Here is a 72,089-nt window from a genome sequence, read left to right as displayed (position 1 = left end):
TATTGACACTCTCCCCACCTCCCTTCCCCCTGCATGGTTGCCTGGACTGTAAAACCACCCATTCCTATTTCACAGCCACCCTCTGCTGTGCCATACTATTTCTACTTCACCCAAGCCACAGATCCTAGAGGCATTCTCAGGAGTTTCTCATTCCACTGATCCTCCATTGAACACCTCCACTGAGCATCCCAGAAAGGCCCATTTATTCAGTCTTTGTCCTCCATTGCATTTCTGCTATATTTTTGCTTCAGTTCTTCCCAGCCTAGACTACTTGCCATTAGCACCTACCCTAAGGTGGACCATCGTCCACATTATCCATCAGTTACATTCCTGGCTTTTAAAAATCCCATTCCAAGATTCTCTCTTAACATCTGGGTTCCCCATTCATTAATTCTTCTGCTCATTCATTAAGAAGATATTTATTGAGCACCTACCATGCACCACATATTACATGAGGTTTGATGGTTAAAAGGATACAGATAGGACCTTGACCTCATCTGAGACCTCTTGGAATGTGACCTCTTGGACTCTGCCTTCCTAGTGACATTCCTTAGGATATCCAGGCCACAGCCCAGTGGTCTTTGAGCACATGGTGCTACAGGGACTTTGCACACACTCTCTGATGCCAAAAATTCACTTCCATTCCATTTTCACCTGCTAATTTCCTACTCAGCCTTCAGGGACAGTGTTTCTCAGCTCCTGAAACAGAATTCAGATTCCTTCTTCCGTCGACTCCAGCACCTCTGGTTGCTCTTACTACTGTATTTATTATGATACATTGTAATCATATGTCTGTGAGTTGGAGGAGACTATAGTCCAGACACTCATCTTTTGGTTTGTTCCTGTCATTCTGCGTGGCACTTCCCGACTAAGATATGAAAAGGAAGAGTAATTACCAAGTTTGCATTGTAAGCAGTGGAGTACTATGTTGGAAATTACAGGTACTTATCTCCTAGGGATTGGAACTTCTGAAGCCAAGTATCATTTTTGGGTACAGGAATATGTGGCCCCTAAGTTTTCAGATTCCTGAGGAACACTTAGGCCAGGTACCTGGGGAGTATTCTCAAGTCTTCACTTAGAGCAGCCAGTCGCTAAGGAGAATGAGGCTGGGAGGAAGGATCCCCTAAATTAGGATGAAGCAGCCTCTCCATCTAATGTCCCCTGGTACAAATAGCTCCAGGAAATGGGCAACAAGTTGAGGCCATGTCCATTTTCACCAAGCAGGTGGTCACACGTGATACAAGCCATAGAGGCTCCCACTGGCCAAACTGCATGGCAAATATAGAAGGGTCAGTATATTTAAAGAATATAATTAGGTCCTCTGAGTAATAACCAGGTCTCATTTTTACGTGGGAAAAAATGCCATATTAAAAAAAAGTAAAAAGACAACTAACAGTAGGCTTCTCTGAAACTATAAGTTGTCACTACAAACAGAAATCACATTCACTGTCCTAGTTTGGGGTATTTTCCCAGGTCCAGGTGACTGATACATTTAAAAAGGGAAACTAGTAAACTCTAGGCTAAGGAGAGAGAGACAGAGAGAGAAGGAGGAGGAGAGAGAGGGGGAGGAAGATGCAGGGAGAGGGAGGAAGACTTGGTGAGGGGTGGAAGGACACAGGGAGGGGAAGAGGGAGAAACATTCACAGCTTCAAGGAACAGAGCTTGTGCACCCGCCCCCTGGCCGTCTCCCAGCCATCTCTCTGCAGTCTTGGTTACTCCCATCCAGCCTCCTTTCTCCAAAACAACATAACAAAGGGAAAAAAAAATAATGTCTTAGGTGCTAATACAGGTTTGAGGGTGAGAAAAAGAAAAGATTATCTTCCTCAACACAAGTTTTTAAGTCTGCAAACTCCTGCTAGCAAAAAGCAAAATCCTCCAGGGTCACAGGAACAAAACACAGTGAAGGTACGTCCTTTCAGCCTGTAGAAGGTGGAGACCCACTACCCCAGCTGGCCTGGTTTACCTTGGGGTGTGAAAAAGCAGGCAACTAGAGAAAGTCATTCTTTCAGGGACAGATCCTCTGGGGGGTCTCCGCTCAACCCACACTCCCTTTCCCCCTAATTCCCAGGCGTCCCATCTCTCCCACCTCGCTGGCTCACTCCCCACATGTATGGTCAAATTTCCCTGACTCTGTGTCTTGGCAGAAACTGTCCTAGGAGCACACCTCAGGGTGAGTGGGCCACAGGGAGCCTGGGGGTGTGAAAGGGCAGCAGGGTTCACAAGTCAAGTCATCCCAAATAACCAGGCTGTTCCAACATCCCCTAGCCAGCCAGGGAAGCAGGGTGCCCTTTCAAATCAGGTATCCCAGCTCCAGCAGCTGAAATAACTGGTCACAGAGAGCTGCAAGCAAATTGCTTTGACAAGGCTGTTCCCATCGTAAGGGTTCAAGGGTGCCGGCCACTAGGTCAATGGCTGCCAATCAAGCAGACAGAAAAAGCCGCTCATGGAGCCTGTGATTTCTACCTAGGCCGCAATTATCCCCGACTATTCCTGTACCTCAGCAGCTCCTCTGATTAAACCTGCCTCCCTTTTACATCTCTTTCAGAGTGCGCTTCACACACTAATTAGTTGCCCGCTCTCCACTGAGATGTCAGACTCTCTGTCAATTTATCTCTATTTCAGCCTGCTCAGAGTGACTTCCCCAGTTATCAAAATTTAATCATGCCTTCAAAAATGTTGAAAAGTGGTCATTAGAGGCAAAAGGCCACAGGATACAATATTCATTTTTCTCTATCTTCCAGCCATCCAGCTGGCATCTATAATGGATATCCTGGGGGCTGTGAGAACACGTTGATTTATGCAACCTCGGCCCTGCTCTCACTGTGCTCCACCAGGCTGCTGGAGAGAACAGGTTTTAACAAGGTCTGAGGTGGGAGGACATTAATCACGGAGGCATTGTGTGTGGAAGAGGGTGCCGTGTAGTCAAAGAACCCCCTACAGTAGGGCAGTTAGATTTTTTTTTACCACCTTCTCAGTGATAAAAGAGAGTTTGACAATTGATTAGACCTTTCTGTAACCTTGCAGCCCTGTGAAATGATGAGAGAGAGAGGAGAGGGAGCGAGTGATTCTCATACCGATGGTTTTAAATGTGCAATAACTTTATGATTCTTGACTGAAACTGGCTATCAAAATCAGTCCCAGCTCAATACCGTCAAAAAAGGAAGATCGTTCTTGGAATAAGAGCCCTTTTGGCCGGATGTGTCAGAGCCAATCAGAGGCCCTGGTGTCCCGCAGTGACTGCTGGCCACCTCATGCAGTGGGTTCTGATAAAAATCACCTCTGATATATTCACCTCTGCCTACCTGCTTGGCTGCAAAGGTTTTAGCCCCAAATCAACAATGATGCACTGAAATCTATCGGCAACTGGGAACTGCTTTCTTTCCATCTCCCTCCATTTTGCTTCCATGCTGCCCACTTCACAAACATCCTGCTTCTCCTTTCTCCTTTCCACAGTGTTGCCCAGCCTAAGAAAGTGAAAGGTGGATGCTGGGCCCCTCCTCTAACTGCCTCGCATCCCCTCTCCCCTGACACGTTATGAGCTTGTGATGCCCACAGCCCCTCTCCAGGCTTCTCCCACTTCTGCTGCTGGAAGCCACATCTGCCATCACCATGCAGCATACAAGATAATGTTTCTGCCATTTTTACTTATGGTAGAAACACCTTACATTAACAATGTTTTGATCTTCATTTCTGTCTTTGTGGTAGAGGGAAAACCAATCAAATAAAAAGTCTATAGAGATATCTAAAGAGCACCTGGATAGCATGATAGGGATGGGTCATAAACAAGACCTGCTGGCGAGCCTTTTGCAGCTCTTCTTACATTCTTACCCATGCCCATATGCTCATGCTCCCAAATCTTAATGCCCCCAAAGCCTGACTATTTCTTCTCTGGGAATTCAGTTTAGTTTGGGGACAGATAGAGGACTGCCATATACACGCTACTCAGAGGTGTGTCCTGACCTTGGAGTTAAGCCAAAGAAACAACAGCATTGCTTGGATGTTGGAGTATTAAGGACGGTGGTTCACCTGACATGATACATGATCATAGAACTGATGATGCCTCAACCAGATTTCTCTCCATGCCATTCTTTGTCAACAAGAAGATCAGGCTTGTGATCAAATCAGAAAAAGGCCAGACTGGGAAAGCAGAAGACAAATGGGAAGAAAGCCAGGTGTGATCCCTTGGTCTGATCCCTTGGTCAGCACCCTATTGGGCGCTGATTCTACACCCAACATCAGCTGTCCTTTTATGAAATACATTACGGATACACAGGCAAGAACTCAGGCCTGATCTCAATGACTAGGAACACAGAAAAGTGATAAGAAAAGATTGCACACATCTACCTCAAAATGGGGCTGTTATCCACAATGGATCCTGGCACCATTGTCTTCAGGACCCAATCATGGTGAGCCCTGCTGCTGCTGCTGCTGCTGCTAAGTTGCTTCAGTTGTGTCCGACTCTGTGCGACCCCATAGACGGCAGCCCACCAGGCTCCCCCGTCCCTGGGGTTCTCAAGGCAACAACACTGGAGTGGGTTGCCATTTCCTTCTCCAATGCATGAAAGTGGAAAGTGAAAAGTGAACGTGAAGTCACTCAGTCGTGTCCGACTCCTACACCCCCAGATGCATTTCTTACCCAGCTTGGAGTCTGTCACCAGATTCCTGACATAGAGTTCACTTTTCACCAGACAGCTGCATCCCTCCAGATTCCTTACCAAATCTTTCTTTACAAAATTTTTATTTATTTTGGCTGTACCACGTTGCAGCATGTGAGATCTAGTTCCCTGGCCAGGGATTGAACCCAGACCCCCTGTACTGGGCAAATGGAGTCTTAGCCACTGACCACCAGGGAAATCCCACCATACTTCTTAATCCTTCATTTACCATGCTTTCTTTAGTAACATGGGGTATCTATCCTTGCTACTTCTGGTTCTCCTATATCTTGAAAATATAACTTAGCACTGGACAGTGTGGTGAGTATTTACTCTAGGAGTAATTCTTACCCTGAGAAATGGAAAATACATGTAAGATTACATGTACAAACACCTATGTTTCTCTAATTCAATAAACTAGCAGAATGATTGGCTGCATGCTGTAATCTGTTACTATCTGAATGTAGAGAGATTATCAGGCTTGTGAATCCAGTGATATTTGAATGGAGAGAGCAACATCATGGAATAAAATGGAAAGATGTTACCATCATATCCAGAATGAAAATGGAGAACATCTTACATAATCTGCAGTATATGTAAAGAAAAGCATAAATTTGTAAATGTGAATGCATATAAGTGGGATTTTTTTAGTAACAGTACCTGATTTTATTTACTCTACCAGAAGGAAATGGCAGCCCACTCCAGTATTCTTGGCTGGAAAATCCCATGGACCTGGACCCTGGTAGGCTACCATCCATGGGGTTACAAACAGTTGGACACAACTCAGCAACTTCACTTTACACTTTGTACCAGAAATATATTTCCACTCTAATTGGATGGTTTTACTGGCTCAGCACATAGAGGAATCAAAAATAATCTACCATTCTCCAATTTATGAATATTACTTTAGAACAGGAGTATTTAACAAAGTAAGTACATGAACTGTGAAATTCCAGATGTTTAAGCTGGATTCAGAGAAGGCGGAGAAACCACAGATCAAATTGCCGACATCCACTGGATCATCAAAAAAGCAAGAGAGTTCTAGAAAAACATCTACTCCTGCTTTATTGACTATGTCAAAGCCTTTGACTGTGTGGATCACAAAAAACTATGGAAAATTCTTAAAGAGATGGGAATACCAGAGTACCTTACCTGTCTCTTGAGAAATCTGTATGCAGGTCAAGAAGCAACTGTTAGAATTGGACATGGAACAACACACTGGTTCCAAATAGGGAAAGAAGTATGTCAGGGCTGTATATTATCACCCTGCTTATTTAACTTATATGCAGAGTACATCATGAGAAACACTGGGCTGGATAAATTCCAGCACAAGCAGGAATTAAGATTGCTGGGAGAAATACCAATAACCTCAGATATGCAGATGACACCACCCTTAGGGCAGAAAGTGAAGATAAACTAAAGAGCCTCTTGATGAAAGTGAAAGAGGAAAGTGAAAAAAATGGCTTAAAACTCAACTTTCAGAAAACTAAGATCAAGGCATCCAGTCCCATCACTTCATGGTAAATAGATGGGGAAACAGTGGAAACAGTGTCAGACTTTATATTTTTGGGCTCCAAAATCACTGCAGATGGTGACTGCAGCCATGAAATTAAAAGACCCTTGCTCTTTGGAAGGAAAGCTATGACCAACCTAGATAGTATATTCAAAAGCAGAGACATTACTTTGCCAACAAATGTCCTTGTAGTCAAAGCTATGGTTTTTCCAGTAGTCATGTATGGATGTGAGAGTTGGACTATAAAGGAAGCAGAGCATTGATGAATTGCTACTTTTGAACTGTAGTGTTGGAGAAGACTCGAGATTCCCTTGGACTTCAAGGAGATCCAATCAGTCCATCCTAAAGGAAATCAGTCCTGAATATTCATTGGAAGGACAGATGCTGAAGCTGAAACTCCAATACTTGGGCCATCTGATGTGAAGAACTGCCTCATTGGAAAAGACCCTGATGCTGGGAAAGATTGATGGTAGGAGGAGAAGGGGATGACAGAGGATGAGATGGTTGGATGGCATCACTGACTCAATGGACATGGGTTTGAATAAACTCTGGGAGTTGGTTATGGACAGGGAGGCCTGGTGTGCTGCAGTCCATGGGGTCACAAAGAGTTGGATATGCCTGAGCAACTGAACTGACTGACTGACTTAACCAAGGGTCTATAGACACTCCCTCCACTAGCCAAGAGGTTTTCTGATATGATTCAGGAGGTCTGAGAATTTTGGTAGAAAAGTACTACTTCCTTACTTTCGCTATCCTCCAGCTATAATCTAACGTTTCATTCAACTATGGATGTAGACCACAGAGCATTGACGGAATCTATGATTGTGTCACCAGTAGAAATCTCAGGTATAATCACGTTACAGTTGTCACAGATATCTCAAATCATATATCTGAGATTTTGTTTGTTGCTTTTTTGAAATTATAGCTGTTATTAAACCCACTGCTAGAGCTTATCATTTAATACATTCATAAAGAAGGCATATTCAATATATTACTCTATCACACATTGGTATTTCAATATGGTAATTGATTTCCTTTGAAATTCTCTGCATTCTATTGCTTGTATTCTCAATACTGTTCTGAAAAGGACTCCATTGGTTCCCTAGACTGTAAAAGTGTCCATGACACCAAAAACAAATAAATAAAAGGAAAGTTAAAAATCTCTTTTGTAAATAAGTTCTGATATTTTCCAATCTCCCTTTTCATTATTTTAGGCTGTAAGAGAGATAGATTCTAGATACTTCTCTATATAAATGTGTTTTACAAACTTCTGCTTCCCCATTTCATTTATCAGTCAGGCAAACAAGTGGATTTTTTCTTTTCTTTTTTTTTTTTTTTTTTGCATCTCATGGTATATATCAGTTCTAAAATTATCAGAAACTCTTAAAGTATCATTACCTAAATGTTAAGATTTTTTAATGAAATCTATGGCTGGCAAAAACAAAAACAGAAAACAAACAAAAAGCATAATAACTAGTTGACTACATAATTTATTGTCTAAACCAGGTTACTCTGAGAGTGACAGAGAGGCCATTAATAATTAAGCCAGGACAACAGTTGTAAACTGGAATTGTCCCCCAGTGAACCACGCAGTATAGTCACATTAGCAATAATTTAATTTCAACTAATATTAATAACCCATGTGCCTATTTCCATCTTTGAATCATTTAGGTAAGCTTAGATAGCATATTAAAAAGCAGAGACATTGCTAACAAAGGTCTGTCTAGTCAAGGCTATGGTTTTTCCAGTGGTGTTGTATGAGTGTGAGAGTTGGACTATAAAGAAAGCTGAGTGCTGAAGAATTGATGCTTTTGAACTGTGGTGTTGGAGAAGACTCTTGAGAGTCCCTTGGACTGCAAGGAGATCCAACCAGTCCATCCTAAAGGAGACCAGTCATGGGTGTTCATTGGAAGGACTGATGCTGAGGCTGAAACTCCAATACTTTGGCCACCTCATGTGAAGAGTTGACTTATTGGAAAAGACTCTGATGCTGGGAGGGATTGGGGGCAGGAGGAGAAGGGGAATGACAGAGGATGAGATGGCTGGATGGCATCACTGACTCGATGCACATGAGTTTGAGTAAGTGCAGGGATTTGGTGATGGACAGGGAGGCCTGGCATGCTGCAATTCATGGGGTTGCAAAGAGTCAGACATGACTGAGCAACTGAACTGAACTGAACTGAACTGAACTCATCTTAAAAAATACAATGAGAAGAAGAGAGAAAAGTCCACTGATAAGCCCCATAGAGCTCTCATGTGAGTAAGCTTTAACTGTAGAATTCCACATCTGAGGTATGTGAAGTCAAGAAGACAGAGCAGTATCTATGTCTTAGGATTCAGTGGCTAAATTTTAACTTAGAAAATCCTATGGTGCCCCTCAATTCAGAGGAAGGTACACAGGATATTTTTTTTAGCACTTTCCATCAAGGATTCTTTCATATGACCAAGGGACTTTTGAAAGTTCCTTGGACTACAAGGAAATCAAACCAGTCAATTCAAAAGGAAATCAGTCCTGAATATTCATTGGAAGGACTGATATTCACTGGAAGGACTGAAGCTGAAACTCCAATACTCTGGCCACCTGACGTGAAGAGCCAACTCACTGGAAAAGACAGTGATGCTGGGAAAGGTGGAAGGCAGGAGGAAAAGGGGATGACAGAGGACGATGGAATCAACTGAATGGACATGAGTTTGAGCAAGCTCTGGGAGATGGTGAAGGATAGGGAAGCCTGGCATGCTGCGGCCCATGGGGCTGCAAAGAGTAGGACACCACTGAGTGACTGAACAACAACAACAAATAAAAGAGTCCTTCGCAAGTGGCTTAAATATAATAATTCTAGTATGCCATTTTATCACCATAATGTATGCAAATAAATAAGACTACTGAGTCTTGTGGGACATAGCTAAAACAATGCCGAGTGGAAGATGTATAACAGTAAATGCCTGCGTCAGGAAAGAAGGAAAATTTCAAATCAGTAATCTAGCCTCTCTTCTCAATAATCTAGACAAACAAGAATAAAGTAAACCCAAAGGAACAGGAAAGGAAGTAGTAACTTTAAGAGCAGAAATCAAAACAATTTTAAAATAGAAAAGCAACAAAGAAAATTAATGAAACAAACAGCTGGCTCTTGGAAGAATATCATTAACATCTAGCAAGACTGACAAAGACAAAAAGAGAAGACAAATTAACAGTATCAAAAATGAGATGAGGATATCACTATAGATCTTACACACATCAAAAAGGCAATAAAAGCACGATAAGTAATTCAACATACATTAATTTGATAATTTAGATGAAATGGACTGATCCTTCACAAAATGTAATCTGTTATAACTCACTCAATATGAAATAAATAATGTGAATGGCACTGTAACTATTAAGAACTTAATTTAGAATTGTTAAACTCTCCAAAAAATAAATCTCCAAGTCCAGATGATTTACAAGAGAATCCTATCAAAATATTAGAGGAATTAATACCAATTATTATAAGAAAACACTTCCCAATTCATTTTATGAAGCTAAAAATATCTTGATATCAAGACAGACAAAAAATTACAAAAAAAGAGAAAACTATAGACCAATATCCCTCATTAATACAGATGCAAGAATTCTTAACAAAGCATTAGCAAGTAGAATTTAACAATATATAAAACAAATTATATACCATGACCAAGTGAGATTCATTCCAGGAATGCAAAGTTGGTTCAATATTCAAAAACCAATCAATTTAATACACCACAAAAACAGATTAACCAAAAAAAAATTACAAGATCATAATCATCATTGTAGAGAAAGCACTTGACAAAAATTCAGTAAGGAAAAAACTCTCAGAAAAATAAGAATAGAAGAGAATTTTCTCAATTTAATAAACGACTATTTACAAAAGCCTACAGCTAACATTATGCCTAATGGTGAAGGGGCTGAGTAATACTTCCCTAAAGTGAAGAACAAGGTTTATTTAACATACCCCTGAAAGTTTTAGCCAGTGATATAAGGCAAAAAGGAAAATAAATGACATGAAGATTGTAAAGCAGCAAAACTGTGTTTATTTGTGGATAAAATGATTGTCCAGGTAGAAAATTTCAAGAAATCTCAAAAACAAAGAAATAATGAAACTCCTGTAACTGACAAATGGATTTAGCAAGGTCACAGAATGTAAGCTAAATGTAAATACATCAACAGGTTTATATACACTAAAAATGAAAATGTGACAACAAATTAAAAATGCAGTATCATTTATAATCACTTACAAAAATAAAATGCTTAAATGTAAATCTAACAAAACACAAGTGGAACACATATGCTAAAAACTACAGAATGCAGATGAAATAAATTCAAGATTTAAACAAACAGAGAGACACAGAATGTTCATAAATTGGAGGAATCAACATAGTAAAGATGGCCAACTGCATAGCATTATATTGTAATAGGTATTACAAGCAATCTAGAAATTCAAAGTATACAGGAGGATGTGCATAACATATACAAATAATACATAGTTTTATATAAGGGACTAGAGCATCCTTAGATTTTGGTATTTGTGGGAGTCCTGGAAGCAATCTTCCAGGGACACCAAAGGATGACGTCACTGTTTTAAATGATGCCTAGTAAAACCTCAGCAAGGTTCCCTGTGTGTGTGCCAATTTAGAACAAAATTATTCTAAAATTTATGTACAAAGGCCAAGAAATCGAAATAAAGTGGGAGGAATTAGTCTACCTGATTACAGGAATTATTATATTACCATAATGATCAAGACTGCACAGTACTGGCAGAGATACAGACACACGGATGGATGGAAGAGAACAAAACACCCAGAAAAAGATCCACACAAATATGCTCGACTGATTTTGACAAAGGTGCAGAAACAATGCAATGGAGGAAAGATGACCTTTTCAGCAAATGGTGCTGGAGCAATTAGACAGCATAGGCAAAGAATGAACCTAAACAGAAGTCTTACACCTTATAAAAAATTAACTCAAAATGAATTATAGGCTTAAATGAAAACTGAAAATCTTAAAAAAAAAAATAGGAGAAAATATTCAGGATATAGAGCTAGGCAACGAGTTCTAAGACTTTACACCAAAAACATAAAAAGAAATGTATGTTTATTTAAAGTATGTTTATACTTTATCACAATTAAAATTTTCCACTCTCTGAAAGACCCTGAGAAGAGAGGAAAAAAGGCAAATTACAGAATAATAGAAAGTATCTGGAATAAACACTCTCGAAACTCAGTAGTAAAAAAAAAAAAAAAAATCTAGAAAATGGGCAAAAACATGAACAAAGGCGATGGAAAATAAGCACATGAAAAGATGTTCCTGTGATTACCCGTTGCATGAATGTTCAGTCATGTCCATCTCCTTGCAACCCCATGGATTGTAGCCCATCAGGCTCCTCTGTCCATGGAATTTTCCAGGAAAGAATACTAGAGTGGGTTGCCATTTCCTTCTCCAGGGGATCTTATTCACCCGGGATCAAACACACATCTCTTGTGTCTCTTACAGTGGCAGGCAGATTCTTTACCACTGCACCACCTGGGAAGGCGATTACCCATTAGGAAAGTGCAAATTAAAACTAAAATGAGCTACCACTACAAATCTGTTTGAATGGCTAAACTAAAATATTGTGACAGTACCAAATGCTAACAATAGATGAGGAGAAACTGGATCACACATAAATTGCTAATGGAAATATAAAATTTTAACAGCTACCCTGGAAAACAGTTTACCATTTCTTACAAAACTATGCAGCTACCATACAAACCACCAATTGTACTCGTGGGCATTTATCCCAGAGAAATGAAGAGTAAAACTGACATAACATCATTAAACAAGTACTTAGAGCAGTTTTATTCATAATGCATGTGTGCTGAGTTGCTCAGTTGCTTCTGACTCTTTGCCATCCTGTGGACTGTAGCCTGACAGGCTCCTCTATCCATGGGATTCTCCAGGCAAGAACACTGGAATGGGTATCCCATCCCTTCTCCAGGGAACCTTCCCAACCCAGGAATTGAAGCAGGGTTTCCTGCAGTACAGATGGATTCTTTACCCGCTGATCTACCAGGGAAGCCTTTATTATGCCTTTCTATGGATGAATGGTTAAACAAATGTGGTATATACATACTATGTAATCCCACTCAACAATCTAAAGGAACAGACTATTGATATGAACAATATCCTTCAGGAATCTCCAGAGAATTGTACTATGTGAAAAAAAATACAAATGGGAAAAGATTAGCAGTTGCCAGAATATTAAGGAGGGGGTGAAGGCAGGAGAGAAATGGGTGTGGCTATAAAATGGTAACACAAGGGATTCTTGTTGTGATAGAAATGTTCCTGTCTTAACCCATATTATGTCGATATTTTGACAGTGATATTGTACTATGGTTTTGCAAAATGTTACCATTGGGGATGTTACAATTAAACATCTATCTGAAGGCATCATGGAAGTGCATAGGGTCAGAACTCACAGGATCAGATCCTGTGGAAAGAAGAAATCACTGAGGAAAGTCAAACTTACTGTATGCCGCTTTTCTTTTAGGGAGTTTTCTGTTCATTCTGGAGCAGATTCTGAGAAGCCAGCTTAGCCTTATGCCATCTCACAGAGCAAAGAGACAAAAAGTGGAGTTTAGAATTATGAATGTAGGAAGGACCTGACTCACCAAGATCTTGAAAAGAAGGCAGATGCAGAAATGTGAGCTGGACACTGTTTTCCCCTTGAAAATCTGCCAAAAAGTTGCAGAGAAAAAGACTAAGACCCCGGGCAGAAATCAGCTGAAAAAATGCTGAGTTTGGAACAGCCTTACAGTATTAGTGATACAAAAATGGAAGTCCAAGACCACTAAAGAGACTAGGACACAGCCTCAGTTGGGAGACCTGGAGAACTATACCACAGAGGTGAGGATAAACCAGATACAGACAGAGCCTTACAAAGACTGGAAAATCAGTCTCAAGTCAGCTCAGTCTCTGCCTGGACTGAGACAATTATCCCTTCCACCACTTATAAGAAGAGAGAATAAATTCTTTGGAGGAAGAAACACTATCCAGACCATTCATACTTTTCACAATCAATGACAAGCATTCAATTAAAAATCTTCCTGGCATAAATAGATATGGAATAAGCAAAGAGAAATACAGAAACAGACATACAAGTAACCCAATATATTGGAATTATAGACGTTAAAATAATTGTAATTGTCAACAACAAAAAAAGGAAAAATGGAAAATATCACAAAGAAAGAAATAAATTTAACTCAATAATTTAAAAATAGAGTAACTGAAAATAACACAGAAGATAACTTGAAAAGCAGATTGGACTCAGCATAAGAGAAATAGTTAACTGAAGTAGGAAATATTCAGATTAAAGCATTGAAAGTCAAAAGAATGGAAAGTACATAAAAGAGCATGTGTGTGACACTGTGTTAAGAGTCTAATATGTGTATCATTAGAGTTCCAAGCAAAGAGAGAGAGGGTAGGAGAGAAAATCTGATGAGACAAAAAGTATCTTCTAAAACTGATGAAATATACCAAATTACATGTTTAAGAAATGATAGCTGGATAAATACAAAGAACATCACGTCAGGCTCATCACAAACACCTAGAAATTAAAGACAAAAAAGAAAACCCGCAGAATGAGTACATTATCATTACAAGAATAAGGAACCTAATAGTTGACTTATTTTTTCAGTGAATGCAAAAACAAATCAATAAAATATCTTTACAATGCCAACCTAGAATTCTAAACTCAGTAAAAATATTCTCAAGGATAAAAGAGGAATAAAGTCATTTTCAGGCAAATAGAAACTAGAAGATTCACATAAATGAAATATAGAAGCAGTTGTTCTAGTGCAAGGGAAATTATTTCAGACTGAAATAGAGATGCAGGAAGAAATAAAGTGCAACATGGTATATATAGATAAAATATAGATGAATCTAAATTCCTATTTTTCTAATTAATAATAATCTCTTGCATGGTTAGATAGCATCACTGATTCAATGGACATGAATCTGAGCAAACCCCAGGAGATAGTGAAGGACAGGGAAGCCTGGCATGCTGCAGTCCATGGGGTTGCAAAGAGTTGGACACAACTTTGAGACTGAATAACATTTTAATGTAAAGGTATGACAAATTAAAAAATCAAGTCAGAACAAATTTTAATGTAAAAGTATGACAACAATAAAAAAAAAAAACAAGTTTGAAAACAACACTGGGATGTGTTGTTTTCAAAACATGGTCACAAATACTTTGATGCTCCTCTATCAAGAGCTATGGACTATATTCCATTCCCTTGAGTCTAGGTGGACTTGCTATCATTTAAGTCAATAAAGTGTGGAAGATACAACAGTCTGACTTTCAAGGTTAGATCATAAAAGGCCATGCAACTTCTGCCTTGCTTTCTTGTTCTTTGATCCCTGAGTCACTATATAGAGTCTTGACTACTCTTAAACCACTATGTTGGAAAGTCTGAATTGGGCCTGTAAATAATAATCACATCTGATTTCATCCTTCAGTTATCTCAACCCAGATACCTCACTATTGAGTGAAGAAGCCATCTGTTCAGGTCAACTGGCGATTCAAATCATCAGCTGATCCTCCAGACATCATGGAGTAGAAACAAGCCATCCCTACTGAGTCTTTTCTAAATTCTGACTCAGAGAATCTAAAAGTATAACAAATTGGCTATTGCTTAATGCTACTAAATGTTAGGGTTAATTTTTTTTTTTTACACTGTTAAGGACAATGATACAGAATTCAAGTCATCTAATGTACTAGAACTGCTTGAGAAATAGTAAAAGAACTAATTTATACTGGAATCTGATAGGTAATCTCTAAAAATACAGAGACGTATGTACAATTAAGCTGCATAAACAAATATTTCTCATTAATTCTTCATAAATTGCACTTTCTAAGTTTTTGTTTTGTTTTTGAAGGTACCCTTGAGAATAGTCATGGGATAAATCATCGCAATATTTTAAGGAAACTGTCAGCACAATTACCTGTGCTGCTTACATATCTGTCACCATCAGCCAGTGCACATACTCTCTCACCATGGAAAGCTGTAACAGGCTCGAATGACATTAGCAGAAAGGAATCCGTAATGGCCAGTGCATTTTTTTTTCTTTTAGATCCTATGAAAGAGAAGATCCTGAAACAAATATTGGAAAATCTCTTATCAGTTTTAGCTCCAACAAAGTAGAATGCTCAACATATTACATCTGAGTTCTAGCTCCATCTCTGCCATAACTCAGCTATGTGACCTGGGGCAGGGGGTGGTGGTGGTAATCACTTAAAATGTAAATTTAGCTTTATAGAATTGAGAATTTTACAACCGAAAGAGATGAACTTTTCCAAACCCATTATACAATGTAAACCATAAAATCAAGAGGTTACACAAGACCATCTCTAAACCTCTCCAGATTTTAAAATTCAGTAGGAAAACATTTGCCTTTGCAAATAATATAGGTTCTAGTCCATAGATACAAAGCATTGAGAATTATAGTTTGGTAGTTAAACAAAAAGGACTTTTTCCCCTTTTATCAATGACTCTCTCTCTCTGTTACTCCTCTACATTCTCTCCCCTACCCGACTACTACAAATACATATGAAAGCTATAATTTTCATTAAAAGATTCATGTAGATTCATAGCTGAAGTTATACACATTCCAAAGTGAAAGTGCAAACAGACAATTAACCCACAAAATAGAGCTCATACAATATTTGTTTCTAGTTTCTAGTTGTATGTCAGCACAGTCTCAATGTGGCAATACTGGGTAACATCAGCTTGAAAGAAGATTGGTACAAGCAAGAAAAAGCACACATTACTACCTCTCATTCTCTGCATCCAAAGCATAGCAGATATAGAGATTCAAAATTAACTAGAAAATGTCCAGTGTTGACTAAGCTTAGGTGGAAACTAAGAATACTAAAGCACAACCATTTGAGTAAATTCCATTCTTTGAAAATGTGCAACTCAACAGAATGTTGAAGTGTCTTCCTGATTCATTTTTGTCCAAGGTGTACACATAGCTTGCCAACAGGAGCTGTGAGGCTGGGGTGAGTGGGGGCTTGGACAGAGAACAGGCTGAGAAACTACTGGATGATTCTTTAACCCCTTGCCCATAATGAGGGTATAAAAATTGTCAGGATCATGTCAAGAGCTTCACTAGTGCTGTGAGAGGTGAACTCAGTAAGTGAATATTGAATTAGGGAACAACATGTATTTTAAAGTTTACTGGCAAGGGAGAGGATAAAACCATGGGTCATATGGAGTTGAAGTTGAATGAATGGAATGAAGTCGTGTTAGGCTATTCATGATTCAGTACAGAGAAGACTGCTTAAAAAGAATCTCAGAAGATGGAAGTCAAAGGATTTCTAAAGGTCCCAGGAAGGAACCCAACACAAGAGAGAGAGATCAATAAAACAGTAATAACATACCCCAGCAACTGGAAGCAGCATGTTTTCCAATACACCGATGATAAAAAGTTTTCATAACTGTCTGAGAAGGCACAGTATATACTTGACTGCCTGAGAGTCCTATCAGTCAAGTTATAAACTTTCTGTTGTTCCCTAAGTCTCCTCTTTTTAGCCACTTAAGCACAAAGGGATCAGAACCCACAGGTAACAAGCTGGGGAAAGAAGAGTAGAGAAAAGACAGAGCCCTAGCTAGGACTGGGGCAAAAGTAACTTTAAAGCAAGTTTGGATTTTTTACTATTATATGGGCTAGATTTTTAACAACTTACAAGCAATGAAAAAAGTCATAAGACCACTGGATTTTCACCCATGGCAGGATAGGAACTTTCCACACTGAATACATTTTTAAAGAGCAGTGAAAGTAAAAAATTAAGTTGTCTAATGATTATAACCTAAAATTCAGCTTGTTCAGCCTAATGTCATTAATTATCTGCACATTCTAAGCCTTTCACCAAAATTATCCAAATGATTGTCAATTCTGCCTTACTTTACTTGAGACAACCATGAACTAAAGACTTTATTATTTCATTTTTTTTATTTCTAGAAGATTTTTCATTGTAAGTATTTTAAATAAGTCTTACAAGAATAGTGAATAAAAAGTGGAAGAAATTGAGCATAGAAAGCATGTCTTACCTTTAAGGATTGATGACTTCTTATTTAATACTTTTTATCAATATATGTCATCTACTATTTGCTGAGTATTACTTTAGGCTTTGAAAAGCAGAAAGATTTTTTTGTGCTCAAAAAGCTGCCCATCTATTTCTAAAATCATTGTTTAACAATCTGCTGGTCTTGCCACATGAAAATAAGGCACTGACTACTTGGTGTCATTTCTGCAGTTGCTTCAGTGGCTTTATGCTTAGACATCTTCTGTGGACCATCTAGTCCACCTTAGGAAACAGCAAGATGCACTACACAACGATGAGATGGAATCCCGGCCACCATCCATAGCCAGGGGTTTGAATAGGAAAGGAAATCTTCACCCACACTGGAGCAACACAACATAGAAAAATCAGGATCCATGAAAGTCTGCCTGATTACTACATGGATTTTACTTAAATTCTCCACTGCATTTTTCCTCAAACCACTGTAATTATCTTAAGAGAAAGGATCCTGGGTATTAATGCTTCCTTGTGAGCAAACAGAATGCTTTGACTAAACATATATTGCACTGAAAAACTAAAGCTATTTTGACTACAGAAAAATAAGCCAACCAGAGGGATATCTATCTGTATCTCCTTAATATTTATATGTACAATAGTATTTCCCAGTTTGTGCCTTCTATTTTATTATTTCTAAACAAAAAACTTGTATCAATATACCTTCATTTTCATTAAGTAAGTAGGTGAGAATTCCCTGGAAATCAGTGACAGCTACTTAAGATAACTGCATTTTACATCTATAATGAAAAATGTATTTCATTAATTTGCCAAGAAAATGCTCTGGTCATAGCAAACACCCTCTTCCAACAACACAAGAGAAGACTTTACACATGGACATCACCAGATGGTCAACACCAAAATCAGATTGATTATATTCTATGCAGGCAAAGATAGAGAAGCTCTATACAGTCAACAAAAACAAGACCAGGAGCTGACTGTGGCTCAGATCATGAACTCCTTATTACCAAATTCAGACTTAAATTGAAGAAAGTAGAGAAAACCGCTAGACCATTCAGGTATGACCTAAATCAAATTCCTTATGATTATACAGTGGAAGTGAGAAATAGATTTAAGGGCCTAGATCTGATAGATAGAGTGCCTGATGAACTATGGAATGAGGTTCATGACACTGTACAGGAGACAGAGATCAAGACCATCCCCATGGAAAAGAAATGCAAAAAAGCAAAACGGCTGTCTGGGGAGGCCTTACAAATAGCTGTGAAAAGAAGAGAGGTGAACAGCAAAGGAGAAAAGGAAAGATATAAGCATCTGAATGTAGAGTTCCAAAGAATAGCAAGAAGAGATAAGGAAGCATTCTTCAGCGATCAATGCAAAGAAATAGAGGAAAACAACAGAATGGGAAAGACTAGAGATCTCTTCAAGAAAATTAGAGATACCAAGGGAACATTTCATGCAAAGATGGGCTCAATAAAGGACAGAAATGGTCTGGACCTAACAGAAGCAGAAGATATTAAGAAGAGGTGGCAAGAATACACAGAAGAACTGTAAAAAATAGATCTTCACGACCCAGATAGTCATGATGATGTGATCACTAATCTAGAGCCAGACATCTTGGAAAGTGAAGTCAAGTGGGCCTTAGAAAGCATCACTACAAACAAAGCTAGTGGAGGTGATGGAATTCCAGTTGAGCTGTTTCAAATCCTGAAAGATGATGCTGTGAAAGTGCTGCACTCAATATGCCAGCAAATTTGGAAAAATCAGCAGTGACCACGGGACTGGAAAGGTCAGTTTTCATTCCAATTCCAAAGAAAGGCAATGCCAAAGAATACTCAAACTACCACACAATTGCACTCATCTCACATGCTAGTAAAGTAATGCTCAAAATTCTGCAAGCCAGGCTTCAGCAATACGCGAACTGTGAACTCCTTGATGTTCAAGCTGGATTTAGAAAAGGCAGAGGAACCAGAGATCAAATTGCCAACATCCGCTGGATCATGGAAAAAGCAAGAGCGTTCCAGAAAAACATCTATTTCTGCTTTATTGACTATGCCAAAGGCTTTGACTGTGTGGATCACAATAAACTGTGGAAAATTCTGAAAGAGATGGGAATACCAGACCACCTAACCTGCCTCTTGAGAAATCCGTATGCAGTTCAGGAAGCAACAGTTAGAACTGGACATGGAACAAAATACTGGTGCCAAATAGGAAAAGGAGTACGTCAAGGCTGTGTATTGTCACCCTGCTTATTTAACTTCTATGCAGAGTACATCATGAGAAACACTGGACTGGAAGAAGCACAAGCTGGCATCAAGATTGCCGGGAGAAATATCAATAACCTCAAATGTGCAGATGACAACACCCTTATGGCAGAAAGTGAAGAGGAACTAAAAAGCCTCTTGATGAAAGTGAAAGAGGAGAGTGAAAAAGTTGGCTTAAAGCTCAACATTCAGAAAACGAAGATCATGGCATCCGGTCCCATCACTTCATGGGAAATAGATGGGGAAACAGTGGAAACAGTGTCAGACTTTATTTGGGGGGGGCTCCAAAAACACTGCAGATGGTGATTGCATCCATGAAATTAAAAGACGCTTACTCCTTGGAAGAAAAGTTATGACCAACCTAGATAGTATATTCAAAAGCAGAGACAGTACTTTGCCGACTAAGGTCCATCTAGTCAAGGCTATGGTTTTTCCTGTGGTCATGTATAGATGTGAGAGTTGGACTGTGAAGAAGGCTGAGTGCCAAAGAATTGATGCTTTTGAATTGTGGTGTTGGAGAAGACTCTTGAGAGTCCCTTGGACTGCAAGGAGATCCAACCAGTCTGTTCTGAAGGAGATCAACCCTGGGATTTCTTTGGAAGGACTGATGCTAAAGCTGAAACTCCAGTACTTTGGCCATCTCATGTGAAGAGTTGACTCATTGGAAAAGACTCTGTTGCTGGGAGGGATTGGGGGCAGGAGGAGAAGAGGACGACCGAGGATGAGATGGCTGGATGGCATCACTGACTCGATGGACATGAGTCTGAGTGAACTCTGGGAGATGGTGATGGACAGGGAGGCCTGGCGTGCTGCGATTCATGGGGTCCCAAAGAGTCGGACATGACTGAGTGACTGAACTGAACTGAACTGAGTTCAACTGCTTAAGTTTCTCAATATCTGGTGGCTTGGACTATTTTCCCTCTTGTCTCTGCCAGAAGAAATGCATTTCAAAAAAGCACATCAACATAGAATTCCCTTGGCATGGAGAGCACATAGTGGGTAGTCGTTTATGCTCGCTGATCTATGAAGAGCACTGTGTTAGTCTACAAACACAAACAATACAGTAAAAGTGACTTGCGCACTCCACACAGGAGTGAAAAAAATCATTTTGGATTCTCCATTTGCTTGTGGAATTACATGTATTTTTATTAAGCTGATTGCTTCCTGAGGTATTTTTTCCTGATGGTGGTTATGAAAGAACATCCTGCATGGAGTTAGCCCACGGTCTACTGAGATCATGTTTATGCTGTGGATAAACACACACTTTTCTCTATTTTTAAACACCACCCACGAATGGAGTCAAACCAATTTATATATGTTGAAGGCTCATTTGAAAGTATCTCACAAAACTGCACCATTAGTAACAATGTGAGCCCAATACTTTTCTCCACATATTGATACATGGTGACATTACAATAGAAAATGTGTAACCGGAACTTAGCTGGCATTAAAAAGGTTTTATTTGGGTTTGAACTGTGATTTTGATCTGAGTAACAGTTCAGCAGACTGAAATTGCCAGGTGTACATTTCAGATACACCCTGCCTGCATCCTCCTCCTGCAGCTTGGAAATTCGGTGAGCTCCTTCTGGGTAAACAAAAACAGAAGGATGCAACTTCAGTGCCTACCCCACTCCCAATAGAGATAAAAGGACACTCGAGTCCTGTCAAGAGAGACTGGATTACAACATCACCTGCAACAAAGGCAACCCTCAAGAAAGAAAGATAAAAGAAGCCACATGTTCTGAAGTAACCCACGTACAGCAAAATTATGGCCCTCCTCTATTTATACACATGGGTACAGTTTTCATACACTATTATGGTCTCATATTATATATCTTTAAATCATCCTGCAAAAGTTTCTGCCTCTGCCTAATACAGGCTCTAATTTAGGATGAACAACTACTCTCATAAAGAAAAACTGCTGCTGCTGCTGTTTATTAGGCTGCAGAAAGGTCTCACTGACTAATGTCCCAGGATTAAATGAATGTGGAATAATAAGAGCTGATTTATTTGTGCTCTGCTAGGATAAAGCTGCCACTGATTTTACAAGAAACTATTCATCTGAGGCCCACTATAGCTAGTAAATTGTGGCTGTTGCTGAAATTAGTCTCCAGGCCTTCGTGTAATCTACAGTGTGAAGTAGCAGTGTGGTAATAAAGCCATTGCAGGCACTTGGTTTATTTAAAAGGTCCCTCTTTTATCCCCATCTTCAGGGATTCTAAAAGTCAACCTTCCGAGATCACTTTTAGAAATTCACCTGTCCCTTGTCCACAAACTGCATTTCCAGCCATAGAATTTAAAGCTGGGATTAAAACTATATAGCCCACAATAAATAAATACCAAACCAGCCATTTCTCTCACCTCAGATTTTTCTTTCTGGCCCAGAGGCCAAGGACAGCATTTCTCAGGCTCTGGGCATGTACACGGTGGCAATCAAAATGTTTCAGTCCCCAGACAAAACGAATATCATATGTTTGGATCTTCTGCACTCCAAAACTATTTCCCTGATAATTTCCTGATAGTCATTCTGTGCAGGACCTTGGTCTTGGCATCTCTTTTAAATGAAACATTGAAATAAACCATTGAGAAATTACAGCCAACAGAAATCAGCTAAAAAAAAAAAAGCATGCTAGCTGAAGCCATGTCACGATGAATGCTGCAGAGAACTTTGGGGAAAGTAGTGTGAGCTCACTCTGTCATGTCTGATGCTTTGCGATCCCATGGACTGTCCTGCACCAGGCTCCTCTGTCCATGGAATTTCCCAGATGAGAATGCTGGAGTGGGTTGCCATTTCCTTCTCCATTAACTGCCCTCTCCCTTCTAGGATAACAGCTTTTCAAAAACAAAAATGTTTTAGACATTGCTGTCTAATTAACTCTGGCTCACCATAGTTATTTAATTGTTGAACTAAAACACACACACACACACACACACACACACACACACACAGGAAAACAGTATATTAACCTAAGAGTCAAGCAAAATAAACAACTTCTCCTCTGAAGAACAGTTCCTTCATGTTATAATTAATGTTACTGTCAGAAATCATTGGCAAGTTGCTCTTCATTTTTTCTACCTTTGCTCGTCGGATTGTTTCTGGAAAGATGATGATCTGGAAGCTTTATCATCAAGATGATGAAAATAGTAATAGAAGCAACTATGGTAAGAGCTAAACCAAATTGTACCTACTGAAGGCCTGGCATTGCTTAAAGCATTTTTGTAGTCCTCATTGGCCCTTCATAACTATCTTACTGGGAAAAGGCCATTGCTATTTCCATCTTACAAATAAGGAGACTGGAGTACAAAAAGTCAGGAAATGTGTTCAAGCTTCCTTAGTTTTTAAGTGGAAGAAATAGGATTTGAACCTAGAAGTCCTGGCTCTGTGCTCCTAACCTCTAAGCTACAAAAAAAAAAAAAAAAAAACCTATGGAAAAAATAAGTATGTGTAGCTTTTGCAGGATTTCTGAGGACTTATTTATTCCAGCAGGAGCCAGGACATTTGGTCAACTTTATTCAATGCCACTAAAATACAAAAGTTTAATACTCACTCTACCAAAGCAAGTACCATTGTATCTAAATTCTCCTAATTTCACTTTCTCTGTTTGCAAAATTGTCATCTGAATTTCTCTCTATACTTTCTTTCTCTCAAGTACTATTTAATGAGAAATAGGATTTTTGCCTATCCTGGTTTCCCTGGCATCTTTCCTAACTCACCTTCTTCTCTCCAAATTGCTCATTTGGTACCATGATCCAGGACCTGGTAGTATGAATGATTTTTGTATGATTAAATAGGCACTGGCCCAGTCACATGCTAAATGATTTGGCTGATGAAAAAGAAGTGGATGGAAAAACCCCACATCCCAATCCTATTTTGTGGCTACATCCCCTTAACATACTACACCTTGACTCAAGTCACCACATTTCAGGAAAGACAGGCCACCTGTGCTCACTCCAGCTACAGAGTTTTCCCTTCTTAGCTAAATTAGCAGGGACATAGGGTTCAATGTGATTTTCTCCAAGGCACAGGATAAATTCATCTTTTACCCTTCATGGTTGAGAACATCTATTAATGTTATGTTGGTTCACACTGGTTTGTGTTCAGTGCTATGATTTCATTATCAGCTTTGGAAGGATGGGATCAGGGGAGCAAGTGGAATCCACTTAGCAGTTGCTAAGAAGTTTGGCCTCGAAGTGCAAAGTGTTTGCTGTGCTCTGTGACAGACCCCCTCTAACACCAGCTCAGACTTCTGTAGACAACACTTCTCACCCCGCCGCAGAATTTGTCTCTTGGCTTTGGCGAGTGATACCAGGCTAGAAGTTAATAGTTTTGTGTCTATTCTTGTTTTCCATTTTTTCTCATCAAGTCTGTCTTATTCATAAAAGAGGTTATATTCTGAGACCTAGATTTTCTAAAACTTCTCCATAATTTCAGAATCACAAAATGAGCATTGTATTCTAGATAAGAGCTATTGCCTAGGTCCTTACTACTCCAAATGCCCTTAAAGCAGCAGCATTGACATCAACTGGGAATTTGTTTAGAAATATACAATGTAAAGCTCCATCCTATACATATTAAGTCAGTTCAGTTCACTCATTCAGTTGTGTCCAGCTCTTTGTGATGCTATGGACTGTAGCACGCCAGGCTTCCTTGTCCGTCACCAACTCCCAAAGCTCACTCAAACGCATGTCCATAGAGTCAGTGATGCTATCCAACCATCTCAACTTCTGTCATCCCTTTCTCCTCCTGCCATCAATCTTTCCCAGCATCAGGGTCTTTTCAAAGGAATCAGTTCTTTACATCAGGTGGCCAAAGTATTGAAGTTTCAGCTTCAGTATCAGTCCTTCCAGTGAATATTCAGGACTGATTTCCTTTAGGATGGACTGGTTGGATCTCCATCCAGTCCAAGGGACTCTCAAGAGTCTTCTCCAATGCCACAGTTCAAAAGCAGCAATTCTTTGGCACTCATTTTTCTTTTTAGTCCAACTCTCACATTCCTAGTGGCTCAGACGGTAAAGTGTCTGTCTGCAATGCAGGAGACCTAGGTTCGATCCCTTGGCTGGGAAGATCCCCTGGAGAAGGAAATGGCAGCCCACTCCAGTATTCTTGCCTGGAAAATCCCATGGACCATGGAGCCTGGTAGGCTACTGTCCATGGGGTCGCAAAGAGTCGGACATGACTGAGCGACTTCACTCACTCACATTCATACATGACTACTGGAAAAACCATAGCTTTGACTAGATGGACCTTTGTTGGAAAAGTAATGTCTCCGCTTTTCTTCCAAGCAGCAAGTGTCTTTTAATTTCATGGCTTCAGTAATTTTTGGAGTCCAAAAAAATAAATTCTGTCACTATTTCCCCATCTATTTGCCATGAAGCAATAGGACCGGATGCCTTGATCTTAGTTTTCTGAATGTTGAGTTTTAAGCCAACTTTTTCACTCTCCTCTTTCACTTTCACCAAGAGGCTCTTTAGTTCTTTGCTTTCTGCTCTAAAGGTGGTATCACCTACATATCTGAAGTTATTGGTATTTCTCCCAGCAATTTTGATTCCAGCTTGTGCTTCATCCAGCCTGGCATTTCACATGATGTACTCTGCATAGAAGTTAAATAAGCAGGGTGACAATATACAGCCTTGACATACTCCTTTCCCAATTTGGAACCAGTCTGTTGTTCCATGTCCAGTTCTAACTGTTGCCTCTTGACCTGCATACAGATTTCTCCAGAGGCAAGTCAGGTGGTCTGGTATTGCCATCTCCTTAAGACTTTTCCAGAGTTTGTTGTGATCCACACAGTCAAAGGCTTTAGTGTAGTAAATAAAGCAGAAGTTTTTCTGGAACTCTCTTACTTTTTCAATGATACAACAGATGTTATAAATTTGATCTCTGGTACATATTAAATCAGAAAGTTCACTTTAACAAGATCTCCCAGAGCACATAAAGCTTGAGAAGCTCTGTGGAGGTGATGGGAGGTTTTAAGTCCCTCCTAAGAGACTGAGCATGCCAGTGCTTTAGTCAAGCAACAGCATCAGTCCTTTGGTAAAGCTGCCTGTTGACTTGGAAATGCTCAGATTTCTAAATGATATAGGCAGCACACAAAGAGTTGCCTCTTTCAGAAGTGTTACCACCAAAATTTCAGATGGTCTTCCACAGAAGAAGTAAAAAGAAAGAAAGGAAGCATTATATTCTTTATAATCTATTCTGAGGATACCAACTCATACATCATCAGTTATTTTTAAAAAGCAGCAGCAGAAATAAATTTAATTTTTTTAAAAAGCCAAAGAAAATCAGCAGCAGAACTTCCTCAGACTTTGCCTTCTAATGCAGGGAGAACAGGTTCCATCCCTGATCAGGGAGCTAATATCCCACATCCCTCATGAAAAAAGTACCAAACATAAAACAGAAGCCATATTGTGACAAATCGAATAAAGACTTTTAAAAAATGAATCAGTTCTAATGAGGTGGATGAAACTGGAGCCTATTATACAGAATTAAGTAAGCCAGAAAGAAAAACACCAATACAGTATACTAACACATATATATGGAATTTAGAAAGATGGTAACATAACCCTGTATGCGAGACAGCAAAAGAGACACAGATGTATAGAACAGTCTTTTGGACTCTGTGCGAGAGGGCGAGGGTGGGATGATTTGGGAGAATGGCTTTGAAACATGTATATTATCATATGTGAAACGAATCGCCAGTCCAGGTTGGATGCATGATACACGGTGCTCAGGGCTGGTGCACTGGGATGATCCAGAGGGATGGGATGGGCAGGCAGATGGGAGGGGGGTTCAGGATGGGGAACACATATACACCCATGGCAGGTTCATGTCAATGTATGGCAAAACCAATACAATATTGTAAAGTAATTAGCCTCCAATTAAAATAAATTAAAAAAATTTTAATGGTCTACATCAAAACATTTTTTAAATAAAAATCAATGGTCATAATAACTTAAAGGAGCAAGATAACACCTTCGTTTTTCCCCTTTCATCACAGCAAATGTGTCACAGCCAAGCATCCTTAAAAGCCCCCTACATTCTAGGCAGAAAGACCTTGGACTCCAACCATAGCTGCTTTTGAGGTTAAGGGTTTCCAAGGTATCTGTTACTTCACTGAAACTAAACCTTATGAACATGCTCCTCCCTCTCTCTTTTGAAAGGGTTACATGCACAGCACGTATTTCTCTTGGTGATACTTTATATTTCTGCTGAGTCTTCATTTATTATCCTTTGATCATCTTTCTAAAAGTCATTTTGAGCTAGTACACCTCTCCTAGGTTTCTCATTTAGCTGTGCTAAGCTTAGTTGCTCAGTTGTGTCCAACTCTTTATAACCCCATGGACTGTAGCCTGCCAGGCTCCTCTGTCCATGGTGGTTCTCCAGGCAAGAATACTGGAGTGTGTTGCCATGCCCTCTTCCAGGGAATCTTCCCAACCCAGGGATGGAACCCAGGTCTCCTGCATTGCAGGTAGTTTCTTCACCATCTGTGCCACCAGAAAAGCCCTCTCATTTAGCTATTCCAATCTTTTAAGCAAGCTCTTAAGATATTGCACAGAAAAAGTTCTATCATTAAGGAAAGCCATAAAGCTTTCATAGAGTCAAAACTAAGGAAAAGACAAGTGCCTTCTTTGAGGTTGGTATTAGGGTTAATCATAGAATGCTATAATACAAAAGTTTGTCTTAAAGCCTCCAAGCCAGAAAATACCTTAGATAAACAAACTTATAATTCAGGATTTCCATAATGCCTCTTGAAAACTAATCCATTTTTAAGACATAATCCTAGCATATTCAATATTCAATTTATTCAAAAAAGTTCTACTGAGTACTACACACATGAATGGCTTAATACTTATTTTACTCTTGATAATAAAGCATAGGGGTTACAGGTATAATCTTTGCATTAAGGAACGACCTAAGATTAAGATAGATCTTTCATCCTAACATTTCTAACCTATCACCTCCCTAACCCAGGGCCAGTTATAAGAGAAGCCTGTTTTGCCAATAAGATTGGGACTAGGAATCAGTCAGTTAAAAAAAAAAATGTGATCAAAGCAGGCAATATACTTTGGATTATATTTTAAACATTTTCTTCCATCTTATTTTGAATAAATAAATGCAAATTCCATTTTCAATCTTTATCATAGAACATGGCTATTTCTTGGAATAAGAGTCCATAGACTGGAGCTCCTCATTGATTTTTTTTGCATAACTCACATACCTAATGTATCATATACAATTCTCAATTTCTAAATATGATAAAGAGCTTCAGTTCAGTTCAGTTCAGTCGCTCAGTTGTATCCGACTCTTTGTGACCCCATGAATTGCAGCACACCAGGCCTCCCTGTCCATCACCAACTCCGGGAGTTCACTCAAACTCACGTCCATTGAGTTGGTGATGCCATCCAGCCATCTCATCCTCTGTCATCCCCTTCTCTTCCTGCCTCCAGTCCCTCCCAGAATCAGAGTCTTTTCCAATGAGTCAACTCTTTGCATAAGTTGGCCAAAGTATGGGAGTTTCAGCTTTAGCATCAGTCCTTCCAAAGAACACCTAGGACTGATCTCCTTTAGAATGGACTGGTTGGATCTCCAAGGGACTCTCAAGAGTCTTCTCCAATACCATAATTCAAAAGCATCAATTCTTCGGCACTCAGCTTTCTTCACAGTCCATCTCTCACATCCATACATGACTACTGGAAAAACCATAGCCCAGAAAACGAAGATCATGGCATCTGGTCCCATCACTTCATGGGAAGATGGGGAAACAGTAGAAACAGTGTCAGACTTTATTTTGGGGGGCTCCAAAATCACTGCAGATGGTGATTGCAGCCATGAAATTAAAAGACGCTTACTCGTTGGAAGAAAAGTTATGACCAACATAGATAGTATATTCAAAAGCAGAGACATTACTTTGCCAACTAAGTCCGTCTAGTCAAGGCTATGACTATGATGGACAGGGAGGCCTGGCATGCTGTGATTCATGGCATCGCAAAGAGTCAGACACAACTGGGCGACTGAACTGAACTGAACTGAACTGACTAGATGGACCTTTGTTGGCAAAGTAATGTCTCTGCTTTTGAATATACTATCTAGGTTGGTCATAACTTTCCTTCCAAGGAGTAAGTGTCTTTTAATTTCATGGCTGCAATCACCATATGCAGTGATTTTGGAGCCCCCCAAAATAAAGTCTGACACTGTTTCCACTGTTTCCCCATCTATTTCCCATGAAGTGATGGGACCAGATGCCATGATCTTAGTTTCCTGAATGTTGAGCTTTAAGCCAACTTTTCACCCTCCTCTTTCACTTTCATCCTAGAGCTTAACATCTGATAATTAAGCTGAATCTAGGAAATTTCTACATTTTTATTTCTCTTCCAAAACTTCAATAAATTTTACCTATATCTAATATAAATTCATGGGGTGGCAAAGAGTCGGACACGACTGAGCGACTGAACTGAACTGAACTGAATATAATTATGTTTTAACTACTCACATAGAAATTTGAAATTTCCAGCATAGTTTTCATAGAAATAATAATCATGCACTTGCATGCTAACAGTTCATCATTCCACATAACATAACTGAATGACAATACCTCCTCCATACATAGCAATAGGGACCCCTGTTCTGAACCAATGCTTCAGAAATCTGCATTTGATCCTGTTCTTGCCATGCTCCTCTCAATGGAACTAAAGCACCATGTCTGTCCACAGACCACACCAGTCTTCCCCAACCATATTCCAGGTACAAAGCCTGGAAATTCCCTGGTCAAGCAGCATGAAAAAAAGTTTGGGTGTGAGCAAAGTTTGGAAGCATGGTTTTAAGTTGTTCATAAACTACCTCAGACCCCTAATGGTGTGGGACAGATTGCAGTTAGAAGAGATGGCAGAAGGCTGCAGGGCAAGCTGGCGAGAGTGGGACTTCCTTACATCACCATGCTTTGAAACACCAAAGAGATCAAGACTTCCAGATCTTTATGAAGATTTATTTACCAAGTAAGGATAGAACATACTGTCTTTAAGAGTTTGCTAGTTTAAATTATACCTTTAAATATTTAGACACAAAGGATATGGATCTCCCTTTGTACTCTTATGCATGACCCCATCAACTTTAGGGTCAGGTTTGATTATAAGAAGACACAGAAATAGTGTGGGAAACACACACAGACAACTCGTGGGAGGTCCACAATGCTGCTCGTGGGAGCAGTTGTGACCAGAGCAGGTACCAGAGCATCCTTGAAGTCACAGACATTCAGAAGTCACAGGCACCCAACATGAGCTCTCCAGATGGAATTTGCAGTTCAGGATAATCTAGAAAAGTAGTGAGGAAGAAGTTGTTTAAAAGAGCTTCTAATATACTTAAACTCATTAAACCTCAATCTTAGACCGCTGAGATTAAAATAGTCAAGTCTAACACATTTATTGTGAGAAATAAGCAAATCAATCCATAGAGTGCTTAAAATGAGGGCCATATATATAATACATAGTAACAATCACATTTTTTATTCCTTTCTGTTTTTCCACTAATTTTTTCTAGTTATAATATTAATTGTAATGCCAGATAGTTATACATCCATCAGTTTGTGCTCTTGAGGATCCTCTCATTATCCCATTTTAACAGATTGGAAACTTTGGTCATAGAGAAGATAACTTGCCCCACATACACAGGGCTAGTTAAATAGTGGCCAGAATCCAAGCCTGGGCATTCTGGCTTTAGAGTCCCTGTTCTTTGACAAGCCCCTCCTTGTGTCTTTTATCTCTCTCTTACTTCATAATAATACCCTCTTCTATTTTTTATACCTCCTTGCAGTGGTATTGTACCTTAGATGAGCCTATTTAGAAAAACAAGCTGGCTGCATCAAATGAATTAGTTAGTTATATGGTACAAGTGCTTCATAAACTTTCAAGTTTTGCAGCATATATGGTGGATATACACATTTTTCTGACCCCTTCCTATACCCTAGCCTTCCCCAGGTCATACAATTTGTAAAAGATGACATTTAACTTCCATGTCATTATGACTTCAAGGATATTTCCAGTCACTGTTTTTATATCCATCAGTTATTTTATGTTTACATTATAGGTGTGTGTTTCTCTTTTTATCTCTAGGTGAGCAATTCTTCATCACTGGAGCTTTAACTTGTTCCTTTCAGCTAACTTCTAACATTTATTATGGCAAAGCCTGAATTGCTTATGACACCCACCTAAGTCAAGGTTATCATGGAGCTTCTATAGCACGTTATTCCCAAATATGAGAATTACAAATAAGTGGATAAAATTTACTGATTCTAAGGTGCTCTCTCATGTATATATCCCCAAAGTAGGCCTGCACTCAGACAATCAAGATGATATTTTCACTCCAATGAAAGAAAAGTTAAAAAACATCAGTGTGATTAAATTAATTTTCACTATCAATATCTAATTCAGATATTTCAACTTTGTGGTCCCTGAGTTAAAATAAGTATAACAGCTAACTAACTAGCTTACAGCATTTGAAACCTCTCATCGACTTATAAAAACCAGTGGATTTCACATCAAAAACCCTACTTCCAATTTCTCTTGAAAACTGTAAAATCTTTTCACTCACCCCAGATTTGCACATGGTGACCACTGGCTGGAGTGGGGCAGCCACAAGAACTCTCCACTGTCACCGCTGTTCCCCAGAGTCTTATACCTTCTGGTTCAGTTATCCAATTATCTAACTGCACCCATCAGGCTTTGAGTATGAAACTCCTAATCCTGAAGGCTTGGTAGAAAATAGACAAAATTAAAGTTGATGTTTCAAGAAACTCCTTTATCATCTTTAGATGTAGAAGCTAGCCAAGAATTTTTGATGATCAAATTACATGAGTTGAAGTTAGATTAGATTATACCAACCTCACTGCCCTTTATTCTTTTTAAGTCATAAGGTTTTCTGTTAGATCATAGCAAGAAGTTATATTAATCTGACAAGATTTATTATTTACATTGATTGCTTCAATACAACTCATTCCTGTGGAGTTCCCCAGCTCATGACTCTATTCTTCTCTTTCAGTAAGTAAAGATGATGTGTGAGAGTTTTTGGAGTTGCCCAGAGCTTCCAGAGTGAGCACATTCTTCCTTTACATGATCCTAGTAATTCAAATGAGTTACTTCCATCATTATTTCAGCATTTGAAACAGATTTTACACAGGTGAGCAAAACTCAAGTAAATTTGTCATGAACGTAACATGTCATGCCTAAAGTTTATTTGAATTACAAATTATTTAAGTGACTAAAAAATCTGAACAAATAGAAGCTGTGACTTTCTAATAGTAATACTGAACAGAAGAGGAAATGTAGTATTTTATTGTGATCATTAATCATATTCATAAATCAATTAAAATGTGTATTCTACAATCACTGACTTCTAGCCTCAGCTCTAAAATTATATTTAAGTCACTTAACAAAACAATATCCCTTATGGGAATTTTATGACAGGAATTTTAGTCTGTGGAGTGGATCCCTTTTATAAATACATGTTATAATTACAGTATTTTATTTTGAGATATAACATACAATAACTTGCTTGAGTATAATACAAAGAATAGAATGGGTGAGACACAATTCTACAAAAAATGCATTTTAATATGTTTACCCTCTAAACAGCCTTCCTCTTCTAATTAAAAAACAATTAAAAACCCAGCATTCTGGTTTTCACTGGATTATTTAGACAGACCGCTTATTACTATCACTAATTCTGCTTGAAGCCTGCTAGAATGCTGAGCAAAACATGCTACCAATAATATTTTTTTGTCTCCAGGATGCTAAAACAAAGAATGCATTCAGTACTCTGATTCAGTTGGTTTCATCTAAACAGCTGTCAACAAGAATCCAATCTGACCTTCTGTGGAAAGAACAAGGTGATTGGCTGAATTTTCCATCATTTTATCAAGAAAACAAACCTGGGGGGAGGGTATGGGGAGTGGAGATTATGTCTGTTTAACCCATTAGGAAGTGAGTTTGGCAAGGTAAGGTAGAAAAACAGCTAATTAATTTTTACTCCATTTCAAGATACTAAGTAAACCATCAAACGACCAAATGGAAAGGCAAAAGCTCAGCCTTGCCAAAGAATCCTGACTGTCTCTCCACCCTGTCCTATCTCCAGTTGTTAATGTGCAAACCTACCCACCCAACAGGGTGCCAGCTCCTTACAAAGAGTCCACTTGCCTTCAGAATATGAAAATCACATTTTCTAAAAATGCAGACCTTCACTTCAGGCACATATTCAACTATGAAGTGGAACCAAATGAAGAAAATAGGTCTGTGCAAAGGCAGATTGGGCTTATTTTCATACCTACACATGCCTCCAGAATTTTTTTCGTAATGCACAAGACCATTAAGCCCTGGGAGTCTTTTTACTGCCTCTTTGGATGTTGATCACACAGGATTTGGTTTCATACTAGGTAAAATAACTTGCCTGGATGAATAAAATAGATCTGAGGATACAAGTTAGAATACTGGTTTGGAAGAACAAGTCCTAGACAACCTGGAACTCAAAAACTCTTGTGTTAACTGTTACATGATTAATTTGGGAAGATAAAATGTGGATGCACACACACACACACACACACACACACACACACACACACACTATCATGCACACAAAGTATAAGAATTGTCCTAAATCTCACAATCAGCAAAGGTCCAATCTCCCACATGCTCTCTAATACAACAGAATATGAAACAGTAAAGAAGAAATTTAATCAATGTAAATATGATGCTGAAAATAAAACTTAACTGGGAAAGAGAAAGCTGTTAGGTATGGTAGAAGCTAAATTTCTATAAGAAGGAGCACAGTGCAGAATACAATGGCTTAACCAACGAAGACGACTTCTTTCTTGCTCACATAGTAGTTTAGAGATTGGCAGGCAGTCCAAAGTAGTGAAAGTCATCCTCAATACGTGGCTTCTGTCCTTGGGTTCAAAATGACAATACCAGAAACTGTTTCCCAAAACAGCAAAATAGAAAAGAAATCAACAGTTGAAACTTCCTTATTAACAACATGACATAGAAGTTTGCCCGTTGTTTCTGTCCATTCCACCGGTTAAAGTTTAGTGCGTGGCCATTGTATCAGTAGCTGCAATAGACACTTGGGAAAAACTGGTAGTCATTAAATGTTAATTATATTCAAAAAATAACTTTGTGGAGGAGGCCCTGCATCCATCAGGCTAGAAGAGGCTTTAGTTTCTAGCTCTGCCAAGATAGGGTGGTGGGAATTCTCTTATTCAAAGTTAGAAGGGAAAATAGATATTGAAAGACGATTAACATTATCTGCTATACCAATAAATCCTCATATTCCTTCAGTCTCTTCTTCAAATTGCTAAAGGCACAGATACATTAGCATATATTCAGAGATATAAACCTTTGCTCTTTAAGCCACTGACATCTGGGACTTACACGTTACCAAGAGAAACCTCATCTTGCCTGACTGATGCAAGCCCTCTCTCACACAGCAACTTTTGGTTTTAATGAATACTTAATAACTACCTGTTATATGCCAGGCACTCTGCTCATTTCATCTACACTAATCCTCTTGTACAAATGAGAAACTGAGACAAAGCTCCACAGAAAGTAGATGCTGGATTTAAACGCTGAGCTCTGAGATTTTCCTCATGGTCCAGTGGCTAAGATGAGGTGCTCCCAATGCAAGGAGCCGGGTCAATCCCTGGCCAAGGAACTAGATCCTACATGCTGCAACTAAAGATTTTAAATGCTGCAACTAAGACCAAGCACAACCCAATAAATAAATACATATGTTTAAATGTTTTTAAAAAATATCTGAACTGTGTTTCTAACATTCACTCCATCATCCCCACAATGCCACTGATTCAACCATGAAATTCTTTTTAATCAGTCTCCAGAAACATCTACAGTTTCCCAATACTCCTATGCATTAGAGATATTTCCTTCTCCAAATTGGCACACCCTCACAAACTCTAACCTTTTAAAATCACTCTCCTCAGAAAGCACAGGAAGAGTTCAAAAGTAGGAGTTAAAAGAACAATTTTCCTTTTAGTAATGTCTTTCCTCCCAGACAAGAGCAACAAAGGCAGCAGTCTGAATGATCGGCTCTCCTGGACTCCTTATTAGCTGTCTACGGCGATCTGCGGCCCAGGTTGGCCGCACGCTGCCACCGTCACTATAGAAGCACTCGTTTCCCCATTATGTGGCTGAGCAGGTGCTGGGTGCAGAGCTGGACGGTGACGCAATTTACCACGCAGCAACAACAGAACCGCACCTCAGCTGGAGAGAAGACATTTCAGCTTGGCTCCTTTCAAAAATATTTGTATAGATAAATGGAGGGTTTTTGTGGGCACAAAGAGAATAGATTGTCCTCCTGACGCACATATGTAACTTCGATTCTGCCAGCAGTTATCATCATAATAAGTGAGGTTTATAGAAGGTTCTTTATCCAGAAGGATCCCAAAGAGAGTCACAAAAACTTCACAAATTGCAGGCAAAAAGCCGTCTTTCAGATCTACATGGAGAATCTCATGGTTAATATTCTGCTTTCCCCGCACAAAGCCTCCAGGTGTCAATGAGAGATTACCCACACGTCAGGAGAAGGAAATATTGGAGTCAAAACCTACCATGGGGCCAGGAAGAGGGGAATTTTTCCCTCGATATATCTAAAAACTGGGTTTCTGCCCACCCGGGGTATTGGAAATGACAGCTGCTTAACAGTCACCTGCAAGCATGGCACACATGGTTCAACGTTAAGAGTGAAACCCAATACTGCTACACCCGCTGGAAAATTTCATGGGGAGGTCAAGCAGAAAGAACTGGAATTTGGCCTCTTTCCTCTTGCCAGACAGGCCACAGTTTCGCTCATTCCATTTTTAATAATGTGCACAAATTGAGTTGGAATAAAAACCAACAACTCAACTGTGAAATAATTGCTAAAACCAAAACAGCTCTGGTAATGACTGAAATGAGGGAGGTTCTAGTTGTTGCTTTATGATTTGGGTTTGGTTTCCTACTAGCCTCATAACTATGACTTGAATTAGAGAGAATTTAAATCTTGAAGATCTGTCTAAAAAATTAAGTCACATCCTCCTGAGGCACTTTGGGGAAATTCAGACTGAACTGGGTCATGTCTTAATTCAATTCTTTGAGGAAGGTACTATAGTATCCCCATTTTCCAGATGCAGAAACTGAGGCTTTTACTCACACAGCTGATAGATGGCAGGGTCAGGATTCAAACTGGTTTCCTTTAAGTTGAGCCCAAGATCTTAATGACTTGCAGTATTATGTGGAAAAGTATATATCTTAATACATACTAAATATATATCTTTTATAAAAATATATACAATTGAAAGATAAAATGTGTGTTTAAAACCAGCCAATCCCTTGTGGCCCAACTATACTTCATTCTACTGTGCTAAGTCACTTCAGTCATATCTGACTCTCTGTGACTTCTGGACTTATAGCCCACCAAACAGTCTTATGGACTGTATAGCCCACCAACTCCTCTGTCCCTGGGATGCTCCAGGCAAGAATACTGGAGTGGGTTGCCATTCTCTTCTCCAGGGGATCTTCCTGACCCAGGGATCGAACCTGTTTCTCTTATGTCTCTTGTACTGGCAGGCAGGTTCTTTACCACTAGCGCCACCTGGGAAGCCCCTATACTTCATTAGGTACATATTAGTAGTTACTCTGTGTTTTATTCTGTGTTGTGTGAATTTGTGTGTTCAACCAACAAATTAGAATTTCTAAAGGCTGACCTGGTCTAATTATGACTAAATTGGGCTTCTCAGGTGGCACTAGGGGTAAAGAACCCACCTGCCAATGCAGGCGATGCCTGAGATAAGGGTTCAGTCCCAGGGTCAGGAAGATCCCCTGGAGGAGAGCAGGGCAATCTCCACTCCAGTATTCTTGCCTGGCGAATCCCATGGACAGAGGAGACTGGCAGGCTACAGTCCACAGGGTAGCAAAGAGTTAGATACGACTGAAGCGACTTAGCACACACACACATGACCAAATCATATCAGTAACTTAGAGTCTTCTAAGGAAAACTAATTTCATATTTGAAGTTTTATATTAGATAGTATAAAAACTAGAAAGCAAAAGAACTATATTATAGAGACTATATGAAAAGAACTAAATTGTATAGATAATAACGAATATATTAATATCCTCAGCTATTTGGAGAATCAGCCTGGGATGGAAAAGTTGGAATGTAAAACTTAATCTGGACCTTGAAGAATGAATACAAGAGGCAGAGTGACAGTCATCTAGAGCTATTGTTACCCGGCTGCCTTGGCTCCTGGGCCCGTGTATCTATGTACTTGTCTGGCTCCCATCTGCCTCCTCCTTCTACCCTCTCATCAGTAACTGCCTGCACCAAAGCCAAAAACCCTGATGTAAGTAGAGGACAATCCTGGGCAGTATGAAGGTAGCCTAAATTCCTTTTCCTCTCAAGTCTAATTAAATTTAATTTTTCAGATCTAAAAGAGATAGATCCAAACATTTGAAGTGCTGTGTTGAAACACTGAACTGACTTCTAATTCAAGATGGCAGCCTGACAATCCTTACTGAAATGTTTTCTCATCCTCTTATAAATTACCACTGAGATGACTATAGAGATAAAAATAATAGTGATAATGTGCTTCTGCTTTGAAAGTCATCTCAGAAATCTGAACTAAATGAAGGCTTCCTAAGCAAAGCATCAGTGGCAAATATATACATATATAATGTATATATATATATATATATATATATAAGGCTTCTATATATATACATGAGGCTTATATATATGTACATATACAAACATATTATATATATATGAGTAAATGTGACTACTGTGCATGAAAATAAAAAATCTCTAGATGTAAAACAGAAACAACTAAATTATGAGCAAGATTGAAGACAAGGAACTAATAACATTATTTACAGCATTAGTGACAGAATAATGGAGATATGTGGGGCTTTTACAAATCAATAAGAAATTAGCAATACCCCAGTGTAACAAATGAACAAGGAAATAACTGTATTTTAAAATGTTAAGCCTCATTAATAATCAAAGAAATGATTATTAAACAATGATATGCTATTTTCACCTGTCATACTGTTATTGAAAATATGCTCAAGTGTATGATATTATAATTGGAAGCATAAACTTCTAGAATCTTTGGGCACAGATGTTTGGAAATAATGAATAAACATTTCTTTATGCCATGTAACCTAAAACTTTTATTTGTATGAGTTTATCACAAAGAAATAGCCAAGAACATTTGCAAAATATACTCCAAGAAGGTCCAACAAAGTTCTTTTCATAACAAGGTAAAACAACTGTCCAGAAATAGGGAACTTAGAGATCAAACTGCCAACATCCGCTGGATCATGGAAAAAGGAAGAAGTTCCAGAAAAATATCTAGTTCTGCTTTATTGACTATGCCAAAGCCTTTGACTGTGTGGATCACAATAAACTGTGGAAAATTCTGAAAGAGATGGGAATACCAGACTACCTGACCTGCCTCTTCAGAAACCTATATGCATGTCAGGAAGTAATAGTGGAACAAAATACTGGTGCCAAATAGGAAAAGGGGTACGTCAAGGCTATATATTGTCATCCTGCTTATTTAACTTATATGCAAAGTACATCATGAGAAACACTGGGCTGGAAGTAGCACAAGCTGGAATCAAGATTGCCGGGAGAAATATCAATAACCTCAGATATGCACATGACACCACCCTTAGGGCAGAAAGTGAAGAGGAACTAAAAAGCATCTTGATGAAAGTGAAAGAGGAGAGTGAAAAAGTTGGCTTAAAGCTCAACATTCAGAAAACGAAGATCATGGCATCCGGTCCCATCACTTCATGGGAAATAGATGGGGAAACAGTGGAAACAGTGGCAGACTTTGTTTGGGCTCCAAAATCACTGCAGATGGTGATTGCAGCCATGAAATTAAAAGACGCTTACTCCTTGGAAGAAAAGTTATGACCAACCTAGATAGCATATTCAAAAGCAGAGACATTTCTTTGCCAACAAAGGTCCATCTAGACAAGGCTATGGTTTTTCCAGTGGTCATGTATGGATGTGAAGGTTGGACTGTGAAGAAAGCTGATCACCGAAGAACTGATGCTTTTGAACTGTGGTGTTGGAGAAGACTCTTGAGAGTCCCTTGGACTGCAAGGAGATCCAACCAGTCCATTCTGAAGGAGATCAGTCCTGGGATTTCTTTAGAAGGACTGATGCTAAAGCTGAAACTCCATACTTTGGCCACCTCATGCGAAGAGTTGACTCATTGGAAAAGATTCTGATGCTGGGAGGGATTAGGGGCAGGAGGAGAAGGGGACGACAGAGGATGAAATAGCTGGATGGCATCACCGACTCGATGGACGTGAGTTTGGGTAAACTCCGGGAGTTGGTGATGGACAGAGAGGCCTGGCATGCTGCGATTCATGGGGTCGCAAAGAGTCGGACACGACTGAGCAACTGAACTGAAAAAGTAAGTAATAGTAAATCTGTTTAAAACAATATTGTACAGTCTTTTAACCCAGTGCTATATAGTAGTAGATTTTCAGAATAAAAAAATACTTAACGATGTTCATTTTGTACATATAGCATGATTCCATCTTGTTCTTGAAATATCATACACACAAAATTAAAGAGACCAAGAAAAATGTTAATATCTCTGGATGGTGAGATTACAGATTATTTTCTACAATAAGCATATGTTTTACTCTTGTTATAAGGAAAAAAAAATGTCATTAAGTAAAAACCATCTAAAACTCTTTCAAAAAATTACAGAGAAAGAAATGCTTCCAAACTCATTCTATGAGGCCACCATCATCCTGATACCAAAACAAGACAAAGAAAACACAAAGGGAAAAAAACAAAAAACTACGGTCCAATATCACTGATGAACATAAATGCAAAAATCCTCAACAAAATTTTAGCAAACAGAATTCAGCAACACATCAAAAAGCTCATTCACCAGAGTCAAGTTGGCTTTATTCCAGGAATGCAAGAATTTTTCAGTATACACAAATCAATCAATGTGACACACCATATTAACAAACTGAAAGATAAAAACCATATGATAATCTCAATAGAGGCAGAAAAAGCCTTTTACAAAATTCTGCACCCATTTATGATTAAAATGCTTCAAAAACTGGGCATGGAAGAAGGGCATACTACCTCAACATAGAAAAGGCCATATATGATAAGCCTACAGCAAACATTACTTTCAATGGTGAAAACCTGAAAGCGTTACCCCTAAGGAACAAGACAAGGGTGTCCACTTTCACCACTGTTACTAACATAGTTTTGGAAGTCCTAGATACAGCAATCAGAGAAGAAAAAGAAATAAAAGGAATCCAGAAGTAAAAGAAGTAAAAAAGAAGTAAAGCTCTCACTGCTTTCAGATGAATGATATTGTACATAGAAAACCCTAAAGATAATATCACAAAATTACTAGAACTAATCAGTGAATTTATCAAAGTTGCAGGATACAAAACCAACACACAGAAATCACTTGCATTTCTCTATACTAACAATGAAAAATCAGAAAGAGAAATTAAGGAATCAATTCCATTTACCATTGCAACAAAAAGAATTAAATATGTAGGAATAAACTTACTAAGGAGACAAAAGATTCATGGGGTTGCAAAGAGTTGGACATGACTAAGCGACTGAGCTGAACAGAACTGAAGGAGACAAAAGAACTGTACACAGAAAATTATAAAACACTAATGAAAGAAATCAAAGATGATATTAACAGATGGAGAGATATTCCATGTTCCTGGGTAGGAAGAATAAATATTGTGAAAATGACTGTACTACCAAATGCAATCTACAGATTCAATGAGATTCTTATCAAATTACCAATGGCATTTTTCATAGAACTAGAACAAAAAATTTCACAGTTCATATGGAAACACAAAAGATCCCGAATAACCAAAGCAGTCTTGAGAAAGAAGAATGGAGCTGGAAGAATCAACCTTCCTGACTTCAGATTATATTACAAAGCTACAGTCATCAAGACAGTATGGTACTGGCACAAAAACAGAAATCTAAACCAATGGAACAAAATAAAAAGCCCAGAAATAAACCCATGCACCTATGGGTACCTTATTTTTGACAAAGGAGGCAAAAATATACAATGGGGCAAAGACAGCCTCTTCAATAAATGGTGCTGAGAAAACTGGACAGCTAATGTAAAAGAATGAAACTAGAACACTTCTTAATACCATACACAAAGATAAACTCAAATGGATTAGAGACCTAAATGTAAGACCAGAAACTATAAAACTCTTAGAGGAAAGCAGAGGCAGAACACTCAATGACATAAATCAAAGCAAGATCCTCTATGACCCACCTCCTAGAGTAAGGGAAATAAAAACAAAAGTAAATAAGTGGGACCTGACTAAACTTACAAACTTTTGCAGAGCAAAGAAAACTATAAGCAAGGTGAAAAGACAATCCTCAGAATGAGAGAAAATAGGAGCAAATGAAACAACTGACAAAGGATTAATTTCCAAAATATGCAAGCAGCTCGTACAACCCAATACCAGAAAAACAACCCAATCAAAAAGTGGGAAAAAGATCTATACAGACATTTCTCCAAAGACATATAGATGACTAACAAACACATGAAAAGATGCTCAACATTGCTCATTATTAGAGAAATGCAAATCAAAACTACAATGAGATATCACCTCACACCAGTCAGAATGTCCATCATCAAAAATTCTACAAACAATAAATGCAGGATAGGGTGTGGACAAAAGGGAATGTTCTTGCTGTTGGTGGGAATGTAAATGGATACAGCCACTATGGAAGACAGTATGGGAATTCCTTAAAATATTAGGAATAAAACCACCATGTGACCCAGCAATCCCACTCCTAGGCATATACCCCAAGGAAACCAAAACTGAAAGACACATGTATCCCATTGTTTACTGCAGCACTATTTACAATAGTTAGAACAGAACTGACCTAGATGTCCATCAACAGATGAAAGGATAAAGAATTTATGGTACATATACACAATGGAATATTACTCAGCCATAAAAAAGGAGTGGATTTGAGTCAGTTCTAAAGAGGTGGATGAACATAGAGCCTATTATACAGAGTGAAGTAAGTCAGAAAGAGGAAGAAAAATATCATATTCTAATGCATATATACAGAATCTAGAAAAATGGTGCTGAAGAATTTATTTACAGGGCAGCAGTGGAGAAACAGACATAGAGAATATATTTATGGACATGGGAAGAGGGAAGGAGAGGGTGAGATGTATGGAAAGAGTAACATGGAAATTTACATTACCATATGCAAAATAGATAGCCAACGGGAATTTGCCATGTGGCTCAGGAAACTCTAACGGGGTTCTGTATCAACCTAGAGGGGTGGGATGGGAAGGGAGGTTCAAAAGAGAGGGGATATATGTATACCTATGACTGATTCATGCCGAGGGTTGACAGAAAACAATAAAATTCTCTAAAATAATTACCCTTCAATAAAAAATAAATTGATTAACAAAAAGAAAAAAAAAACAGCACTGACCTATGTAATTCTGTTAGAAATGAATGGTCAACTATAACCTTGCTCCAAAGAAGCATAAAATTTTTGAAGTCCTTACTCTGACAAAGCTGCAGGTGGCCTGACTTTCCAAAGGAAAGTTATTGATAGAAAATCCAAGTCATTATAGGAAATCAATTTCCAAGAGCAATATTATCTCTAAGGCCAAATATTTTGGTATGAACCAAGCCCAAACTAGAGGGGTTATTCATTCAGTGTTATCTGAGTGTTATTGCTTCAGACTCTCAGCCTTATCCACTACTCTAAGACAATGTATGCCCAGCACCAGATGAATGTTTAGACATTAAGTGGGACGACAGTGTTAAAAGGGTGGTCAGATGGTGCAGTGGCAAAATGTTCCCTCTAAGAAGAGGGGGGGCGTAAACTGAACATTTCAGGAATAGCTTTTTACTCAGTTGCTTCGTTTTATTTTCTCAAAAGAAACCTCTCCTTTTAAAACTTCTCCACAGAAGTAACTTTTGCAATTTTTTCCTATTAGAAAGGCCCTGCAGACTTCAGATATTAAACATTAACCTCATCTGTAATGAAATCTCTAGATTGGATCTCCAGGAAATGTCTTACATTTATTTCCTTTATTCTTAATGAATAAAATGTTCATTTTTCATGGCTGGATTGTCAACTTTCTCTTTAAGAAATTTTTGTTTTTCTTCGCAATTTTGGTAGACTTCAAAAGAAATAAGCTCAATGGTTGAGTTTAATATTCTATTTACTACACACCCATGCATACAACAATCACTATTAAAAACTCATTACCTGAAAAAATGAACTAGAAATGAGTTGAAGCCACCTCCACAGCCAAAACTGCTGATAAGAGACACCTACTGGTGGTTTTTAAAAATTACAACAGCTGGGTCTGGAAAAAATCTTGTCTATGGATAACTAGTTTGGTGGTGGTGGTGGTGATTTAGTTACCAAGTCATGTCTGACACCTGTAACCCCATAAACTGAAGCCCATCAGGCTCCTCTGTCCATGAGATTTCCCAAGCAAGAATACTGGAGTGGGTTGCCACTTCCTTCTCCAACTGGTTTGCTCTAGGTCAAAAGGCAGAAGTAAGTTTTCATGGAGATGGACTTTGGACTGATTCTTAGGTTAAGTTGCTGTTGCTGTTAAGTCGCTTCAGTCGTGTCCAACTCTGTGCGACCCCATAGACAGCAGCCCACCAGGTTCCCCCATCCCGGGATTCTCTAGCCAAGAACACTGGAGTGGGTTGCCATTTCCTTCTCCAATGCATGAAAGTGAAAAGTGAAAGGGAAGTTGCTCAGTCATGTCCGACTCCGTGTGACCCCACAGACTGCAGCCCACCAGGCTCCTCCGTCCGTGGGATTTGCCAGGCAAGAGTACTGGAGTGGGGTGCCATCGCCTTCTCCGTAGGTTAAGTTAGTTAAGGTAAAATCTTGCACATTTCTACAAAAATGGAAGTTCACTGTAACAACTGTAACATCCAAATAGAAGGAAAAAGAAAGCAGACATTTAAAAATACATTTCATTACTTAGGACTAGCAAAAATTTGTTCAACAGTGATATCACTCTTTCTGAAGATCAGCATTTGGGTTAGATTCACTATAATGTAAATTCAGAACTTAGAACCAGCTCTACAAATATCCTCACTAGAGCTATTACAGACTTTCATTTTGTACTTGTGATTTATGAAATGTATCCATCCTTTTTGCACCTGATTTCAAATTAGGTTGTACCTCTTCACAGTTCTAATCTCACCGGCAACTGGTTATATATGGCACTTTTTCCCAATGCTGATCTCATTTTCCATCCATTCCCAAGTGTTTTTCCACTTCAGCCTCCTATTAAAACTCTCATTCTATTGAGTTTATTTGTATATCTGAAACCCCGTTCCCCATGCATGTTTTCTCTAAAGAAAACTGAGTAACCCAGTGAAACCTGAGGTTCAGACAGAAATGATCTTCAATACCAGAGTATTTTTTCCCATATTCTTTTCTATTATGGTGTAGTATAGAATACTGGATGTAGTTCTCTGTTTTATATAGAGAACTTGTTATTTATCTCTTTTATATATAGCAGTTTGTATCTGTTAATCCCAATTTATCCCCTCAATCCTCTCTTTGTTAACCATGTTTGTTTTCTATGTCTGTGAGACTGTTTATGTTTTGTGAATAAGTTCATTTGTATCATGTTTTAGATTCCACATGTAAGTGATATCATACAGTATGTGTCTTTCTCTGGTGTATTCCACTAGTATGCTAACCTCTAGTTCCAACTATGTTGCTGCAAATAGCATTGTTTCATTCTGTTTATGATTAGGTAATATTCTAGTGTGTGTGTGTGTGTGTGTGTGTGTGTGTGTGTGTGTGTGTGTGTGTGTCCTGCGTTGCAGGCAGATTCTTTACCATCTGAGTCACCAGGGAAGCCTTATATGTGTGTATATACACACATACTGCATCTGCTTTATCGATTCGTCAGTTTATAGACATTTAATTTGCTTCCATGTCTTACCTATTGTAAATAGTGCTATCACAAACACTGTGGTGCATGTATCTTTTCAAAGCATGGTTTTCTCCAGATATGTGTCCCAAAGTGGATGATATGACAACTGTATGTTCAGCTTTTTAAGAAGTCTCCATACTGTTTTCCATAATGGCTGCATCAATTTACATCCTACAAATACTGTGCAAGAGTTCTCCTTTCTCCACACCCACTCCAACATTTTTAATGGTGGCCATTCTGACTGGTGTGAGGTGATATCTCATTATAGTTTTGATTTGCATTTCTCTAACAATTAGTGATGGTGAACATCTTTTCATGGCCCTACTGGCCATCTGTATGCCTTCTTTGGAGAGATGTGTATTTAGGTCTTCTTCCCATTTTTTATTAGGTTGTTTATTTGCATTTTTTGTTATTGAGCTGTATGAGCTGTTTGTGTACTTTGGAAATTTAGCCCTTATCAATTATATCATTTACTAACATTTTCTCTCTGTCCATAAGTTGTCTTTTCATTGTGTTTATGGCTTCTTTTGCTGTACAAAAGTTTTTAAGTTTGATTAGTTGATTATTTCTGCTTTTATTTCTATTACTTTGGGAGACTGACCTGAGAAAACATTGCTGCAATTTATGTCACAGAAGGCTTTCCCTATGTTCTCTTCTACAACTTTATTGTGTCATGTCTTATGTTTAAGTCTTTAAGCCATTTTGAGTTTATTTCTGTGTATGGTGACAGGGTATATTCTAACTTCATTGATTTACATGTAGCTGTCCAGTTTTCCCAACACCACCTGCTCAAGACAGTATCTTTTCTCCATTGTATATTTTTGCCTCCTTTGTTGGAGATTAATTATCCACAGGTGTGTGAGTTTCTTTCTGGGCTTTCTGCTCTTTGAACACAAGAGTCTTGACTTCAAGACTTTTAAGTGAGCCCATCTGAACTCAGCTACAACAAGGATTAAATAGCATCATCCAGGACTAAAACAGCACAGATATGAATAGAAGTCTGTGCTTCTCTGTGTGTGTGTGAGTGTGTGTGTGTATGTGTAATACAAAAAATACATTTAAGTTTGATGTTAACATCAATCCCTTTTCACAAGGAAATTAGAAAACCATGTTAGGCAGTTCTAATGAGATCCAGATCTTCCAGAAACATCACCCAGGTTCAGTTCCATCTACTGATTCCTTTCTGTGCCAGTATTGTGCGCTGGAATAATGGCTTCCTTGCATTAGGGGTTATACTCCTTGCTAGAGAAATTATCAGTATTGGTCTTTAATTATCAAAAGTTTAGGATATCAGTGTAGATCCCTTATCTGCTTTCATACTACAGTTGAGCCACTAATGTTTGTAAGCTGATATTATACAGTTGTGCATAATATGAAAATTCAATGGATTGCCTTTTTTTCAATCCACACTTCCAATACACACTCTATAAAATACTTGCTATGCCTATCTCACTACTCTGGATAGCTTTTTCCACCACTGGGCACTATACATGTACTAAAGTCAGACCAGAGATACTTTCTAATATGAGCCCATCAATACCTCTAAGTCTCCCTCCCTGCTCAGATACCATATTCTTGCTATGTGGTCTCTTATCATTTGAGATGGGATTCTGAGAAAATCATATTCTGAGGAAGGAGATAGTAAGTCATGTGGTAATTTGTGGAAATTATGATGTGACTCAGTAATCATTTCCTTGAGATAGAGAGATTTGCCAAATGTGATCACAATCTAAAAGAGAGAAAGCTGGCTAATTGGAAGTTGGGTCTTTGCATTTGCATTCTACTCTGCCTTCCAAAACCTGCAAAGGCAACCCCAGAAGAAGCTTCATGTTTTGTGATAGACAGACAAGCATGCACACAGCTCAGGGCCCTGAGGCACCTATAAATCCTGAAAAGCCCTGACAGCACAACAGCACACCTGCCATCAGCTGCATCAGACTCTCCTAAGGCAAGATGAAGCCATGGCCTGAAGACACTATCTCCTCTCACCCATCCTACCCCAGGGTTATCATGGCTGTGGCCTTCTCAATGCACACAAGGCATGGCAACAACAGTAGATGGAAAAAACAAAACAGTGAGGCAATATTACTTTTCTCTGTATCATTTCTCTCCCTGGCTGTAAGGAACTCATTCATTAGCTTCTACCAAAATGCAGGAAGAAGATAGGTAATGCAGTAGCTATATTGCATTTGTGTGACCAATTACATGGACGGGACATGCTTTCTGTGCAGAAAAGTCTGTGTACATGCTTTTCACAATACGCATATTTGCATTAACCTAAAACATAGTCTGTATGAAATGTATTTACCAAGATCTGAGTTGAAAGGTGAATTTAACCTCACAGGCCAAGTAAAAGGGATATCATGTTGTTTACCAGTTTCCCATTCTTTCCTCTAATTCCCATATAATAATGTCTTCTCCTAGATTTTTCACACACTACCTTCAAGTTTCTCACAGCGACCAACTAATAAACTGTATAATCAGTAATGATGGTAAAATTAAGACCATCAGCCTTATATAGTGAATCCTATATAACACACAGATCCAAAGGACACTCCAGGACAAGAGAACTTTTAACTTCAGGCCATCTCAAGGACCACCAATAAGATAAAAGTCCTTCACTGGTTGAACCCGCCTGCTTGAGTGACATTATTCCCTACAAATACAATTAAAAGCTTCAGTTCCTTTTTCCAGTTACTTGTCTCACATTTCATAAATCTCTATACTGCACTATCAGTCTCAAAAATCTTTAAAAATTGGCCATCTGATCTGTTCTATTAATAAGTGGAAATTATGAATTCATTGAAAATACAGCTCTAAAAATATCAAGAACACTATTACATTTGTTCATTTAAGATATTTTATTAGGAGTATATATCAAGAATACTATATATTAGGGAAGGATTTCTTAAAAAACCTATGAAATCAGATGTATATGAAATATGCCTTATATGCTTATATGTATATACTTATACATATGTATTTAAATCACATCAGACATCTAAACAAAGAAAAGGACAAGGCAAATATCTAGAGACAGTTTCATAACATATAACAGGAAAACATTAATGCTCAGAATACATGAGTATACTTTTTGTTTCTTTGATTAGTTACCCTTTCTTTGTATACCGTATTACTAAGATTTTAAAGCAAGACAAAGTCACATCTGCCTTCTAATACAAGTCTTGAAGCTTTACACAAAATTCTATGTGAGCAGCCAACACAGATGAATAACTATTTTGAAGGGAAAAAAAGGATCATTTAGTAACTACAGAGTATGGTTTTCCACTTAATCACTAGTATTTGCATGACTATCAATAAAAGTCTTTAAAATATTTTCATGCTCAGAGTACATAAAGTTCCGTTAACAAATTAGAAGATAACCAAAATCTACTGAAATAATAAGGAGAGTCCCCAGTGACTCAGTGGTAAAGCATCTTCCTGCAATGCGGGATACACAGGAGACGCAGGTTCAGTCCCTGGGAATGGAAGATTCCCTGGAAGAAGGCATGGCAACCCACTCCAGTATTCTTGGTAGGACTATCCCAGGGACAGAGGAGCCTGGCAGGCTATTGTCTACGGTGTCACAAAGCGTTGGACACAACTGAAGTGACTGAGCATGCAATGGAACGGCAAACAAAGAAAATAATCGATATAGAAAAAAAATGCCAAAATAGCCAAGAAAATGTTTTCAAAAGACATTCAACCTCACAAACTAAAAGGAAAATAGAAATTAAAGTAATTTATATTAATGCCACAATTTTAGCAATAAATCAAATCTCTGCAACTATCAAGTGCTGGTAAGAATGCAGAGATGTGGAAGTCCTTGCACAATGCTAGTGGAATTAATAAAAAGAAGATGAGAGGGACTTGATGAACAATTTGACCACATTAGGAAAATTTTAAGTATGCATGTTGTTTAAAAAAAATGAGTACACATATACTACAACCCATTCAATACAGTTTAGAAAAAGTGAGAACTTGCTCAAAAAAGATAAAAAACACTTTTACTGTGGTACTATTTATAATTGCAATAAAACTAAAAACAACCTAAAAGTTAATGGTTATGGGAATTTTACATAAAATATTGTTATATGCCAGACTAATATGCATGAATTAAAATGAATAATTTTATATGTTTATATCTCAAAAACATGTTGAGTCAAAAAGGAAATAACAATGTTAAGTATAAGGTCATTTATGTAAATATATGAAAACATAAAAACAGAGTCTTGGTCACATAACTGTTCCTGATATTTATTGCTACAGAAAAAAACCAACCCAAAACTTAGATGGCTTGAAACAATATCATTTATTTTGCTTACTATAGACATAACTGTGTTTCCCTAAAAGCCATATGCTGAAGCTCTAATTCTCAATGTGACTATATTTGGAGTTAGGAAGAAATTAGGACTAAATAAGGCCAGAAGGTAGGATCCTAATCTGACAGGAGGGTTCCAGACAGTTTACTGGCTCTCTCCACCATGGAGCACTCAACAGGGAGGCCATCTACAAGCCAGGAAGGGAGCTCTCACCAGAACCCAACTGTGCTGGCTCCCTGACCTTGGGCTTCCAGCCTCCAAAGCTGTGAGAAGATTAATTTCCATTGGTTAAGGCACCCAGTCTGTGGTATTTTGTTATGGCAGCCCACCAAGTGCAAGCTGGGTAGGCCTTGAAGGGGACAACTCATTTCCACTCCACTCAGCATCACCTTGGAGAAGGCAATGGCACCCCACTCCAGTACTCCTGCCTGGAAAAGCCCATGGATGGAGGCGCCTGGAAGGCTGCAGTCCATGGGGTCGCTGAGGGTTGACTTCACGACTGAGCAACTTCACCTTCACTTTTCACTTTCATGTATTGGAGAAGGAAATGGCAACCCACTCCAGTGTTCTTGCCTGGAGAATCTCAGGGACGGGGGAGCCTGGTGGGCTGCCATCCTTGGGGTCACACAGAGTCGGACATGACTGAAGTGACTCAGCAGCAGCAGCAGCAGCCGGGAGGCTCAGAGGCTGCAGGCGTCAATCATCTGAAGACTCAGTCAGTCACCTGTCTGCCACCTGGTGGTGGAAGAGCTGGGGCTGCTTGGGGACATCTCTACCTCTATGTGGTCTATAGATGTGAGCCCTTCAACTCAGCCTGGTACCTTCAGCTTTTTTTTTTTTTTTTCGGAAGGAGGGAGGGGAAGGTGTGAAGGAGGGAGTTGAGCAACACAATTTATTATCTTAGAGTTCTGAATTCCCTAAGTCTGACACAGGTCATAAGTCACAACATGCTTCACTTAGAGTAATAGCAAGGATGAGCCCTCCTGGAGGCTCTGGCGAAGGATCCATTTTCTTGCCTTTTCTAGCTTCTGAAGGCCACCTATACTTCCTGGCTCATAACACCCCCTCATGTTACTCCAATCTCATATTCATCATCACATTTCCTCCTTCTTCCTCTGACTTCCACTGCCTCTCACTTATGAGGACCTCTTTGATTACACTGAGCCCACCCAGATTATCAAGGATAATCACATCTGCCAAATCTCTTTATCCATGTACCATGAAATTCACAAGATCTGGTGAAAAAAAAAAAATGGGTGTATTTTGGGAGTCATTATTCTTTAGCTGAACTTCTTACCCATCAACTCAGAGCTCTCGTCCCATAAGGGAGAAAGTCAGGTGGAAACTGCATAATTTTTGATGACCTTGCTCGACGTTGAAGTCATGCATTGTCCCTTCCACTCTATTCTAACTGTCAGCAGTGAAGACAGCCAGCCTTTATTCAAATGTAAGGAGTATGAAACATTTTGCTGTTGTGTTGCTGTTGTTTAGTCACTCAGTCATGTCCGACTCTTTGTGACCCCATGAACTGCAGCTCACCAGGCTCCTCTATGCATGAGATTCTCCAGACAAGAATACTGGAATGGGTGGGTTGCCATTTCCTACTCCAGGGGATCTTCCTGACCCAGGGATCGAACCTGCATTGCCTGCAAGTCTCCTGCATTGCAGGTGGATTCTCTACCACTGCACCACTGAGAATAACCCAGTTAAAAAAAAAAAAAAAGATGAAACATTGCATCTTTTTTTGTTTGAGTATAGTTGCTTTACAATGTTGTGTTACTTTCTGCTGTACAGTGAAGTGAATCAGCTATATGTATACATATATCCCCTCCCTCTTGGACCTCCTTCCCATTGTATCCTAATAGGAGAAATATAAAAATTTTACATACATTTTAAAACCATCAGTCTATGTGTGTGCCAAGGAGGAGGTGGCTATATGTGTGTGTTTTGTATACATGCATAAACAAGGTACCTTTAAAGATGAACTGGGCACACACTGAATTCTTGATAGTGATTGCGCCAGTGGAGGAAATGAACAGAACCTGCAAAATAACCGAAGTTTTTTCACATTAATCTTTAATATCTTAATATTTTAGTTGAAAGTTAAGAATTTTAGTGATGCATATTAATAAGTATCAGTCTGAGGAGGTCTGGAATAATGCAGCTGGTGGGTTAACTGCATTGACAGACCCAATTAAAGGTCTCCCTACATTCATACCTTTTAAACTACCATTTAATACCCCTCCCATCAAGAGGCAGAGTCTGTTTCTCCAGTCCTTGAACTGGGCTGGCCTTGTAACTTGGTTTGTTTAATATGAAACAATGGGTTTAATGTGCTAGTTTTGAGACGTGACTTTAGGAGACCTTGCACACTTCTGCCTTCTTTCAGATGCCTGCATTCAATCATCACAAGAACAATCCTGAACTAGCTTATTAGGGGATGACAGACCACAGAAAGCCTAGGTGAGTCAGCCCAGCTGTGGCCGTTATAGACCAGCCGATCCTTGCCTCTTATCAAGCTGATAAACCAGCTGACCACTGTGAAAACAGGACCACAGACCCAAAATAGAGTTTCTTATGCTAAGTTCCATGCCATCAAACCAAGACTTAATTACAGTTTCGGTTCTCCCAGAAATGGAATGGGAAATCAGTCAATCAGGTAATACCTGATGAGCACTAGTTATGTAAGTGACCTGATTGACCTCTGCCATCTCCTAAAAGCCACTAAACTTATAATAACCAACTTGCTTTTCTGTCTTGTAGAACTTCCTTGTTCCTGCTCTCTTCTGCTATTAAGGTCTTTCATTTTATTCAGCTCCTCAGAGTTCCTTTCTATCTGCTAGATTGAATGCTGCCCAATTCAAATCAGTTTTGTTAAAATATGCTCTTAAAGTGCCTCAGTTTACCTTTTAACACCATACATGCATGAACATCCCATGTAATCCCTGTACTTCTTAGAAATAATAAAGGTTGTAAGCAATCAAATTTTGAATTGATATGTTATGCAGTAATACAACCTGATATAAAATGCTTGTTACTGTTCTTTAAGCTTTTCTATATTTTACATTTATTTATTATCACTTTTCCAAAATTAAATGGAAAAAAGTGGAATAGAAAGAAAATTGAAGATGCATTGATGGAAGGTTCAAAACCTAAAATGACAATTGGTTTCTTATTTTGACTGCCACAAATAACAAAATTTCACAGGTACTTATAATGCTTTTTGTATTTAGAAGGAGGCCTTTGGGGGTAATTAAAATACTACTATTGAGTATAGCAAAACAACCAAAGCACATTAATATAACAAGAAAATTGCACACTAAAAAATGCATACTTGTTGATATGTTACTTTGATCCAAGAAACACAAAATAGTTACAGTAATTAATCTTCATTTATTTCCTGGGATGAAGAATGAGTATTTCATCCAATAATAGGCAATTGCTATTTTTATTTTGCCTATTAAATAATGGCAGTTTAAAACAAAACAAAAAAAATAGTAATGAAAGATCAATGAAGTAAGGAGTTCCTAAATTTTCTTAGCCCAAATCACTCACATTTTCCCAAGGAGATTCAATAATGGGAATCTTTTTACTCTTGTTATGGATTGAATATTTGTGACCCCTAACCCTGCCCCACAAATTCATATGCTGAAGCCCTAATCCCCAACGATGCCAATGTGATGGTATTTGGAGGAGAATATTTGGGAGATAGTTAGGTCACGAGGGTGGTGCTCTCATGAATGGGATTAGTTCCCTTATAAGAAGCAAAAATACCCAGAGCCTCCCTCTCTCTGCTGTGTGAGGATACAGCAAGAAGACTACCATACATTAATTAGGAAGAGATTCCTTCATCAGAATGCAACCATGCTGGCATCTTGATCTCAAACTTTCTAGCATCAAGAATTGTGAGAAATAAACCCCTAGTGTTTAAATGTCCCAGTCGATGGTATTAGTATACCACCTGAACTGACTAAGACACTCATCCAGTAACCTCTTTACATACTAATCCTTAAAAAACAACAAAACTATGTGAAGAAATTTATATTTATAGTTTGGCGATTTATTTTTAAAAAACTACATGGACATTTTCAATATTGAAAGAGATTTTAATTGTTCATTTCACTACTAATGAGACAGTATGTGTTCATAATTTTGCACAACTACTGCAGTTTCACTTAATTTTATCCTTTTCAATAGAGATATCTTTCTGTTAATAATTAAAAATAATTATATTGCTTGGTGCAACTCTTCCTATCAAGAGACTCAGCAATGAGAAGGAAAATCTTTCATCAGACCAGGTGTCCTAACGTTTGGTTTGAAAAAATATAAGAGTGTATACCTACATGCACACATTGACCTGGAAGTCATTTTTTCAAGGGTATCTGTAAGGCTCATCACATCAAGCAAATCAAAATTAATTGTCAAGGGAGGCAGCTATTATGGTTCTGTCCTCTTGGACCAATACACATAAAGACAATGGTTGAAAATCAATAATGTCACTAGGTCAAGGGCACTTGACAGTACAGAACCAATAAATGATCTTCGTCCATATTTACACAGAGCTGATCTTCAAAAAAAAAGTGATTTCCCAAAGTCATAATCTCTACTCATGTGAAAATCTCAAGGCTTTTGTGGAAGTTACTACCCAGTACATATTTCTGCTGTCAGACTACTTCTGTCACTGCATTTAAACCATGAAGCACATTTGCTGCTGATTCGACTATTATGGCAGGAAAATGACCTGTAAAGTTCTTTTGAGGAGCCTGGCATTTTGCATATATTATAAAAATACAAAGAGAAGGAAAACGTGTTAAAAATGAAGTTTATGAAAAGTCATCTAACTAAACTTTACATTTCATAGAATACAGAGACTGCCTGATTTGTCAGACTGAAAAGCGGGGCTGTGGAGGTGGGGGAGAAACCTGTCAAGGCAAAAAAAAAAAAAAAATCTCCATATTCTCATATTTTCAAGGGCAGTTGTCAACCTTTTTTCTATCTACAAAATCTTGATGGTAAGTGACAAAGTAGAAAATGTGTCAAACTATATTATTTGACCTCTTTTTGGTGGTTCAGATGTGCAAAGAACTTAATAGATTGGAACATATGCTTTATTTGGGAGTGGGGGGGTGAAGAGTGATAAATGTGTGTGGACTGAGCTTTGAGAGCAATCTGCACTTGAAAGTGATGACAAAAGCCTCAATTTTTTATACGTTCTCTAAAGGAAGAGACCTTGGTTTCTGGGAAGGAGGTTAGAATTATGTCCCTCAAAGGTAGCGGTGAATATCTATGCTTAACTCACAGCAATCAAATACTTGACTAAGAGACAAAATTTCTGAGTCTGTATCTGGTGCCAGAATATTTATCAACACCAAGTGTCTCTCATCACTGATACCGTAAAATGAAAAAAAATCACTTGGGTGCTGAAAGGTGCTGGTATTTTCCACATCAAGACATTTTGCCAAGAGGTTGCACAGGTATAAAGGTCAGGAACAGCCTTGTTCCTATTCTCAGTTTTCCTAAATTGGGGGATCAGAGGAAGGGAAAGCAATTAACCATTTCACTTTTGATCATTAATAAATGTATCATTAAAGGGGTAGGGGTGTGGGTGTGTGTGTGTGTGTGTGTGTGTGTGTGTGTGTGTGTGCGCACACGCACACGCACCAGTTGACTGATCAGAAATCAAACCCACGGTCCTGTTTCCTGACCCAGAATGGGAATTTTTATTCCTTAATCATATCCCCCTGGCTGCTTCACTGACCAGCTTCAGTGTGAGATTCAAGGCAAGCACATTATTTACAAGAATTAAAGAGCTTGGGGAGTTGGATGGCGGAAGGAGGACATTTTTTTTCACAGCAGCAATCACAAGCATCAATACAGCTAAAAGTCAGTCTGCATTTCCATCAAAACCTCCTGATTTGCAGCCATTTATAACTTGGCTATAAAAATCACTCCTAGGCTGCAATTCGGCAAATAGTGCCTCAGCTGAGGGGAAAATTGTCCCCTCTTGGTAGCTGTTGGCCTGTTTGGATTTACCTTTTGTTTTAGTGATTTGAGGGAAATACACAGTTATTTGAAAGATGCTCTTTAAATGTAACCCTCAGGAGGAGAAAATGTTCGCACTTTAAAGTATTCATTTGTATTTCCACCTCTGGCAAAAGGAGTGACTTTGACTATACAATTTAATCCTGTTGTGGTCCCAATTATTTTTGGCATTTTCAGAAAGCGAAGACAATGGGCAAAGCCTTCCATTCAGAGGCAGTTAGTCAGCAGAAAGGCTTTAAATGCTTGTGAGGTTTGTATTCCCCGAGCCACCTCGAAGGACAGGCTGTTGACTGTTGTCTCAGAAGTAATTTCCTCCTATAAAGACCGAATCAGTATGATAGCACTGAAGAGCTCAGCATTTTTAATTGCCTCAAGGTGCTTATTTGCAGGGAAGGGATAAGCTCCGGAGGATCAAATAAGGAAGGAAAACTTGGCTCAGCCTCCCAGGTGAATCCGATCCTTTTCTCCTCTCATCACTTTCACATCTGTGATCTTCCTCTTTGCCCACAATCCACCCCCCACCCCCCGTGCTAAGAAAGGGACATGCTCTTCTCTACCATTAAGGAGAGGTGATGACTAGGGCCCAAGTCAGATGTTCCTGACCTGTTTCTGGAGCCCCGTTTGCCTTTGCCTTTGCAGTTAAGAGAAGTCTGGCAGCTGGCAGCATTCTCTGCAGCCCCAGGCAAAGCCACCTGGCCAGCTGGGGTGCCCCTGAATGGAAAACCAGTAAGATTGAAAGTGCACTGGGGAAGAATAAGCCCTCGGTGCTTAAGTCACGGGAGGAAGAATGTGACAGTTGGCACTAGCATCTTGACTCTAAAGAGTAGCTGGGGTTCCTGCTGGGAGATCTGTGGAATTTCTCGATGCAGGGGCAGGTGGTCCTGGAACTCAGCTTCCTGGGAGTGGAAAGATATTCATGTTATCCCCTCTCCTTCATCAACTTGGGGCATATACTCCTTTAGGCTCTTGAAACTCAACATTTTATCTTTTTAAAATGTCCCTGGGAGAGAGGACTACTTCCATTTCGCCAATGAAGGAAAGCACAGATAGAAAAGCCAGCTGATGTGTTCTCTGAGCCAATGATGGAATTACATCTCCCATACCCCCATTTGGGACTTTAGCCATTCTGGCCTGGGGAATGGGGAGGAAGGCCAAAATCCTCTTTAAATCATTTGTAAGTTCTCATAAAAAATAAAAGAAGACATTTTAAATCTTTGCACATGGAGTCCAGCACTCAGAGCATGACACAGGCCCCTGGCCTGGGACTCACACATTCGAGAGCTCATTCTGGAATGCCTCCTATAGTTATGGGCACATGCCCACCCAGAATCTCTGCCCTGCCCCCTTCAAGACCATTAACCCAGTATCTCCCAGCCAAGCAATTTCCAGTTGCTCCAGACTTTCCCTCATCTGTCTTGCAGCATGAGGGAAGCAAACACATACATCCTTGGGGCCAAGCTGTGGAACAGGAATGGCTGTGTTCTGGAGATGTGGATAAAGCTTGGCCATGCAGGATGGAGTGTCCACACATGTGTGCAAACCCCTCTGCAGAGCAGGACAAGGCAAGATGGGGAGTGAAGAAGGGCTGGTGTGTACAGGGCTGTTTCTCTGTCACAGTGCTGTGTTGTGCACACAAGTCCAAGAATTCTCAATTCAAAGTTGGTCTTCTAGGGTGTTATGAAAGTATGTGGGCCAAAGTAGAAGAGAGATTGATATAAAAACATTTTACTCATCAATTTACGAGTCTGATACAAAACTTTAAATTACTTATGTAGACCTATGGTATATGGGCCTCCACTTGGACACTTACTTTAGAATCTTTGAAGGTTTAGATGGACCTGAGGCAAAACCACACAAAGGATGAGCTGATCTGTGCCCAGAGTTGCCATGAACATATATATATATGAGTCTCATTCTGTTTCACTTTTTTCACTCAATTGAATTCATATGCATATACTCTACAACGATAATTGCCCAGAACATACCTGTCATCTTATTTCACTTTTATTAGTTTCTAGTTCCTCTGTATCTTTCTTTTCCTGCTCACTCACATTTCCTTTTTTTTTTTTTTTTAAATTTTAAATTACCATCAGAATACTATAAAGTGATTATCCTTCATTCACATTTTTATTTATCCCTCCCATACTCTCTCTGGTTCATTCTGAAATTCTAAGATTCTTTACAATTTTTCCAATGATATTATTCTATTTCCACAAGTCATAATTAAATTTATGCTGCTCTATGATTATATCAAAATGAAAACTAACCATAAGCACGTACACTAACATGAAGCCTTTAAGAGGCTTTTGTTTTTTCACTCTTTTTCCTTGCTGGCCCATTTCCAAATGCAGGGTTTTGCCAAGTTATTTTAGTTTCAGGCTATTGAGCTTTTAATTATTGTATGTCCTTTCCAATCCAAGAATGCTTACTTACAGAATTGCATCTAGAAGACAAAAATCTAGCTTGCTAATGTCTCCACACACAAAATCAGATTCCACTTGGATTAAAGATTAAGCCTATTGTGAATCCTGTTTATAACATCCTGACAAAGCCTTTAAAACACTTTGTCAGGTAGAACTATAGACCCTGAGAGAAAGGAAAGAGAGCGGTGGCTGGGATGAGGGGACACAGGATGGAGGCCAAAAATATACTAGAGGGCAGGACAAGCAGAGAGCTGGGGCTCAGGGCACACAGGGAAGCCAAACAGAGCAGTAGGGAGGTGTCCATCCACAGCTAGGGGTCATTCCAAAACCAGATGTAAGGGAAATGCAGCCAAACAAAGCTAGACAAGTGGGAAGACAGCAGAAGCAGTCAGGTGAACCTACACACTTCTATGTGGAAGCCAAGAAGAAAGCAGAACCTCAGTTTCCACCACTGGGACATCCCTGGAACTTCAAATGCAGTGGGCCCAGATGGATCCCCAGTCATGGAATCCACATGCTACAACTAGAAGACCCCATATGCCACAATTAAGATCCAGCACTGTCTAAATATTTTTTTTCTTTTTAATTTTCAGCAGAGAGCAAAAGACACTAATTCCTCATATCTCTATAACACTTGACAGGTTACAAAGCACTTTCATGTACAATACGAAGCTTAATCCTCATGCATGATAAATTATGGATTATTGACCCCATTTACAGGTGAAAAAAAACTGAAGCTTACAGAGTTTCCTTGTCTGACACAGTGTAAACCTAAAGGAGGGAGAGGCAGTTCTTGAGGCTGGGTCTTCTGATGCTCAATGCAAAGGCATGCTCTTCTATGACACCACAAGGCTTCTAACTCAGCATGCACACCACACATGGGTTATGATGACAGCTCTCAGCTCACAGAGTGATGTTCAGACTTTCTGGATGCCCTTTTGTTACTTGCTGCAATTGGGGTGGGAGGAGTGAGAAGAACCTTAATACTCCTTCTGGTTGTCATTTCCCCAACAGCCATTTATGCCAGTTCCATGAGTCTGACCTCTGGCAGGACCCTAGACACATCATGCCAGCATTGAATTTATGACAATCCTAACTACTGCCATCCAATCTGCTAACCTGTGCAGAGCACAGACATCAGGAAATATGTCTCTCTGTAAATACAATACAAGGGAACTTATTTGTTGTGGCAGCAAGGAGCAGAAAAGGACATTGCTCTCAGGGCCCCAGGGGGAGAAAAAAGATGATGTATGATGTAAGGTAAGGTATTAATCATGTCTGACACCTCTGGATAATCAGCTGCAGTTACCCTTGGGAACAACTGCTTTTCAAGGATGGAATGAGAGAATAATAAATGGGGAGGGACTTATCAAATGAGATGGCCTAACCTGATAAGATACTGAACTCTACAGCTCGGTATCCTTCCTGGAAATCTGGCTGGCAATTAAATTCAAGAGTTGGAGGGTTGTCAAATGGTTGTTAATGTTTTGTTTAACATTCGTCTCATCTGCACCAGAGTCATCCCAGTAGAAACTCAAAGTCTGAGTTCAGGAGACCTACCATCAGTCAGAATTATTATCCTCAAGATCTGCAGCTTTGTGAAACATTTCTTGTGTTTCCTAGAAAAGGCTGCCATCATGGGCACATCTCCAAGCCAGCTCAGGCAGCGGTGGAGCTTATTTCTGCCTGGGTAGAGATTACTGCACTGAAGAATGCCTGACTAATGATGAAACACAAGCTCCCAGATGGCAACCTGGTGCCACACAAAGGGCACAACAAAACGTGATCCATGAAGAGTCTAGTCAAACTGCAACTACATCTATCATTTAGAATTAATGCCAAAGTCCACCTATACTCACACATCTGAAAACCTTACTTACCCAACCCTCTTGAACTTGAAAGGATTAAAATATATTTAAAGTGGAGTCAGGTCTTTCATAGAATTCATTTCCTTTGCTACGAATCAGTTGTGATTTTTATTTTTAATAAAAAATGATCTAGAACTCTGTAGTCCTCTACATTTCACCAAGAGTTTTTGTCATTTCAATTTTCACAACAATGCATTTTATTTCAACAAGCCCTGACTGATCACCTGCTTTGTGTCAGTCTCTCTTCCAGGCACCAGGAAATGCAAAGATGAGTAAGTTAAGAAAGCTGTCTTGAAATACCCAGAGTTTAAAGAGAAAGGCAAATGCGTAAGTAGTTTATTATGTTATAAGGGCTGTGACAAAGATATGGGCATAATAATATGTGAACACAGATGGGGTCAAGTGATTTTGCAAGGTCATATATTTGAAATGTGGTAGAGGATAGAAAGGAACCATGACTTCTAACTTAAATCTGGAACAATTTCTACTGTACCAAAGCTACCTTCTTATGTCAACCATAGTCTTAGCCTTTCATTGAACTTCCTTTCAGTGACTTACAAATCATGATTTATAAAAATTGTTCATTTGCTCTCTTCTGCACCTGTCCCTCAGAGTCCTTTCTCCACTTAAATCCAAACACTGATTTTATTTCTCAGTCTTAGCCACCAAGTCCCAGTGGCCATGCTTGACTTTTTTAGCCTTTCAGGTTTTAACAAGATTCAGCAGCTCCACTGAATCAAGAAATCCTCTTCTTCTCACTTGCTCTCTACCTTCTATGCCCTATATTCTATTTGGGCTCTACCAGGTGTCACCCTTCTTGAACAAGCACAGCTGAGCCACAGAAACAGAATTCTTTAAGGCAATCACCATAAAGGAGGTTATACACTCATTCTAATAGTGTTGTGATTGTTCAGAGTCATATCACATTAGGAACTTTTCTTTTAGAACTACATTTGGCATTTGCAATTCCTTTTGCTTTGGATAGTTGTAATGGTGGCAAAACTTCAGCCTTCTGATGTTGGCTATGATTTTTGCAAAAAAATCAAAGATATAGCTAGTTAAGATAATTCTATTTGTACTCAAAACAAGTTATTACCTTAATTAGTTGATATTTGCTCTCAATAGTGGTTCATACATGGACTCAGTGAGTAATTCTGATATTTTTTGAGCAACATTACTATGACTGGAACAGAAATATAACCTTCTATGGTGATTTATTTATGGAGGTACATCAGTCCAAGTGAGGCTTCCCAGGTGGCTCAGTAGTAAAGAATCCAACTACCAATACAGGTGATACAGGAGAGGCAGGTTCAATCCCTGGGTCGGGAAGATTCCCTGGAGGGGGAAATGACAATCCACTCCAGTATTCTTGCCTGTAAAATCCCATGGACAGAGGTGCCTGGAAGGCTACAGTCCATGGGGTTGCAAAGAGTTGGACACAACTAAGCACACACACACACAGAAATCTAATTATTAATATTTATTATTAGTATAAATAGAACATTAAGATTTCTCTTCTTACATTTTTGATTGTATTGCTTTCAACTGTAAAAAATGTACTGAAAGAAATGTATAGTTTCTAAGATATGTTTTTCAAGTAACACCTATTTGGAAATATGAAATCTATACTGTTTGTCAAAGTATGTGTTATTATCTTAGATTAATGCTTTATGTACAACATTTATGATATCCCTAGAAGTCTGAGGGACATCTCGGAGCCAAGAATGCTAAAAATTGGGAGATTGCCTCTTAGGAACAAACCCAAGTCTCCACTGTACCCTGCCCACCCTGAAGCTATCAACACAAGATGCTCTGTTTTATTTCTTTTTCACATTGGCATTCTGGCTGCATTTTGTTTAAAGATAAAGTTTGCTGCTAAATCAATTTTGAAAGGCACTACTTTGCATATAAATACTGCTCTTTTTGCCACCCACGTACCTCATGTAGTTACACTTTTTACTTATTTATTTCATTTTATTTTACTTTGCTAAGTTACTTCCCTGGGGCTAATGCTGATTTAAAAGTGATGAGAATGTTCTGGGTTTCAACCAGATTAAACACGTAAAGATTCAAATGCAAAAATGTCTGTTCTGATACTGAAGAGTGACAGAAATCAGTTTAACCTCTCACTGAAGATTAAGAATTTCAGTAAAAGGCATTCAGGTTATATGGTAAAGGTATAGCAAAGTAGTTTCACGATTAAAAGATGATTCAAGCCCAAACACCAACTAGACTAGCAATGAGGTCCTTAAAGTCTTCTGGATACTACTTACACACCTACTAGATTGGACAAAATTCAGAATTCTGTCAACAACAAATATGGAGCAATAGAAACTCTCATTCTCTGCTGGTAGGAATGCAAAATGGTACATCCATTTTGGAAGACAGTTTGGCGGTTTCTTGTTAAACTAAGCCTGCTTTTACCATACAATCAAGCAAACATGCTTCTTGGCATTTTCCCAAAGTTGAAAACATACATCCATATGAAAACCTGCACACCAATGTTTATATCCACTTTACTGATATATGGCAAAACATGGAAGAAGCCAAGATGTCCTTCAGAAGGTGAATGGATAAAACAACTGTGGTACATCCAAAATGGAATATTCAGTTCAGTTCAGTCGCTCAGTCGTGTCCGACCTTTGCGACCCCATGAATCGCAGCACGCCAGGCCTCCCTGTCCATCACCAACTCCCGGAGTTCACTCAGACTCACGTCCATCAAGTCAGTGATGCCATCCAGCCATCTCATCCTCTGTCATCCCCTTTTCCTCCTGCCCCCAATCCCTCCCAGCATCAGAGTCCTTTCCAATGAGTCAACCCTTTGCATGAGGTGGCCAAAGTACTGGAGTTTCAGCTTTAGCATCAATGTTGATTCTGGATTATAGCAAAAGTTGTGTTTTGAAATTTTTAGTTGAAAGCTAATAAAAAGGACTAGGAATATTGATAGGATTATTGTGAGCCATGTTGATGTGTCTAGTTGTGGCATATCACCAAGGAGAGTATTATGCTCTCAATCTCTAACTTAAAAGGTGAGTGCTGATATAGCTTCTTAACGATTTTATAGTATTGATGCAGATCATTTTTCAAAGTATTTTAGTGGGCCTAGTTCAAGAACAATGGGCATGAAAGTTTGATTCGATCTGCAGATCTCTGAACATTGACCGTAATATAAGCCTGGTCAGGTGGATATGAGGGTTATTTGATCTAGACGACCCGGGATTGCATCTGTTTTTAGTCCTAAGGAAGGCACAGCTCATGAGTCCAACACATCTTCAGAGGAAATTAATATTTGTATTGTTATCTCTATAGGTAACACAATTCAGTTATCTACTTCTAGTAGTCGTAGTTCCCCTGGCTTTAATTCCAATGTTGGAATTATATGGGAATCGAAGCTTAAGTCTTCATAGCCTGCGTGCTCATAACTTCAGTATCATTGATGTCCTATAGTTTTTACTGTAAGGGATGGATTATTAATCTCATCTATTATATATAGAATTCGTAGAGATGGAATTTTTTTATTTAATTAAAATTAAAATAATGGCTGCCAGAATAGTTCAAATTGTTTCCACCTCTTGTGCATCTATTGTGCTAGTATGGATTAGCTTTGTTGTTAATATTAGTGAAATAATGTAAAGTACTAGTGAGCTAATTAAAAAGACGATTGTTAGTGTATGGTCATGAAAATGCAATAATTCTTCTATAATGGGTGATGTTACATCTTGAAAGTCTAGTTGTATGGGGTATGCCATATGAGATGTACAGGGCTTTCACTTATAACTTAACTTCAACAAAGTTATATAATGTTTTACTGCTGCTGCTGCTAAGTCACTTCAGTCATGCCTGACTCTGTGCGACCCCATAGACAGCAGCCCACCAGGCTCCCCCATCCCCGGGATTCTCCAGGCAAGAACACTCTCATTAATTGAGAAAGACATAGTGGCTATGATGTTGGCTTGAAACCAATAACAAGGGGTTTGATTCCTTGCTTTCTTATTTTAGGTTGACATATGTAGGTTCTTCAAATGTATGTAATGGTGGGGGGCATCCGTTTAATCACTCTAAATTTGTTGTGGTTAAATCTATAATCAGGACTTCTCATTTAGATGCGAATGCTTCTCAGATAATGAAAATTATTAGTATAACTGCTGTTAGGGAGATGAATGAGCCTATGGATGAAATGGTGTTTCATATTGTGTATGCATCTGGGTAATCAGAGTATCGTCATGGTATACCAGATAGTCCTAAGAAATGTTGTGGGAAGAAAGTTATATTTACACCTACAAATATGATTGCAAAGTGGATTTTGGTTCATGTAGTGTTGAGGGTATAGCCTGAGAATAGTGGAAATCAAAGCACAAATCCTCCTATAACAGCAAATACACCCCCTCTTGATAATACGTAATGGAAATGTGCGACTACATAGTATGTGTCATAGAGAACAATATCAAGGAAAGAATTGACTAGAACAATTCTGGTCAAGCCTCCTACTGTAAAAAGGAAGATGAAGCCCAGGGCTCATATCATAGCAGGAGATCATTTGATATTGCCCCCATGAAGTGTTGCTAGTCAACTAAAGACATTTACTCCAGTTGGGATAGCAATAATTATGGTAGCTGATGTGAAGTAGGCCCGTGTATCAACGTCTATTCCGACTGTGAACACGTGGTGAGCCCATACAATAAATCCGAGGAACCCAATTGATATTATAGCTCAAACTATTCCTATACACCCCAATGGTTCTTTTTTTCCTGAATAATAAGTCACGATGTGAGAAGTTATTCCAAATCTGGGTAAAATAATAATAAATACTTCGGGGTGTCCAAAGAATGAGAATAAGTGTTAGTACAGGAATATTATTCACTGTTAAACAAGTTAGCAAGCCAGGGAAAGACATGGAGGAAATTAAATGCATACTACTAAGTGACAGAAGCCAATCCAAAAAGGCTACATACAACACAATTTCAACTATATGACAATTCTCTAAGAATATGGAAACAGTAAAAATATCAGAGCTTCCCAGGGGTTGGAAGAAGAGAAGAATGAATAGATAGAACACAGATGATTTTCAGGGAAGTGAAAAATAAAAAACTTTGTTTAATATCATAATGATAGATATATGTTACTACGCATTTGTCCAAATACATACAATCTACAATGTGCATACACACTAAGTCATTTCAATCATATTTGACTCTCTGTGACTCTGTGGCCTGTAGCCCTCTAGGCTCCTCTGTCCATGGGATTCTCCAGGCAAGAATACGGGAGTGATGGCCATGCCCTCTTCCAGAGGATCTTCCTGATCCAAGAATCAGATCTGCTTCTCTATGTCTCTTGCATTGGCAGTCAGGTTCTTTACCACTATTGTCACCTGGGAAGCCCAACATCAAGAGGGAATTGTAATGTAAAGTATGATTACAATGTGTCAATATAAGTTCATCAGTTCTAACAAATGTACGTCTCTGGTGGGGGACATTGATAATGAAGAGGCTATGCATGTGAGCAGGCAGGGAGTATGTGAGAAATTAATGCATCTTCCCCTCAAACTTCCTGGGAACCTAAAAGTGCTCTAGAAAGATAAAGTCTTAATAAAAAAAATCATAGTAACACCTCCATCTCTGGAGGAATTCAAAATATGTGATAAAATTCAACAGCTCTTCCTGGGGATGAGGAGTGGGGGAAAGGGACCACTTAGACCATTAGGAATAGGAGGAAATATCCTTAATCTGCTAAAATGAATCTCCCCAAATCCTCCAGCAAGCTTAATGGTAGAAACATTTGAATTAATTCTTTTGAAATCACATTTCTATTTAACATCAATTTAACTGGTCAGTTCAGTAACAAAAAGAATAACAAATAAGGAATAACAATTGAAAAGAAATAAGCCTGTATTCACTCATTGGTCAAGCTCATTAATCATAGTGTTCAGATTCTAGATTTCCTTCCTGAAGCCAATATTAAAAATCATCATCTGTTTAATCTCAGCAGTGGGTACCTAAGACTCCATTATATAAATCTCTATACTTTATGTTTGGGATCATTTTTAATTTAAAATTTAATATGTTTTAACTTGAGGGAAGTTTAAGAAAAATACTTGCATCTTACTTAAGCAAAAATAACTACCAGAGTATACCACTCTTTAACATATCCAAATACAACTAAGGGAGAGAAATAATTTTCAATCAGTAATTCTTTAAAAGAACATTTAGTAATAGTAATAAAGATCAGCTAAAAGAGCATGTGCCACAGATTAAAATAATGCCTAAGAACATTCCCAAGAAAAAGATCAATTTCATGTTTCATGAACTGTCCCTTTGGCCTATGGTTTGTGACATAAAAGCCTAGAACAGAGCTGTCCACATTTGAATATGTGGATTCAGCTGGCTTTAAGATACAGAAAGCATGGCTTATTTTCAGTAAGATTAAAGACAAGTTTTCATTTTTTTGTGGACACTAAAAAATGCAAATAAAGCTAAATCTCTTACAAAGCACTTGGGTCATTAGAATTAAAATATGAAGAAAAGAATAATCTATGAGTTAGCTAACTGCTTTTTCTTCTTAGCAGTCATATATAATTTCATATATACACATGTGGAATATGGAAATGTTTTACTAATAGACAAAACACCTTACAAATACATTACCACCTCACTGACTTCTAGAGCTTCTGTGGTTCACAGTCTGAACTGGAGTGGCTCCTCCACGATGTGTGGCAGGTCCTTGAAAGGGAAACTTGGCATGCCCCATTCCCACAGCTAATCACGTCACCACAGTCTCCAAATCTACAGCTAATCATGTCACCACAGTCTCCAAAGAGAGCACTACCTAAGTGATGCAATCCTGAATGAAGGGAAACATTAACCTCCAGCCCGAGGAAAGGTCAAACCCTCATGTCTGAAACACTATCTAAGTTATCAAATTATTATTGGAAGAAATGTGGCCTTCTGCTGCTTCGAACCAGAGATGATTACAATGGGGTAGACATCTGAGTGAGTGATGCTATACCCTCATTTTACATGACTTGGCTTGCTGCCAATGTTTGTAGTAGTCAGATTTAATTTTCATGACACTATGAAATGTGTGCGGCATGTAAAATATTAATGTAGCACATAATTGGGCCATCTGAAATATCCAAGTTTATGTACACTGATAAATACTGACTAGGTGAAATGCTCTGTCATTCATAGACCACCCCCCCCCAAAAAAAAAGTTAAATTTTACTATCTATTCTAATTCCAACTTGCTCCAACTTCCTCTGATGTTTCTGTTCTGTTGATGCATATTAGAAGAACCCAGCCAGTTTATAAGAACAAATGCTCTTCTTAGCCATAACCATAGAGCGGATCTAATAATATAGGACTAGACATATTAAAACACCTTATTAGGAAACAGCAATAAAGCTTTCCCTATACTGTAGTTTCTTTGATCCAAAGGTCATCTATCTAAGGGAGCCTACTCTCTTCACCCAGTCTGTGTGGATTTATAACTGACCTGTGAGTTTACACTAGACTTTCTCAAATTTGTGAATAAATAACTATTTCATAGAGCCAGAAGAAAGGGAATGATCATAAATAACAGGGTAGTAACAAGAAACTTTCATCAAGTAAGTAAATTTCCCAACCCTTTCTCACTCTCTGGTCTGAGAATTGTAAACATGCAAGAATCAATTTCAGAACCCTAAAATCTATAAAGAAAAAAAGCATAATATTGTGGTAGGGCCTTGACAATTTCTGAGGTTTTCACTTGGATGTTGCTCTTCTTATAGGGTTAAAATTTTCTCATTGATCCTTGATTGGCTTAAGATTTATCTTTTCTATTGTTTTGTTTTCTGCTATCCTCTTTACACACACTTAGAGCCACATCTTGGTAGGCTTTTTACTTGGTGCTTGGGAAGTCCATCTAGAAATGTTTCCCCATTCAGTCAGTGTCTTCATAGCACATGTGGGCACACGGAGTCTCTGCACCCAGAGCACATTTTTAGACAAGCTTCCATCCCGCAGTGCTCAGTTTTTCAATTGTGTCCTTCCGTTTGTGACCCCATGGACCGTAGCCCCCCAGACTCCTCTGTCCATGGAATTTTCCAGGCAAGGATACTATATTTCCTACTCCAGAAGATCTTCTGAACCCAGGGATCCATCCCGTATCTCTTGAGTTGCCTGCATTGGCAGGCAGGTTCCTTCTCACTCTGCCACCTGGGAAGCTTCTATTAGCAATACATACATGCTGTGTAAGAAAATGCCAAAGAATTTTCAAACTATTGCACAATTGCATTCATCTCACATGCTAGCAAAGTAATGCTCAAAATTCTCCAGGCCAGGCTTCAACAGTACATGAACTGTGAATTTCCAGATGTTCAAGCTGGGTTTAGAAAAGGCAGAGGAACCAGAGATCAAATTGCCAACATCTGTTGCATCATATAAAAGGCAAGAAAATTCCAGAAAAACATCTACTCCTGCTTCAGTGACTATGCTAAAGCCTTTGACTGTGTGGATCACAATAAACTGTGGAAAACTCTTAAAGATATGGGAATACCAGACTACCTTACCTGTCTCCAGAGAAATCTGTATGCAGGTCAAGAAGCAACAGTTAGAACTGGACATGGAACAACAGACTGGTTCCAGATAGGGAAAGGAGTATATCAAGGCTGTATCTTGTCACCCTGCTTATTTAACTTATATGCAGAGTACATCATGAGAAATGCTGGGCTGGATGAAGCACAAGCAGGAATCAAGATTGCTGGGAGAAATATCAATAACCTCAGATATGCAGATGACACCACCCTGATGGCAGAAAGAGAAGAGGAACTAAAGAGCCTCTTGATGAAAGTGAAAGAGGAGAGTGAAAAAGCTTGCTTAAAGCACAACATTCAAAAAACGAAGATAATAGCATCTGGTCCCATCACTTCATGGCAAATAGATTGGGAAAAAATGGAAACAGTAACGGACTTTATTTTCTTGGGCTCCAAAATCACTGCAGATGGTGACTGCAGCCATGAAATTAAAAGATGCTTGCTCCTTGAAGAAAAACTATGACCAACCTTGACAGCATATTAAAAAGCAGAGATATTACTTTGTCAACAAAGGTCTGTCTAATTAGTCAAAGCTATGGTTTTTCCAGTAGTCATGTATGGATGTGAGAGTTGGACCATAAAGAAAGGTGAGCACCGAATTGTTGATGCTTTGGAATGTGGTGTCGGAGAAGACTCTTGAGAGTCCCTTGGACTGCAAGGAAATCAAACCAGTCAATTCTAAAGGAAATCAGCCCTGAATATTCATTGGAAGGACTGATGCTGGCTGAAACTCCAATCCTTTGGCCACCTGATGTGAAGAACTGACTCCTTGGAAAAGACCCTGATGCTGGGAAAGATTGAAGGCAGGAGGAGAAGGGGATGACAGAGGATAAGATAGTTGGATGGTATCACTGACTCGATAGATATGAGTTTGAGCAAGCTTGGGGCGTTGGTGATGGACAGGGAAGCCTGGTGTGCTGCAGTCCATGCGGTCACAAAGAGTCAGACATGACTGAACGACTAAACTGATGTTAAGAAAAATCAGAGTGAATGGTCGAGTTCTCAGAAATAGGCCCCCTATAGTTCAGTTCAGTTCAGTCACTCAGTTGTGTCTGACTCTTTGCAATCCCATGAGTCACAGCACACCAGGCCTCCCTGTCCATCACCAACTCCTGGAGTTCACTCAGACTCACGTCAATCGAGTCCGTGATGCCATCCAGCCATCTCATCCTCGGTCGTCCCCTTCTCCTCCTGCCCCCAATCCCTCCCAGCATCAGAGTCTTTTCCAATGAGTCAACTCTTTGCATGAGGTGGCCAAAGTACTGGAGCTTCAGCTTTAGCATCATTCCTTCCAAAGAAATCCCAGGGCTGATCTCCTTCAGAATGGACTGGTTGGATCTCCTTGCAGTCCAAGGGACTCTCAAGAGTCTTCTCCAATACGCATAGTCCCATGTAAGTAAATATAAAATTGTATAAGTTCTTCCTGGCAGCATGGCATAATCAACAAACAGTGGTTCTAGACTTTCAAAACATAAATTCCAATACCAGGCTTACCATTTATGAGCTGACAACCTGCCAAAAACACTTTGCTCTTGAGTTTTCCAAAGAGATATTTTCAACCTTCTCCATATCCTCAATATCATAACAGCAAAACTCCCTTCCCTCTCAGACAAGACCCTGTCTCAGACTTCTTAGAGGAAACAGACCCCTCAGCTTCCTGCCCTGCCCCTCCACTAAGTCACTAAAAGATGTACTTTTTCTATCTCTGCTTTCCTGTTGCAATGGAAGAAGCTGTGACCTTTGGTAAAAGTACATGACCTTGGCCATGAGACCTATTTACATCCTCTCCTTTTGAGAACTTCCTCTATCAACTACTGTCTTTTTATGTATGTCTTCAAACCTTTCTCTTAAGTATTTTCACATTAGAATGGTATCACTCAGACTCTTCCTTCTTTACTGAAATACATCACAAATATCTCCATCTGACTATTTATTTTTTCCATTTCACAATCCTATTTCTCAAAAAAGAGATGTCAACCCTCATACCTTACCATCCTCCTCAATTCATTATAACCTAGATTTCTCTGTCACTCCTCTGATAGTGTTTCATCTAATCATTGACCAAAAAACCAAAGGACATAGCATTAGATACTGTGGGTTTTCGATTTCTGCATCTTCTAAGACATCATTTCTGGTCTCTATATTTCTCATCTCTCTTCACAGAAATTACTTCCTCCTCCTCTTAGGTATCAGTGTCCCTGTTACCGAACATCACCATGTCCATGTGCCCGACACACAGCAAAGCCAAACAATACTAAAACATTGGCGTCTGGATCAGAGAGATGTTTAGTACAGGATCATGCAAGGAGATGGGTGGTTCATCCTTTAAGAATCCCAAAGTTGCTGAAAGCTTCCAGCAACGCCCTTTTAAAAGCAAAAAGGTCGGGGAGGGGTGTGGTTGGTTGTTGCAGACTCCCTGATATCAGATCCTTTGTTCTTGAAGTCAGGTCATGTTCAGGTAATGATATTCCTGTAAATCTCTACCAAACGAATGTTATTCTGTCCTGATAAGAAAGGGCAAGGTCCCAAGGTACAACTTTCATCCTCCAAATTTCCAGTCCTGGCTAAGAGAATGCAGAGCTCAGTTGGTGGCTCCATCAGGGCCAGGACCCCAGATTCTGCCCAGCTGTCATCGCTGAGGGAGCCAGGCGCCCAACCCAACTGTCCCTCACACACCTCAGGCCGCCCAAAATAGGGAGATCAGGTCCCACAGACTGTCACACAGGCAGACTGTCATTGCTATTAGATCTCAGAGACCAGGATAGCGGAGAGGTTCACCAAGGCCTCAGGGCCTAGGCTAAGGTGAGTAGCTGGCCTTGGTGAGGACTCTGAAGCCCTATGGAACACAGCCCTAAACCTGTTCTCTGGGCCCCCCAGCTTACCTGCTGGTCCAAGGCTTAGATGATGTAAAGGGCCTTGGGAAGAAGGACAGCATCCACCTCTTACCTCTCTCTCCATCTCACGACCACCTTCAGTATTGTCTGAATTCCCTCACTAACAGTCCACTGCTTGTGGGTGGGGCCCACTGCGGTGCTGTCTAAGGGCTGAGCAGGACCACTAATAGTCACTCAGTGACAGTTGGTTGCCAGGAGGTGGGGCCCACTGAGTGAAAGTCACTCAGTCATATTCGACTCTTTTCAACCCCATGGACTATATAGTCCATGAAATTCTCCAGGCCAGAATACTGGAGTGGGTTAGCTAACACACTATTGGAACACATTATTGGAACACAGTGATGTCCACATGTTTACTTATTAATATATTGTCTGTTGCTGCTTCTGTTCCCTTCTCCAGGGGCTCTTCCCAACCTGATCTTCAACCAGGGATCGAACCCAGGTCTCCCACATTGCAGGCGGATTCTTTACCAGCTGAGTCACCAGGAAGTCCAAGAATACTAGAGTGGGTAGCCTATCCCTTTTCCAGTGAATCTTGGAATCATACTGGGGTCTCCTGCATTGCAGGTGGATTCTTTACCAGCTGAGCTCTCAGGGAAGACCAAAGAGTGAAAAGGATCCATTTTCTAGTAACAGGGTGCAAGGAAATGATGTAGAGCAATGGCTGCTGTGCTAAGGGGCTGAGCTCACTGTACTCTGTTACATCCCCTGAGCTCCCATTCCCAGTCCTCAGCAACTCTTCTTCCCCCGACTCTTTATGGAATATTCAATCATATTTCATATATGTTGAGAACTAACAAATCTCGTGGCAAGCTTGAATTGCTCTCCTGAATACCTAAATTTAATATGCCCACTTGTCCACTGAATAACTCCACTAGGATATTAATATTTTTATTTGTATTTTTTCCCCACTTCAGTCTCCCAACCTGCTCTTCCAATTAATCCTGTCCTCAGTCAGAACACAGTTATCTATACCAAGGTCCATAGATGTCTTAAATCTGCCTACTTCTTTTCACTTTCATTAACTCTTTATTCTTTCAAATTGTGACCAATGCTTGATTGGCTTATTTATTATAACAGCCCCTTGTCTTTTGATTTTCACTTCCTTTCAAACCAGAGTTCAGCAAACTACACTGTAATGGCCAAATCTGACCTCTAACTTTGTAAATACAGTTTTATTGGAACACAGTGATGTCCACATGTTTACTTATTAATATATTGTCTGTTGCTGCTTCTGTGCTACAATAACAGCAGCAAGATGAAGACCATGTGACTCACAAAGCTGAAAATATTTAGCCTAGAAAAACTTTGCCGTATCTGGCTGTAAGCCATTCTTTACCGCTTTCAAAATAGAAATAAATAATTCCTCTGCCCAAAATGGCTCCCCAATTCTTGGTAAGCAAAACTCAACTTTCTTAGCACATCAAC

The sequence above is a fragment of the Capricornis sumatraensis genome, chromosome 6 (assembly GCF_032405125.1).
Source record: "Capricornis sumatraensis isolate serow.1 chromosome 6, serow.2, whole genome shotgun sequence".
NCBI classification, from domain to species: Eukaryota; Metazoa; Chordata; class Mammalia; order Artiodactyla; family Bovidae; genus Capricornis; species Capricornis sumatraensis.
The sequence above is the reverse complement of the archived record's forward strand: the minus strand, read 5'-3'. Positions refer to the sequence as shown.